Source organism: Diadema setosum, chromosome 15 (genome assembly GCF_964275005.1).
Source record: "Diadema setosum chromosome 15, eeDiaSeto1, whole genome shotgun sequence".
Lineage (NCBI taxonomy): Eukaryota > Metazoa > Echinodermata > Echinoidea > Diadematoida > Diadematidae > Diadema > Diadema setosum.
Genome location: NC_092699.1, coordinates 768861 through 840949, shown reverse-complemented (window position 1 = coordinate 840949; position 72089 = coordinate 768861). Strand labels below are relative to the sequence as shown.

The following is a 72089-nucleotide window of genomic DNA, read 5'->3' as shown; positions in this document are numbered from 1 at the left end:
GTGACAGTCCTTAGAACCTCAATGTCACTATCATTATACGTGTTGATACATAATGAATCTATAAAAAAAAAAATCAATGATGTATACAAAACCATTTTCTCCATATGTTAAGTCATTAAGCGTCTTCCTATATTGGCTTGAGACTTATTTCTCTTGTGAAGTCTAATACTTAATAACAATTTCCTGTGTATATACAACGTGTATTGACACAGCACACTAACCCTTTCTATGCCACTGAGTCAAATTTACACAGATTTCACACACAGACAGGAAATTAAGATGGCACGCACAGAGTTAAAACATGGGAGTCGGTTGAGAGGAAATAAAGTGGCATTGTCTAGTCGTAAATACTTCGGAGTATTCTAAATAATATCGTCACTTCCGAGGACACGTAAATCAAGGCTTCCATTAACTGCCAGATTCAATGTTGCTCGGAACGGAATTAAGTGACACTCTATTGTGACGTCAAACAATTTCGCTAACTTAACTCTGGTTGGTGCTAAATATTACATTGTTAATATCCCATCCTGTCGATAGTAAAAAGAACAGGAGAGGCTTTAAAGCCTGGTAGAGAACTCCCACACTGCCATGATGGAGTCTAAAGGGGAAAGTCACCTCAGTAGCACGATTTAATACCCTACTTCGCTGCTCTATCATTGTTCATCCGCGGCGAGGGGAAATGGGAGTAAGGCATGCACCCTTCCGTACTCACCAAACAAACGAACAAACAAACGAACAAACGAACGAACAAACGAACGAACAAACAAATTTAACAAACAAACAAACGAACAAACAAACACGTTAAAGAAAATGCAACATCCGACTATCATAGTCCCTGTTTTTGATTTCAAAACTGAGATAATTTAGCGTACCATTATCTGTGTTCCTTGTGGAAAACAAAAGCCTCATGTATCCTTTTGTATTTTATATAGTAAGTTCATTACAAATATCGTATCGTGTTTTTTTTTTTCTAATGGCATAGCATGTCCCCAGTGAACAAAGGAACAGAGGTCAGATTATTAAAACAACAAATCCCTGGTATAATAATAGTGATAAACACGTCTTTAATGACCCATAATAACTCCTTAGGATGTCAATTAAAGCCCGAGGTAATGTTGCTTGTTTTCCTCAACCAATTAGCCGGGAAGAACACAATAGGCCTCGTTAAAACCAAGGACACCCTCATTGGTGACATAACGCTAGGTCACGATTGGTATAATAATAGGACCAACCTAAGTCACTCGGATATTATCTAGCACTCTACAAGAACCTGGTGTTGTGCAACAACAAACATGTGTTATCGGAAATAAAATTTCATTTGAATTGAAGTGAATTGAATTTTTACCCGTAGCCCAATACCGTATGCCCCCAAATAAAAAACACAACACACAAACACACACACACACACACACAATGGGACCCTCCGCAATGATAACTATAAAGATAGTGAATCAATCCAAATACAATTTCAGGGTATGAAACTATAACTTATTACCCACATCTTACAGAAAACCCCATTCGACTTGCTTCAGTGGTCAAAGAGAAATGAGGAGTTTTGAAGAGCATTTCAATTTCAATTCATTCGGCAACTGTATGATACAACATAAAAAATTGCACATTATAAAAGACATAACATTCAAAGGCCAGGACCCCTTGTAAGCAACTAGTGCTTGTTATGGGGCCCCTTAGCAGCAATTAAACAATCAATAACAAAAATGCAATTAAGCATAATCATATCAAATACATCGAAATTTCTGTCATAAGTAGTAAATTAAAAAATACAGAATTACGTTACAATATACACATAGACATACGCAAGCATACACTCAGTAAAAATGCAATGCAAGAGATTGGTAAGAGGGTGAAGAAACGAAGATAAAGAAAGAAGAAAAAGTACAGCTGTTGAAGTCTACTCAGTCAAGGATGATAGTTTTTTTTTTTAATGTAATGCGTTTGAATAGGGTTCTGAAACGAGTAAGTGTAGTACTGGATTTAAGATCAGAAGAAATTATTATCCCTTCTTTTCAAGTTCTGTCCATTGGATTCACACATTAATAATTATGCAGTTCCAAGAACATCCAAGTGCTAAACTTGAAAGAGTCAAGCCCATGATGTGCTTTACAACAATCCACATTTCTCTGTGATCACCTAACCAAATTGAATGGGGTTTTCTGCAAAATAGAGCTAAGATGTTTTATCTTAAGACCCTTAAGTATAATAACATTATTTTAGTCAGTTTAATCATATTGGGAGTTATCAATGCGAAAATCCTATTGTAATTTTTAGGGACATACTGTAGATCGGGAACATGCACTTTTCTGAGATGGGTACCTCACTCTGTCCCATACATTAGCGTACCATATCCTTCATCAATGATAATAGAATCCTTTGTGTTGTATTAAATAAAGTAGGCGTAACTGATGTGCTACTTCATTGAGTAAGCTGCGTAGGCCATGACGCGTCTAGTTACTTTGACCGTGCTTTCCCGTAGTTTTCATGTATTCATTACTGTAAGTGAGGGGGTGTCATCAGCAAAACGTTAATAACAAGCGGGTGTATAAACAAAAACAAAAACACTTTATCGACAGCCCAGTGTTGCGGATTCAACTCAAAACACGGATGAGCGTGATTGTGAATGATATAGTAAGATTTGTTTTCCTTTTTACCATGCAGAGCTAAAATTAAGGATTTCTATCAAAAGATGCCCCTTGGGGGCTTTCTCTCAGCCTAAAACCTTGTTTCCCCGATAATTCATTCGTGGCTGTTTGGTTGTATTCGAAGGAGGGAATCGGCCTTATACCGAGAACTTTCTGTCCGAGTTCATTCCACGCATGTTGTCAACATTTCCAACTAAATTGTTACGTCAGTTCGGTATACAGTAATCAAATCACCTTTTATCGTGCCACAATCAGCGTTAATGTGGTCACAGTGACGCTGGACATTTCCAAGACTGCCGTAAAGGAGAGCCTATAGAATGGCGGGAATCTCGGATTCTTCACGTTTCACATCCACGGGGAAAAGCACTGTAAATTAGAGTATGATCAAAACAGAAGAAAAGTAACTTGACCTGACAAAGATAATGAAGATTGTTAGTTGTTGTTACCCTTTAAGGACTGACATTAACCCCAATGACGTAATACATTCGCATGTCTAGAAGAATGCATGTTAACCAATAACGTGTATAGAATATGGTCATAATGAAGTCAGGATTGATAACGCCTATGCGAGCGGGAGTCTGAAACAGAAATCCTGACAAACTGTCACACAATATTTCGCCACAGTCATAGTCCAGCTGCAATTTTAAACTATGGACTCAACATGAATTTTTACATCATGAACTGACTTCTCCAGAAAATTCGCCAAGTGTTTGCATAATCTATATAACATATATATATGTTATATAATTATATCATTGTATGATTATATATATATATAATATGTGTTAATATATTTAGTGTGTTTTGTAGGCATGAGAAATTCTTAATCTTTTACTTAGTATCAAAAAGGCAGTAATGTACTGTCTGCAACAGTAGATGTAAAATTCGAATTAATGATATTCTTGCGTCGAGTTGTGTGTTTTTTTTTTTTTAATTGCAACTGATTGGCAAATCGCCCTTCATCTACGCAAATAAGCACCGAATTAATGGTTATTTAAGTAGTAGCCATGTTAAAAAAAAAATAATGGGCATACAAACTCAGCACCCACCACTGGCTGTTGGGGAAAACTCGGGGACTAGTGGATATAAGACGCCTGTCCGGTGATCAAGAGGTCGTAGGTTCGAATCCTTTCCTATTTATGTATGCCTATGATTGTTTGTTTTTTTTTCTCATGGCTACTTTTTTGTCTATTGTGTTGCAGTAAATGCAAAAGATAAAATGCTTAAAATGCGGAAAAGCTTAAAGACATAATTTACCAGTGGCAGATGGAACAAAAACCCAGCATTGGTGCTTCAAAATAGTTCTAAAATGTGAGCTAGGGCAATTATGTAAGGATAGAAACAACCAATGTAAAGATTTGAACAAGTATAATTGATGTTAAGTATTGTAAGATATACAAAATGTGAACAATAGTTGTTATAAAAATGTTTCCACAATAAACCGTCTACACTCTACAGTTATGGTTTAATGAGAAAGATAGTGATTTCTCCTTATAATTTAGACTTTATGATAGGATGTTTTATGATACAACTGATCTACACATATGTATCAAAAGTGATATCTTGAACATTTTTTAAATCACTCCTCCCAAAGGTTAACAGGACCTTTAACTTTTTGATAAGCTGGAAAAATAAGTCACCAATGTACAGGAGTCGTTTTTCTATAGAATATTTGGTCCTATACCATATGCCAATATGCAATCTCTGGGACCTAGATTGTGGATTAGTCATGGCTTATTTTGTTTGAAATTTCATTGAAAGATGGAGAAAATTCAATAAAGGATCAGCTTAAGGAAAAACTGCATTTTTTTGTAGTACTCCTCTTCCGTTTCTCTTTCTTCGTTTTGCATGTCATTTCATATTTGATTTCATATATTTAATTTTCCCTTTGATACAGATTAAAGATATTCATATACATTGGTATTCCAAAATACACTCCAGAAAATAACATTGCCTTATCAGATAGAAATCAATTATAATTTATCAGTGCAGTCTAGCCGTTAAATTTCGATTTTTCCCCACTTCGTCTATCTCTTACCCAAGTGTGCTCACTTTGATTGCTGGTCATTTGGAATTCACTACCAGTATTCGAGATTCAAAATATAACAGGAGATACAAAAAAACAAAAAAAAAAACAAAAACAAACTCAAAATATTTCTCCTCGCCAAATATCAGCTTCACGTTGCTTCACACTTGATTGCGATTTCTTTTATTCTTGTGTATTCCAACTGTTCACAGTCAGGTGATCCCATCACTGCAAGCCCTTGAGGCTTTTACGAGATACTTTTTCTTTCACTTTACTTCACTTCTCTTTTCTTGTTCTTTTTAAAAGTCTGACTTGTTACCACTTTCATGATGACCTATGTCATCCTTCTATCGTGTAAAACGTGTGAATTATGCTGTAATTCCATCTTTTTTTAATTGTTTATGTTGTAAACGTTGAAAGAGATAAAGGAGAGTTTTATGCTTTCGGTCATAACTACTTTCCTTAGCCCTTTTCCTTTTTCTTTCGTTCTTTCTCCATCTTTCTCTTTATTCTCCCTTCATCTATTTTCCAGATGTATTTCTTTCTGTCTACTTTCCTTCCTGTTTTTTTCTGTTTTTTTATTTCTCCCTTACTTCTATGTCACGACGTGACGTCGACGTTAGATATCAAGGCAATGAACAGATTCATCCTCGGGAGGATATCATTTTGCAATCCAACCCTTTGCATACATTCATGGAGAAGCTGCTTTCACCAACGTGATCCAAGTCTATAAATTAGTTTACATGACAATGCTACATGGCAATAATGATTATAATCAGATGATAATGTAATCGTAATGACAATAACCTCTACAAGAACATTGATTTTCCATTGGAAAGGTTACCTTCGCATGCCTGGAGAGAATAGACAAGACAATACATAATGATGTCTTGTTGCCAATATCTATATGTTTCTTTGCCTCCATTACAGGTAAAACTGTATACTTTATATGCATATCATTTTCTTTCTTTGGTCATCTCTTCCCTTTTCCTTTGAAACCTTCACCAACCAAGAGAATTCGTGAGATATGATATATGTCTGTAAGGAATTCAGATTTATGCAATTTAGGTGAAAAAAAAAAAACAACAACAAAGAGAACAATGATAATTGCCTGTTCTCCTCTTTTTCTCTTCCAGGCAAAAGACAAACCTACCGTGGGGCCATCGATGCTGAAAAGAAGACTGGAATTCTTTTTTTTTTAAGAAGTGCTGAGTGGATAATTATGATCTGCCAAAACTTGTGTATACTTTATGGGCCAGTAATACGGGCAGCAAACTCTAAAATCGTAACGGACGGAGTCTCATCACTCAAGAAGATTAATGGTAAACACTCAAACACTCTTATGCGTGATTTGATTGGCTGAGACGTATGCCGTCTGGAATTCGTGCCTAAACATTTAACAGCCTATGTCGAGCTTATAATCTGCTATTGGCTAATCTAGGGTCGTTATACTTCTGTATGAGTTTGAACTATCGATCGCTTTTCACGATAACATCTCTGCGAGCTGGTACTTTCTCCACGCTTGCCTCCCCATGTACATATATAGCACACACACACACCCACACCCACCCCCACACACGCGCACACGCATACACACACGCCCACACACGCATGCACACACATATAAGATCGTATAGTATGCAATACGTATTTGGGTGGTTTTCTTTTTTTAAATACTATTATATTATGCTTGAGTATGAGTGTTCCGAACTTCATATGATTACTGCAATACATGTACTATGTAAGAGAAACACAGAAACAAAATGATGTTTTTAGCAATATCATGCGTGCGTCAGCACACAAATCATGCTGTCAAGTGAAGCAAGAATAAAAACTACATTCTGATTATCAGTCCGTCATTCAATAAACGTTAGCAAATAGAACCATGACTTTTTTCTAAAGATTAATTAAAAAAGGTAATTTATCGGAATTAAGGCGAAATGATAAACCAATCTCGAACAGTCAATCGTCATCACAAAAGTCGACATAAGGTGATAACCCTTTTTAGTGGACCTCTCAGTTTTCTTCAGTTGTCCCCTCTAAACTGTTTTCCGGTATGTATGCATATTTTTATTAGTTTGTGGACTATCGTTTATTTATCGTACTTTGTAATGTGATGCTTATGATAGAATTCCTGATTTACTTTGTATTATGTTTTGTTGGAAGTAAAATGAGAATGAAATAAAAAATGCATTGAAATGAATTGACCCTATCCATAGAATGTGATAACTAAGACAACCGAGGGAGTCAACATTACGATACCAATTTAGAGTCATTACAACCTCATTTGAAACGTCACTTTCATAATATTTTGACACATGAATTGGTTTAAATTTAGTTCATTCTGATGAAAACATGACGTTCATCACATGTACAGTGATCGCATTATCGATCGGCTATGATCCTGCTAGCCTAACCAGCGAAAAACTCCCTTAATTAACGAAACTGTTTTTGTCCCATAGAAATTGGATGGCTTGTTTTTCACCTCCTCATTCTCATCTGACGGTCATTGATATTTGGAACGTGTTATTTTTCTTTTTGATTGGTGTGATTTGGTTAAGGTGTGAACGGTCAGCTCACGCACATCCGGGACCTGAAAGGCGTACTGCTGCCGCAGGTGTTATTTGAATATCGAGTCGACCTTGAGCCCTTTTCGGCTGGGATTCATGCGCGACATAATGCGTCAAATCTTCTCTAACACCCCAGAACTATTGTCGAATAGATTGAGGCATGTTTGACATTTATGCAGGTGATATATTATGTATCATGACACAGTTGATTCCCAGCGATATTAAATATCTGCAGCTTGGCCGCTGTTAATTGTCGTAAATATTTTGTATGTTGACGGTAGTGATGAAGGTGGGTGTTAAAAGAATAAGTTTCGAGCCAAGTATTCTTTTTTTTTTTTAAAATAAGAACAGAAGAGAAGAAAGAAAGCAAAACCGCTTTTTTCTTAAGTTGCGATCTGCCTCCTTGTCCGGTCGATTTTGGTTCCACTTCATTTTGTTTGTACGTACAATGCAAGCGTGTGCCTGTGTGAATGCGATAGTACAATGGACGTTCGTCAAGGGGAAATTCTAATACGATTTGTGTGTGTGTGTGTGTGTGTGTGTCTGTGTGTGTGTGTCTGTGTGTCTGTGTGTCTCTGTGTGTGTGTCTGTGTGTGTGTGTCTGTGTGTGTGTATCAGAGTAATCGTAATTATGGAACTTTCTCTACCGTAGAACATTACGGTATCTATATCTCACATGACACAAATTACCGGAATCAAGCTGGCTGGTGAAGATACACCATGAAACAATCCAGCAAAATAAAAAGAAACATGTGGAACTACTAGTACCTCCCGCAGCTACTCAGTCGCTCATCATGACGTGTGCTATACACCCCCTCTCAATCAAGTATTAAGTGAATACACAACATACAAAATACAAGACGGAAAGTACACGACTTCGAAATACTAGTAATTGCGACCTTTAGATCTGCGACGCGAACGCTAAGACTCTGGTTGAACAATGGAAACAGCTGCCCCGTGCATGTGCAGAACGTAATATCTTCAGCGTTATTAATGTCGTCTTAGCGTTCGCATCGTAGATCAAAGTATATGTGCGGTTCGACAGAACTGTGCAGTGCTGGTGCGAGGAAGCCACCGAAATGCAAATAGGTCGTATGTGTACTCTTATAGGTCTCTCAGGAGAGATGAAATAGGATAATAATAATATGAGGCTAGCTGGCGTGAGTCTGATCAGTGTTGGTCTTTGGTTTGCCCCACGATACTCCATCGCAGGCCAACAAGCGAGGCAAACATCGATGGACATCAGGCCTCTAGTCACCGGGGGAGAATCACTCTGTCATCCGAAGGGAAGTATTCGCACGTAAAAAGCAACAACAACCTAAAAGCTGTTGTCAGGTTCAAGTTTTGTCCTTAGTAAACTTCCCCTGTGCATCATAACGATGTGTCTCAGATCACGCGGTTCCAGAGCAATCGGAAAAGTGATTTACTACTCTACGGTGGAGGCCTCCACCGCATGACGTGCTTCGCACATCTCATGAGCGGCAGGATTTTTCTACAACTTTAATAAACCTGCTTTGTTATATGGACGCATAGTGACTACAGAAGAGAAGTCTAAATATTTTCTTCACTAGTGCTTGCCTTTTTCTACCCTGAAGTATGATATCGGTGTCACGTCCTCGTTTCTTCGCTAGCTGTGCCCTCTTTTTCTTTTCATATTCTTGCCCCCTTTTTCAAGCCCTCCGTTTCTTCCATTCATTTTCGTCTTTTATCTTACTGACACTGAAGTTCTGTAGATTTGTGGGTTTTTTTTTTCATTGTCTTTACCGCCTTTCACTTTTTTTTAATGTTGTTCCTTCGAGATTATCTTCACCTGAGCATTTCCCTCGTAAGATATCAAAGGCGATACATTTTTATCAAATAAACATTTATACACTTGAATATCTCTACTATTTCATTTTATATTTGGGTTAAGACAGCATGCAGTTTCCGCTTCAACGTATATCAGACTGAAACTGTCATAGTAGTCATCTTCTCTTCTTTTTTTTTTTTCTTTGGCGTAATATTGCTAAGGCTGAAAGAAGGACATCAAACAGTCGACAAAGATGAAATTAGCCGAGATGGTTACCTTGGTGACCATATGAGTGACAAGGAATGATTGTTCAAAAATATTTCTTACGTCATATCATGTAAGCATGCAGAACACACACACGCACACACAATGGCAATGCACTGAGCGGGAATAAATGCAAACATTTCAGGTTCATGTTGTATCACTAGCAGGCATATTGCAGAACATCATAAAGCAAAGACCTGATTCTATCAAAATTACGAAATTTTTGTATTTACTGAGACATACATACTACCAAGAAAACTACGTTCTTCTCGCTTGCTGATGCTATATCTGTACTGTTTGTATTGTTTGTAAACGTCATAGAACATGACATATTGAATGGACACCGTGATCAGGTAAAAAGATCATTTGCAATCGAGGGGTTAATCAGGGGGTGTTTGTAACCTAGGGCCTATGTCTTTGACCTCACTGAATGTCCCAAGAAAGCATAGTTATTCTGAAGAAAAAAAAACACATGAAAGAAATATATATAGAAATATGTATTTCTGCAATAAGTAGAGCTATAACATACATGCACGCAGATGCACATACAAACACATTATATACACACACCCACGCACACACCCACACACATCACACACACACACACACGCACACACACACATACACACTCACAAAACACACATACACTGGATCTGATCGCCTCCGCGAAATTCATCTTTACCATATAAAGACTACATTTTTGTTCTTCATCATGCATACTTCCGTTCAAATTTGAACCCACTCAAAAACGAAACAAAGATTTACATTAAAATCGAGGGCTTTGAGTAGATCGTTTCTGTAATTTCAGTAATTTATTACAAAATGGATGTTTCATTTCCTATAGACTAGTAACCATGCATTTCATTCACCAGCTCCCTCCCGTTAAGCTCCGTTGGCTGGAATTCTCATTGAATTCGATTGCTGCTATATTAGGTAGCCAAGCAGTGGCGGATGGGGGGGGGGGGGTGAGCCCCCTCTTTATTTGTTGTTAAAACAAAAGAAATAAAAAGAAAAAAATGAGTTGAAACCCCGAAGTAGCACCAGAAATATTACTAGTATTTGCGACGGAATTCCAGGATCCACCCCTGCCAAGTCCCCGGTAAGCTTCGTGCTTGTAAGGGCAACTTTTGTGAACAAAGCATGTATAAAATGTGAATACAGTGTACATTGCAAAACCGGTCCATTGTTACGATTTGTGTCACTGTTGCTGTTTGCTGTTTATGTGTTATTGTTTTTTTCTTGCTATTTGTCTTTATAAAAATATAGTGATAAGTATCCAAATACAGGCATGAGGTGTCCATTTATGATATTAATAAAGCTCTTTATCGTATGTTAATTTTTGTTAAATAAATATCTTCTCTATATAGACCAATTCAGTTTGGGTACTTTTCTTCTTTTTAATGGTAATTTCTAACTGGGGGCTTCAAGTATGCCTAAAAGATTTATGCACTGGCATACCAACGCACCTGGCTCACTGCATAACCCATTGAAAGTGTTTTTGATCTTCTTTGGAAGCCCCCCAGTTATGGCCGCCATAAGTAACAGCGCTCTGAAGTCGGATTGATCTATATCAAAAGCTTGGAATGTTTAATATGTTTTCGCTATTTTCTATCCCCATGTATGGTAAATTATACTTGGAATCTGTACGCAAATCCTGTGAGAACTTGGCGCAAGTCTGTCACCTCTAGCCGTAATACTTGATTAGAATGATTGTGATTGATGAGGATGCAGGGATTCAGGATAATCTTATTATTCTATCATAGCAGTTGCCATAGTGATAGTTCCCCCCTTTTTTATACTGTAAAGAGAGTGCCAGTGCCTTTGAATGTCTTCCTAATACTGGACTTCTGTCTTGTACTTCAATGAATATTAGGTATATCCAATTTTCATTAGCATCGAATTATGTTTGAGCTAAACTAATAAAAACCATCTCGCTAAGCTACACTGGGTTGGTTTTGTGTTGATAAGTAACACACACACACACACACACACACACGCTTATAATATATATATATATATATATATATATATATATATATATATATATATATATATATATATATATATATATATATCAGGGCTCGACACTAACGGTGGCCCGGGGCCACCAAAAATGAAAGTCTGGCCACCAAATTTCAAAAAAGAGCAAATTTGGTGGCCCGCCTTGGGCCACCAAATTTTTGCGCCGGAAATGCATAAATGCATGCAGTGAGTGTGTGACTCATTAAAAAAACAGGACTTTTATTGTTTTTTATTGTTTTTTGGGGGGGCCACCAAATTTTTCTCTCGGGCCGTCAAAACTTTGAAATTGATGATTTTGGTGGCCCCATTGGGCCACCCCCCCAAAAAAAAGTTATTGTGGAGCCCTGTATATATTATATATATATATATATATTTAAGCCTTTACACACACATACACTATACACGCACATACATAATATATTATATGAACATAATCTATGTACTGTATAATAACAATAAACATTATATTACACACAGTGTATTTATGTGCTCATACTTCACTGGATTTATACATTCTCTTCGTCGACAACTTGTAAGAAGCAATAAATACCATGTGATTTCTTCGTTTAGAAAAAAAACAACAACAACATAGTGATGTGCGCAACTCATGACTTTAACAAAAGGTACGAGCACACCTATTACTGAAGAAAATCCGTCTCCATTTATTGATTTTGCCATATTCTTTGGATTAAATTATTCATGTAAATTATTCATGATTGTAGGCGACTGTAAAACCCTTCTGTGCATTATAACAGAAGACTCCACCCGTGTAATATTCATGTCAGGACCTTCATCTCTGTACCTTCTTCAACAAACGGTTTTCTTTATATTTATTGTATCTGATGTCTTTCAGTTTAGCGTTTCTTTTGATTGCCTTAACTCAGTTCTGTGTTGTTGTCTTCCAATGTATGTATATATATATATATATATATATATATATATATATATATATATACATAATATATACATATTATATACATATATATATATATTTTTTTTTCAAATCTCAGCAAAGACTAATCTTGACATAAACACAAGATTGTAAAGGAATACATTCGATTGTTTGGAAGAGCGTGCTTAGACTTTGCAGACCGGCGCAACCTTGCCCCCCCCCAACTTTTTTTTTCCATAATACATAAAGGGTCTAAACTACTTGTGACCCCCCCCCCCCCTTTTATCTACTTTTTTGGCAGTAATCCGGAAGTTATACTCGAGGGCGTTTTTTTTTAATTGCTTGTCAGCTGAAGAAACCCGGAAGTGGCACCAGAAAATAATCCATTGCGCTGAAGACCTTTTTTTTTTTTTTTTTTTTGGCTTGTCAGCTCAAGAAACCCGGAAGTGGCACCAGAAATAAACTCAGGTCTGCCCCCTCCCCCACTTTTACCGACGCGGTGCCGGTAGTGCTATACCATGTTTATGAATGAATGGTGTGCCACGTGGTCATAGATTTGTTGTTGTTGTTGCTGTTGTTGTTGTTATTGTTATTGTTATTGTTATTGTTGCTGTTTCCGGAGGGCAATACAACCGAAAATGACGTAGGGATAAATTGTGTGTGTGGGTGTGTGTGGGTGTGTGTGTGCGCGCATGGATTTTCGTGATACGTCTTGAAACGGCGTGGTATCTAATTCGTGAATTTGATTAGTCATAATCAACATCATGATGCAGTAACTATTTTAGGTTGAATTTAGGTATAGATATGAATCCATATCATAAGACATAAAAACGACAACAAACATGAAAAACAAAGTCTGGGTTGCGATAGAGTTTTATTGTTCAACAATGACACTTTTATTTACAGTCTTCTTCCTTATTCAAGGCAAAAATAAGAAAACCGGAACACACTTTGAAAAAATTCTTAGGGTCATTCCTTGACAACTGCTTTTAAAAGAATTATCGATGGATTCTCCAAGAACTTAGGGAACAGAATATTACAAGAAAACTTATTTACATCATCATCCACTACTACTCAGTATCAACATAATCTCATGTTACGTACAGTGCATTTTGGTAGATGGAGCACAGATCTTGCATCAGTAAGGTCAAACGCAATGTTCTAAGTTATTGAAGCTTTCATTTATCAACTCTACCAGGATGACGTCAGGATGACGTCATATCACAACGTCATGCTCTGCTGCGTTCTGTGGCATGGAGATACTGAATATCATCAGATGTTCTTTTTTTTTGTATACAAAACTCTATGGCAGTCATTGCTTTTAACACAAGCCGCATTCTAAGGAATGTTATTCAAAACTCAAAACTTACATCTTGACGAAATACTTGGGTCTGAATTTTAATCCCCACCCTTCAAATAAATATCGTTTGGATGAAAGGACAATCATTTCTGGTTAAATACAAGCATTTCAAGTTAGTTGAGCCATTTGATGTCAATGAAATCTTACTCGTCTATTCCCACTGGATTATCCATCTTTACGCAGTCAAAATGGTGAGATCTTTAAGCCTTTATCAAATGTTTCATTCTGTGTTCATCCTTGCGTTTGAAAACATGTTCATACGTGAACACATACGTGATATCTGTCCTAAAACATTAAGTCAGATCTAAATGCTTATTGACCTGAGCTCCAGTGGTATATCTTTAAACAGAGAGAATTCTTAAGATATTCACGATGTCTTCATGCCTGAGGTATTGAGTAGATAAAGTGATTTTTGGACAAGGAAAGGATCAATCGATAAGTAGGATTCGATGTCTCATCTCGTTTCAATCTCTAATAGATTGTATTGGGAAAAAAAAGAACTTGCGAAAGGCCGTCTTATTTGAATTCACTTCAGGCTACCTGATCTTTCTATGGATGCTTGCTATTGCTCTGCTTCTATAGGTGCTACAAAGAACGTTAACCAAAATCGATATTAACAATGATTAAACCGCCCCGGGAGTGGGAAAAAATCACGTTTTTTTCAAAATGTAGTCACGACGTAAAACGATGAAAATTGTAACTCGTTCTGTTTACTCTGTTTCCGATCGATAAGAGCGTGGCGGTTGACCAGTCGGAGAACATAGGCGGCGGCCAAATCTGAATACTGGGTACATCAATCTCATAGGCTGAAACAATAAATCAAGGAGTATTATTCGCTGTACCAAGATAGTGCTTGCTTTAAATGCAAAGCTTTTTGGTCAAAACTGTATTTTAATGGCAATATAAACATAGGATTGCAGTGTACGTTCACTAAACTCTAACAGGATCAAAATGATCTAGAATCGTTGTAAGGAAAGGCTACACCGTCGAGGAACAAAAGATACACAAACGGAAAAGGGGAAAAGATGACAGAGTTCTTGCTTGCATGCTTGTTTAATTACATCTGAGTCCACCACCGCGGCCCTTCCAAATGTCATTGATGCAGATTTTCCTGGTTGGACGGCGCCCTCTCTTGGTGAAGTCGTCGTTGCTGAGGAGTTTTTCGGCACCCTCGTCTAGCGTGGCCAGTTCCTCGTTCAAATCTACTGGTTGGTTTAGTTTCAACCTTCTGATGATCGCCCACAATCGCTCCGATACCAAGTCCCGCATACTTTGATGATCTAATTTCTGCAAAAGGAGATAACAAGACAAAAGAATTCAAGGTTACAGCAGTTTTGCCTCACCTACATAGATAACATGCCTTAATGCACAACCCCCAAATAAATAAATAAATATAAAAAAACAACAACTCCTAACCTTCATTTAGACGTGAATGCCGATCTGCTTTGTGACATGAATTGCAAATTCGATTTGACTGCCTTGATATTTAGCAATGAGTTCCATTTGAGACTGTAAACCTGTATTCAAACCAAAGTGAACAATATCGTAGTCCATGCAGCACAGCTCAATTTGCATGACTTCGGCGTATCATATTGCAAGATGATTTTTGTTCTCAGCAATTGCATGGACCTACAAGGTCCATGGTACCTGTGACATTTTCCTTAAGTGCCTTGCATCTTAGCTTTATAAGAAGTCATCCTAGCCCAGTTCACTGGGGTTTTATTCCTTTATATCACCAACACGCTGTCTAAGGACTGCTCAATTCACGCAAAAATAACATCTGACATTTACGACATGGCAATGTGGCATACACACACCATCACGAACATATGGAAGTAGTTTGAGTGACGATAATCAAAATGTAAAAGAAATTTTGAAGGAAAGGGAAATGCCACTGATGGTTTAAATAGTCTGGACTAACAATGATTGAAATGACGTCATACAACTGTGTTGAAAATCCATGTTAACCAAATAGCGCCCGAAGAATTATGAGTGTAGGACTTGTACAGTTATGTGTCATATTCTAAATCGAATGAAAAAACAAGGAGGATCTTCCCTGTTGTAAGACGTATTAGCACATTTCTTACATTTTGCCCTTCTCAATATGATTTTAACAGGAAATGCGTCATTCAGTGGTACAAAAAGGAAGCTAAATGCAGGCTGCCACGACATAAAAGTAAAATGTCACTTTAATTCAACATAATCTTCTTCAATCTAATGCAGATTTACTTGTTGCAAAATCAGGACAAACAACTTCGTATACACTCAGGAGACCATTGTAATGGAGGATATTATGGAAATAGTGTCTTCTATTTCACCACCTGCAACTAAGATTTCCAAAAAAGACAGGGGTGACTTCGCCCACTATTGTTTGTAACTCGATATAAACACACAAGCCGAGAGAAATAAAAGCGTAATAGCACGGAGACATGGCAGTGCGCGATATAGTACGAATTGATGTACACCTTGCAATGAACATAATGCAATTCAACCCCCTGTGTAATACACTCCTACACACCTCTCAAGCTTTTAATGCGGATCATTGCAGAAAACAGATTTTGATGTATTTTGATTTTTGTTTTTCAGTCGAGAATACGTCGTAATTAGATTATACGCTTGTTACATTCATTTTGCGTCGGTATAGTAGTGTGCAATAATAAGTTGACACTGACTACGGTGCAATGATCTATTCAAAGACACCATACTACAAGAAAACGAGATGTGTATCGCAGTAAATATCATGTAGCTGTCACTGAACTGTTCTCACCTTGTCAAACATTATTGCACGTTGACTAGATAATCGCAAATACCTACTTCTTTCTACAATAGGCACATTTATTATTATTATTATTATTATTATTATTATTATTATTATTATTACTACTACTACTACTACTACTATTATTATTATTATCATTGTTATTATCATTGTTATTGTCATTCTTTATTTGGCCATATAATTGCGATATACAGTGCTATTATCATGAAACATACATACATACATACATACATACATACATACACACAGGGGTAAACATGTATACCCCAATACATGTATTATTGGTTATCAAGCTCATTTTCCCCGAGAAACAGTAAAGAAATTGAATCCGCATAATTGTAAAATGAAGAAAGAAATTATGCTGTCACCATGGCTGTTTATCTTATCAAATGCATTAGTAACAGTAGGGAAATGAAATGATATGTGTATGCAATAATAATGAGCTTTCATAGCTAATCATACACCATATGAGGGAGGGGGATGGTGCTAGAGGTAGACGGGGAAGGTTTGGTAAGTAATCCCTGCTCCACGGGCGAACGACGATTGGATCACTTGGGAACTCCGAATCAGAAGATTATATAGGCGCGCTTGGCTTGCGCTGGTCTGGACAAACGCGTTTTCTTGGCTACAGTTCGTTATTCCGAACGTTGGTTAATCCCCAAAGAAAGATTCGTAATTCTGAAAGGTTCGTCAGTTGTGTGTGTTTTTTTCTTTTTCATTGCCAGATTATTTTCGTAATTCTGGTACGCAGACAGTTGTTCTTTATTTCAAGCTTGACTCACTAAAACATGTGACAAGTAGTCGTTCCGTCCATCACGAAAGACCAGCCCCCCTCCATTCAATCTGTGCTGTCAATCGCCATGTCATCTTGGTAGTATCCTCAATCCCGATTTCATCGATTATGATCCTTTGCAAGTTAGAATAATGTTATAAGAGTGACATTCATATGGACCTTAAAATTTCAGATTTATTGGTAATTACGATAATTGTTTTTTTTTAATCGCCCGGCTGAAAATGATATGGATTGAAAGATTTCATCAAGGCACAAATACAGATTGAGAAAAACTGAATGTGCTAGCAGTGGAAAGAGAAAGAAATACAAAGAAAAGGGATAACGAGAGAGAGAACAGGAGAAAAAAAAAAGAAGGAGAGCGCAATTGTTTGTAGCTTGCTAAACACGAACCATCGTTGCGCTAGTGGACAAACTAATTTATCAACATTACACGTGGCTCAGCCAAACACGAATACACTCATGGGTACCATCATTATGTAGTACATCAATTCCAGCGCCTGAACCTATCGGAAGATGCAACCCTGACTACGACCTCAGAATTCGGATTATGATAGTGGGGGGCAGAAATTGACGGCGAATTCTTCAACAGCCCCAGCCTCCAAGAACACAGCCAGGATGGAAAATTACGAGTTCGCTTGATTTCCCGGTGGAGTCCGAAATTGTTTCAATTTTGGGTTCTCATGTCCAGCGCCAACCCATATCATTTGTTCAATTTCCATGGTCTCTCAAGAGTCTATCTCTCTTTCTTTCTCTCCCTCTCTCTTCCTGTCTATCTACTTTATCTCTCCCATCGTCTATAAAAATGAATATTTATCTACCTACTCTCCTATACTCTCTGTGGTTTTAGTTATCATTACTTCTTTCACTACACCTTCTCTCTCCATCTTCTTCCATCTATCTTTTTTTTTCTCTCTCTTTTCATTGAATTCTCACTTATTTTCCCAGTCTATGGGACTATTAATCTTGTCCCCCTTCTTTTGAATATAATACTGCTCATCTCAGACTCTGCTTCTTGAAACTAAAAAGCAAAGCACAAGGTATATATACATGTTTTGTCTTGTTGTTGCGAAGTTAGAGATATTTAAGACATGAGTGTTTTCCAAATTCTACTCATTACTGTCCTCCTAGTCGATCAAGTTTTGATCGACATGCCGTGACGAGAGAATACTATGGGGAAAAGCGAACATGTCATTAACGTTATTAGCGCTCAGTGGAAGGATTGTAGTCCAATGGCTATCACCATCAAGCAGCAACGCCAAGAACTAAATGCAGGTCATGTGGCAAACCAAACGCATGATTCGAGGTAATAAGGTGGAAATCAGGGGTGTGATGTGAGTGTAATCTGATGAGACAAACGGAGCGTGATCCGTCAAAACCACAGCTTCGCTTCTACCTCACTTGTTTCATCTCAGGTGCTTGAAAACCTCCGCCTTATACAGTGTCGCAGAAATTTTACAAAACTATTTTTAGAGTTTTGACAATCTGGTTCATTCATGATGCAGTAGTTTTTGTGAATCAGACAATACAAGAAATTTAGAGAATCTTTGACTGGCCCTACGTCACTAACTTTTTTTCTAAAAATATTGAACATCTTTCATCTTTATCTACAGAGTTCGGATGCACCAAGTAATGAAGTTTAGAATCAGGAACCTATGTCCTTTAACCCGTTCCCTTTGGGAGTCTAAAGTGCTCACAGTCCGTACAAACGATACATCAGCTTCCAGCAAGCAATGGACTTTGAATAGAATGCCGATTTTAGGACCTTTGGAGTACTACTCACTCAATTTCCACCATTCAGCAGAGGAAAAGGTGTGGCTATGGATAAGATAACGGAATCCTAGTCGTGAGGTTAGTGGTTCAAATCCCTTGTCGGTGAAAGTTGTGTCCCCAGACAAGGCTCTTTGCTTTTTCGTAAGCATTTTAAGTGCTTTTTTGGTAACCACGTAAAAGGTCCAAACACAGACTGATCAGTTCATTCAAAATGAATGAATACACGCATTTCTGTGGTCAGTCAAGTCAAATGATTAAAGTTTCAAATAAAGGATCATAATTCATTCATTGTATCACCATTCTTTTATACACAGATATGGTCGCTGCTGCCTTTATACAGAACATTAAGACTAATTTTCATGAAAAATAAGATCTGCAAAATATGTTTTACTCTGGCCACATGATGTCTCTCAATTTATGAATGTTTATTTCAAACAATATTGGAATGAATTCAGCCAGCAAAAATGTTGATGACGAAGCCGTATTTACAATCGCATTGTGTGTGCATGTAACTTTGTATATAGACAAGTGTACTGTGTCTCAGCAAAAGATTACAGATAATAAGGAGAGAAAATACTTTCGTGTCTCCACGCCCGACTCTTACTGGGTAAAAAGAGACACGGTTAGAATTAGACATAGCAATCAAGTACAAGTTGAAGAAACTTACTTTCCATTAGCTGAAAGTCTGTTGAGTTTTATTATCATGTTTGAGTTCAAACACAATTTTTGAATCACTAGTGCTTTGCACTTGTGTGCAACCAGCTAGAATTACATCACTTTGTAATCGCGGCTTGCAAGTACCTCACGTTCCGGACAACCCTTGTATCGCTAACGAATGTTAGGACTGAACATTATGGAGATTTGAAGAAGAAATGAGATATGAATTAAAAAAAAAAAGATCTTAAATTCAGGGTGAGACGTTCATCTACGTCAACATGCTTGAGAGTGTTATGTGATACCTTCCGAATAGCCCGCGGTTTATGAAACACGGTCTCATACCAAATTGTCCCGCGATTCCACGGGCGTGAGCACCAATAAGGACGTCTTTAATTGCCGGACACATGACTGTGGAGCACTGACAAATTAAAGATTAGGAGCAGAATGAAATATCATATCAGGCATGCGCAGTCCAGGGCAAGCTGATACAGACAGACGATGGCTTGGGCGCATCAGATGGAGCAAATGGCTAGGGGGCAGCTATTTAGTGCAGGAATCATTTTTCTCTAAAGTTTTCTGAAATTGATCGCATTACAACCCTTGATGCCACGCAGGCAAAGCGGTTTCCTGGAGACCTCCTTACTAGTCCATGCTTTTATGCCTCGTCTTGTGTGCATTAAGAGCCCTAGGCAGTTCTAGCTCAGTTGGAATCTCGAAGTTCGACGGAGTGATATTTCAGTACATGAGAAGATTTCCCCCGCCATTACCAAACACATCTTTATTTTCTCTCATTCTATGTCATCATCTGGACAACCTACCATAAGTTGTGCATCACTTCCGTGTGTTGTTTTTTCTGTTTGTTTGTGTTTGCGTGCTTTGCAATCTAAACTAATAGTTTGTTTGGTAATGATGTTAACAGTTTCTTTGGTCACAGCCCGAGAGACGTGTTTTTGATGGGTATACCCTGCGAGGTTAGATAGAAACGATGCCTTGATTGCAAGGACACAACGGCTTAATTGAACATCAACAATGTCAACATCGTGTCATTCCAGCGGGCACTTAACTTGCACATGCAATTTTACCCAAAACCTCCCCGGCGTTTTGTTGCGCGCCAGTAAACATTGGGCAAGAAATATAAACATCATAACGCAAATCGACAAATTACGAAAACATTCTATGTATTGTTCTAATGTTAAGTAATGTTTGCTGATATAATTGTTCTTTTCTGGGGGGGGGGGGGGGGGAGTCGAAAGTATGAGGATCCATGGTACATTTCACCACGCGTTTTTATTAAAGTGTTGGCACATTTCACTTTTGATTTCTACACCTGCTATGTCCAGTTTGTCTGTATAGCATACACCACAGGATTGTCTCCTAGAATATGATCGATCGTCTACGTCTTTTGGTCCTTTTATTTTGTCAAAGTTTTGTCCGATGAAGGAACAAATCTACGATATATTACTCTGTCTCTTTCTGATGCCCCCATGAAGAAAAAGGATATCTGAAACTCAACAGAAATCGTACCAAAATGCCTAGAAACGTGGTACTAGCAGAAAAAAAAATGTGAAAAGAATAAATGGTATCATACAAGCAATATAGTATCACATAAGAGGTCAAAACGAGATACCTTGGAGATTTCTAAATTTTGTTCTCTGTTTTGTGGTTTGTATGAACAATCTGGACGGACGTCGACAATTACATAAATATGGAAAGATCTCTGTGTTTGTCATGCCATGGAAAATCCTGAACCCTGCATTTTTATAAGGAAAGGAGGAATGCCGCATGAAATTTCCAATTACTTTAATTAACGTTGGATTACTTCCCAGAATTTCAATTAAAAGAGTCTTAGCCAGCACCGAACATTGAGAAGAGGTCAACCAGGATTCCCTATTGCTGTAAAGCATGCAGCTCTTTCGATATAACCCCATTTATAAATATGATGACACAGTTTAAAACAGACAACAACAGCAACAAAACTGGGGTACGAAGACTTGACCCAAAGCAATGCTGAAGACTTGTCGGATTAAGATATAGCGGTATGTCTGCAACATGGACGTTTCAAATAACACCAAGCATCGAGGGCACGTTCTCAACGAGCTGCATTCTTGGTTGAAATATTCTTTTCCTTATTCCCTGTAGATGCGATCACATGGTCTCATATTCTTTATACATAAATCGCTCGCTCTTTTGGAATGATACTCATTTCTTTCATACCTGTAAAACAATTAGGTAAAAAAAAATTGTATTTTAATGCATTCAATGTAAATTCCACAGAACTCTTTGAAAAAAAAAAATCGAGACACTATGCAATGATACTTGGAATCATTGTCGTAAATATGATGACAATCTTAGTCACTTTTTTCCCCAATAAAGTACTGTATAATATTTCTTGAAGCCGTTCAGTTTTTTTTTATGTAACCATTATTAATACTTTTATTTATCATCCTGATCACGTTATCCCCATCAACGTTTAAGATTATGATGTCACCAATTAAAAAATAAAGTGATGACCAGGGTGATGATAGAGTAAGGAAATCATTACCCAGGACACCCTGTTCAGCACGGGCACTTTCTTTTTCAGAAAACCTAGACAACTTTTACTGCCCCATTGATACCATTGATTTCCTTTACACCAGTGGGTAAAGGAGGATATCGTGGGTAAAATATCTAGTCCATCGAAGAAGACTCGAACCTATGATCTCTATATCTCGTTCCTGAGACCAGAGTATTACTTCTTGATCACACCGTTCCCACACACTTCACGTTATCATCATCGTAATCGACGTCGTCGCCGTCATCATCACCATCTCTGTCGTCAACGAGCTCAACACTATCAAGAATGTGGCAGGTGATGGTAAATTGCAAAACAGGACGTGTTCAAAGTAATTGTGACTCTATGAATAAGTAGTGAGTTTAGCCCCATGAAGTGGACAACTACAACAACAACAACAAACACTATGTGTTTAATTCTGTCTTCAATGTGCCGTCCCCCGTTCATTGAGTGCACATGCTGTATGTAATTTGAGAGTAATTAAGCCAGTATGGTATATACCAGGAAATGTCTTGTGATGGGCAAATTGGCATCATCGAAAATCGCAGAAACTGTATCGACTGAGCGACGAGCCGGAGAGAGGTAGCGAGGTAAGGAAATTCGGGTTACGCGATTAAGCCACGACCTCATTACTCCCACCTAGCGCTCAAAATAATCATCAAAGAAATTCATTTGGACATTTCCGAGTGCCTTTAAGGGTTGTTGGACGGAAAGGCTACGACAGGTCTTGTGATGAATAGCGATGGAGTCTACTGAAGTTTTCTCTGAGTGCTAGCCTCAGGCGACAGACTGAAAGGAATAACGCTCGTCAGTACTCAGTGTGGCTGAACTAAGCCACTATCTTTAAGAAGTGACACTTTATAGGGGAGGCGGATTCATTATGTATGCTGGCCCTAAAGTGGCGCGAGCAAAAGGAAAATCTAGGTCGTGAGAAGACTCCCTCTGCCATTTAGCGAGAGGAAAACAAAAATGTCCGACTTGACATCTGGGCCACCTCTGAGCAGTGACAGATAACTGGACATCCAGAGGGACACAATATTCAACATGTCTGACAGGAGAGATTTCTCGTCCTTTCCCCGAACAAAATTTTTGGAAAAGAATAAAGAATAAAGAATAAATGCTTGTGAGCGTCAACTTCTGTGTTTGGTCGATTTTTTTTTTTTCATTCAGAATAAAAAATAACAATGTTTCAAGGGAATATATTGTTTTGACTTGCTTTGCGTCCTGCCGGATGTATTGATAGAGTTGAAGCTGTATGTAACATTGCATTTTCTCCTCTTTTTGGCATAGCCATTTTTTATTTTGAGTCGACCTAAACCTTTTCCATGCAATTGGAAACGTATCTAGCATGAAATAGATTAGAGAAAAAAAAATTATATCCTAAGTCTATCTACTTCAATGACAGTTTCACATAACAAAATTGTCTAAAAATATACATGGGGATGTAATAATCATGGAAGTGTTTTGACTTGATTTCTCGTGCTTGCTTGAAAAGGATTCAAACAATGACGGTCATCAGTGGATCTGTCGACCAAATATATCTTCAACAATTATATCGAAACTATTTTCAAATCTGCGTTAACTAATGAATAAAGAAACCTTACATAAATATGTTACGTCAATGCTTGTCATGTTGACAAAAAAAATATGGTCAAGTGGTGAATAAGGAAATAAAGGTCCAGTTTACCTTTGGGAGCAGTGATTTCAAAAATGTTCAAGATATCACATTTGATGCATATGTGTAGATCTGCTGTATCACAAAACATCCTACATATAAGATTTTCACAATAAAGCCTAGAATATAAGGAGATATCAGCATTTTTCTCAATAAACCATCTGTTGCTGTGGACGGTTTAGTCTGGAAGCATTCTTATTATAACTATTGTTCACATTTTGTGTATTTAACAATACTTAACATCGATTATAAGGATTCAAATTTTTACAGTGGTTGTTTCTATCCCTAACTCACATTTTAGAACTATTCTAAAGCATTGATGCTGGGTTTTTGTTTCATCTGCAAATGATAAATTATGCCTTTAAGTTAAAGTTAAAAATAACAACATGTCTCCTTCATTTTGATTCGATAACGTACTTTCGACAAAGATTCGACAACGTGCATTCGACAAATGGAGAGAATTTAACCCGAACTTAGCTAGATTTAGACATAGGGGCCTACTAACAGATTTTCTAAGTTGCTTTATTGAAAGTTCACATTAGTCTCTAAAGGCAAGCTACAGATGGGAAACAAGTAATGTCTAATCAACATGCTGCATTGCATAACGCTGCATTGAAATCTTGGAATCAATACTGCAAAATACGAAAGATGATCACGGCAGAAAAAGGTGCACTGTTTTACAGGTCGTATTCTAGTTACTCGAACAGAGCTTTAAATAATTTGTCTTTCAATGTGCATCGCAACAGCAGTTACATGTTTGGAGGGAATTAGATTGCTAATACTGCGGATATAATCATATTTCCGCAAAAAACGAGATACGAATTTTCGAATTCGTATAGAAATGAATAGATGCATGTATTGATCTATGCTTGTATCTATCATTTCCCTTTTCATGTGTGTATTCAATAAATGCGTATCCTGTGGATAACACAAGGGCAATATACAACGTAGTGAAACTGCGAATTCCCATACCGCCATTAGTGATAAGAGGTAAAATACGTTTGTCTTTCCTCTATTTCTATATCTACTATTATATCTCTATTTCCTCTATGATATCATTCATTTTGTTTCATGCTAGATACGGTTTCAATCATATGAGGAAGACTTAAGTCGACTCAAAACAGAAAATGGTCATGCCAAAAAACAAGAGGAGAAAATTTGACTTCACCTCAATCAATACATCTGACTGGAAGCGAAGCCACTCAAAATAATACAATTTCCTGAAATATTGTTATTTGTGATTGTAAAAAAGAAAAGAAAAACAACAACAACAACCCTAAGTTGGCCAAACAAGGAAGTAGTCGAACACAAATATTTTTCAAAATTTTCTGCGGGGAACCAAACGCAGTCGGTGTGGTTCTCAATTGCGAATCTATTCCCTTGCGAAAAGTTAAGTTCGCTCACTATTTGATGCAAACAAAAGCTATGACCAAAGCGTCGGTTGAGAATGAGAAGGGCGTTAAGTTGTCACAAAACCAGTGTTCAAGATAACTTAACGCCCTTCTCATTCTCAACAGACGAGTAAGGCTATCATATCCAAATGGACATTCAGTCCACCTCAGTAAGGAAACTTGATTTTATTTTTTCGTTTGTCAATTTTATCGTTTCCTTGACTACTGTAGTCTGGTTTTGGATGTGCGCGTGCTGGCATATGAGAAATCAGTTCGTCTGAGTGAGAGTTGAAGTCACGTGAGGGAGTATCGATGATTGGAAGTTTCGCTGAACCCATGTGAAGGGGGTATTGATTATTTGGCGGTTTCGCTGAACCCAAAGAGTACGGGAGACTTTCCGGAATCCTATATGATTTCATTAAAGAAAGCTATGATGGTTGAAGATTTGATTTAGAGCCGTAATGAAAGAAAGAATTGCAACCAGGGCAGGAAAGCTCGCTAGGGCGATAAAAGAGACTTTGGGTGAAATGGGAATATCTGCATGTAGGTCTTTCTGCGAGTGCGTGTGCGTTTCAAAAATATGTTATATATCAAGTCTGCTCTGTGAATAGCTATGCAGCATTACAGTTTCTAGCTGGTCAACATTAAATTCAACCAGTTTGACAATTAAGTTGTATTACTATCCTATTATCACTTCATAAAACTGGTGAGGATATCAAATTAATCGGAGCTGGCCTAATTCAAAATGGTATACATGTAAGATATTGTGAAAAATAGAAATAGAAATGAAAATAGATAACATTGGTAAACTGGTGCGGCATGAGAGCGAAGCCCAGTATAAAGAATCTCCACAGAGATGAAATAATGACGAAATAAATGTGTGTGAGAGAGAGATAGAAAGAGAAAGTAAAGAAGAGAAAATAAGAGGAAAATGAAGAGTGGAAAAAGAGAAGGGTAAGAGGAAAAGATATCAAATGAAGGAGAAGAGAAAAAAACCCACGTACGCTAAGCATGTCTAATGTATTCTAGCTGTGTTCATGGTGTTAAGAAATGCGATCTTAATACGCGTCGTGCTGGTACAGCGACGTCCCTCGTGAGAAGGATTATTATTGTTTGCAAGAAGAATGACTCCCCATGCCTCCCTCTCCGTCTTCTCTCCTAAACAGCCTCCTTTCCTTCTTTCCTCTAACCCTCTTTCAGTCCCTCCTTCCCCCATCACTGCTCTCTCCGTTAAGGATTTCAAGTATTTTCTTATATTTGCCCGGCGTGGGCGCGAAGCGAGTCCATTGATACTCCAAAGTTTCTTTGTAAATCGACAGCTCACCGGAAAACCTTGAAGACGCGTATATTTTTCAACGGAAATTTCATCACTGTGAAGGAAAGGACAGCGTTTGTCTCCTTCACTCAGAATATGCTGTTAGTCTTTCATCAAGATGTTTTTACTTTCGCTGCCACTCTCGATAACCTCGCTGCTTTCTCTAATTCCGCTTTAAACGTTGAGAGGAAAAGAGCTGCTCACGCTGTGTGGTGGCTGCACCAGGCCCCTGCTCGATATGCAAGTAACTGTCTCCATTGTCCACTCTTCCGGGCGTTCAACTCATATTGACTGTTGATCCGCAAATTTACTCTTTGCCGACACCATAGACCGCGACTTTTCATTCTCTACGCTCACTCGTCTACTTCAGGCTCTACTGTTTTTAATCGAGACAATCTTGCGGCAATCACGTCTGCAAGCCAGGCAGATGTTATGACAAAAAATAGCTAGACTGCAGAGAACATTCTTCCTGCCAAAGGAACGCTACTGCCGAAGGTAATGGACGCTAGGAAACAAGAAAAATAGCTTCTCGAAAATATCACACTTCTTTTAATGTTACACCCGCCTCACGGATGATTCATTACGTGTTTTTTAAGCACTGAGAGTAATAGAATCATATGAAATGCGCTGAGGGTGTGTCAATATAATCACGGCAAACTAGGTCAATAAAATATTTTCAAAACTTTGCCGAATAAGAAGTAATGTGATAAAAAATGATTTAACAATTAGCTGGGAGAGAGGAAGGGAGAGGGAGAGAGAGAGAGAGAGAGAGAGAGAGAGAGGGGGGGGGGGGGAGATAGGCGCTATGCGAAGAATCCACAGCGTGCAGTATAGCTTTAATAAGATACTTAATGTACAGATTTAAAGCTAACTCATTCAGTTCGATGAAAAAATGGACAAATTGCTCTTTGAAATAATGTAAAATGCTCAGAATGATTACAAAATCTCCGGGGTTGTTGTGCTACCTTACAGTTTCTTGCAGCTTCAATTAAAGCTGACAATAAATGCACAAAAATAAACATAACGGCAAGAAGATAAGATAACATTCTAATCAAAATTTAGTACCATTCAGTGACTAGGCGATATAATAAATAAATGACTGCTTTTACCCAAGAGTATGGAGTTCGTAGGCAAGATAAAAGCTCTGGTGGATAGAATTGTGTCTCTATCACGTCTTGTCGATAGATTACATGGTTTTTGACGTGGACAAAATACACATAGTTTTGAAGAGTGCCGTTCTGCCGGTGAGCATAGGATGTGAGCGAGAGTGAAACTAGGAGAGTTGAGAGGGAAAGTAAAGAAAGGTGAAGAGAGAGGGAGAGCCTACTCCAATTTCCTGGTACACAAACTGTTTGGTAGAGTGAAAGGTGCGAACGGATAGACCTTAATTGTAGTGGTACCGTGCAGGGAACCAGCAAGTCATATTTAGCAGATGGAGGAGGTGGGGGATTTCTTTGTCGCCATTTTCTTTAGAAATATCGGCAGCGAATTAGATTTTCTTGGCATTAAAGGAAGTGGTATCACGTTTCCTTTTAGAAAAACAAAACAAAAAACTTACGAAATATAGTATTGCGACACACATGAAAAGCATTTTATTCTGTAAAGATCAGGAGGAGGCTTAAGCGAAGGAAGCTGATAACTCAGCTATACCACTGCTTATTATAAACCTAGCAGCGAGTCACTACATTTGCTCCTCTATCATTCAAATTTGTCTCTCCACACAAGAAGACTTTTTTTTTCTTTTTTTTTCAAGTGCAACTTGGTGACCTTTGATTCAAGTTTGCTAATCACACTCATTTTAATCTTGTAGGAATTATGTGTGCACATGTAACATGATTCAAACTGTCAGATTTTCGAGATTGATTTCAAATAACACTGCGCTAAGATGTAACTGCGTTTGACAGTGAACTTCGGGATCCCGAAAAGACGCATAAATTAAGTCATTGATGAAATCGTTCACTGTCAGTGATTCAGGAAGACGCTTAATGCAGACTGAAAATTTGATTCATAACCATGTCGGAATGCTCTTTCTGAAATTCTCAATTGCTCACAACAACCCCACATCCAGGCTCCTTTAGCCGAGTTAAATGTACTGATAAAATGCATTATTTCCCTTTGATTGAAGTATAACTAAGCAGTGCGCCAGAATTTCTTGAGCGCCGTGCCAGTTTTCCTGACTTTAAATGTGAAACGGATATGCTTGTAACCGAAGCTTAATTATTCTGCGCTCACTGAAACTAATCATTTATAGTAATGCAATCTTGATAAGATGTGAACTTAGTCTCTTTTTCTCCATTCGGCAAAGTTACTCCATGACTTGAAAAATAACGACTAACAGGACAGATCTACATAATATTCCAGCGATAGCCTCTGAGACATGCGAGTGAGAAAAAAATCTGAGCTTGTATTGGGGAAAAGTCAGCTAAAAGATCCGAAAAATACGAAATAGGAAGATATAAGAACAATTAGACAAATTCATCTCCTAACACTGGGCGTTGTTCCATGTATACACGATTAGGTTGGAGATTAAAACTAAGTTCATAAAACAAATGCAGTATTCTTTTGCCCCCTTACTTTAAAACACCAAGGAGTTGTAAGGACAGAAAAACCAATAAGTCAGATAACGGTCCAAACATAAAATTGTCTTAACGTAACCACTGCACGTCCTTACTATTATCTTGAAAGCACCACAGGGGATGGATTATGCGCACATTCAGTCTTTTAGCCATGGATGGCGCTAGCCGAACCTTCTCCTTATATAACCAGATGGATTTGTTTACCGATCAGAGTGGTTGCCGTAGAGAAAGTAGAGTTGACATTTGCGTGACGTATGAGAGTTTGTCCATGTTAACATCACTCGGCTTCAAGGTTACATCATTTGTCCTTTAAGTGACATGTCGAGTGTCCACCAGCACGATCCTCTGTCTACGTCTATTAGAGTGGCCAGGAGGAGCCTTGTTTGCAGACCCTTGCAGGCAAGGGGTCACTCTTCGGGGGGACATCGATTTGTGGAGCACAGCATGCCTTTTTGTCCAAAGTCAGAATTAGCGTCCACCCGTAACATTGACTAGGCTGTTATCGATTCCCGTTATATAATCCTTTAATATCGCTTGCCAATCCAAGAAAGCCTTGCTTCGATCGAGACTGTCTTCTTAATAATCTAGGAAATATTGTTTGCGTTGACATGTATTAACAGCAGCTTTTATATTTTAAACTATGAAAGTTAAGATTCGGTTTTCGTTTTTATCTTCCCCTGATGTCAAATCACAACACGTTTATCACCCTCACTCCTGCGTTTAACGAGAATTCAATTTATCTATAATCCAAACAATGCCTTTCTAAAATTACCAACACGCTTGTCGCCCCCATGAAAAACATTCAATAAATCTTGCCATGCAGGTTGGCACGCAAGGTGGATCATTAAATCTCAAATGTCGCACATGACGTTTGGCCCTATTTCATTATATCAACATAATTATACCAGCATCTTGATGTCATGAAATCCTGTGTCGTCCGCTAAAGTTTCATATCAATTCTCTTTCTTCTCATCGTTTCATTGGAGAATGAATTGATATTGAATTAAAGGAAGAGGGTATTAACTTCTATGAACCGTGTTTCATAATCACGTGTGTCTCTATTTTTTTTTTCAATCATCATTCAATGCATTATAAACTACTAGTAAGTCGTGCATTGCTTGGCACACTCTGTACATCTGTATGATTATGTTTGCTATGATTTCATCAATCAATATCGTTGACTCTACATCTACATACGTATCTACATAACGTATAATATAAACATAAGTCATATACTATAACGTATGTATAATAATATACGTTATATACGTAACGTATCTACATACGTTACCCCTAGATTATTAATCAATGTTTGTTTAACCTTTTTTTTTTCATTATCTGTTTTCTTGATTAGAGATAATGAGTTGATAATGGATGCTAAGAGTGAATTGTCATTGTCACATCATGAATCCATTATAAAGGCATAAACTCATATAAGAATTGTTGTCAGTCACATAATCATTACATATATTTATATTGTTATCATAATCACCATTTTTTATAAATATTAGCACTGCAATCATTCATCCTATTGCTCTCGTCGTGATCGTTAAACTGAAAACTTAACTGAAACTGAGACGTTAAACTGAAAACTCATTGATTACTCATTACATGTATTTGATATTTGTATGTCCTTTATCTCCTTCACTTTCTCTTCCTTCCGCGCCTAGAGCACTCTGCAGAGTGGATTTGGCGCTATATAAACCATATCAATTATTATTATTATCATTATTATTATTATAAAACTAAACCGAAACTGAACTGTTATCAGGATTATTACAAGTCAGAAAAATCATTAAGAAATGTATCAAAACGGGCAATAAAAATCATAGATAAAGTCATTTTTATTATTTCACGTTTCTTACGCGTTTCTGATCAATTCAAATTTCATCACAATTCCCTCCTTAAAACAGACAGAAAAAAGATACAATCTAATTGAAGATTGATTGAAGTTTTTATTTCAGCGCATTATCATAAAACGAGTCAGCTCATGCTTGTAACCTGATTGGTCAATTTCTATAGTATTTCATAATTTTTCTATGAATGCACGGCAATTATTTGATGAATGATATTTCCACAACTCTGGCTGACTGTTCCAGCCATAATTTAAAGATTTTATTTTGTTTAATGAAACAGATGACTCACAGTTTTTTTTTTTCTTTTTCATGGTTCAGTAATAATTGTGTACCTCAGTACCTCTGAATTATCCGAACCCACTCGTCTGCGCCTCATTCGTTCAAACTATTCTGGGGTACTTTATGTACACAATTACTACCGACCCACTCACAATTGTCTGTGAGTCATTTGTATGTGGAGATCATTTTGCTTAGCTGTGTGTCACATTTTAATTTCGACCAAATCAAATAAACAAATGAATGATGAGTACGCATATTTGATGAGAAGACATAATCCCAGGAATACCATAATCGAATGTAGATTCAGGGCATACTATATCCATGGACCTACAGTAGGTCCATGTTATATCAAAGGTAGACTCATCTAATGAAGTCAACTGAAATTCTGGGAATAAACCTTTAAGTGCAATAATGGTTTTCATCGGTTTTTTTTTTGATAGGGTAGAATTAGAACGGATAGCCATAAACTTAATCTTAGAAGTAGCGGATCTATCTAATCTGTTACCCGTCTTCATCAGGAAAGCATAAAATGAAAAACGAAAACAAAAACAGCATAATCCGACATTTTATGCTCCTCGCCTATGCATACACCGTAGATAAAGAATCGCTCAATTTTGCAAGGATCGTTTACTATTCCGTAAGGGCATTCTTAGGAAGCCATTAAGTCATCAAGGTCGTCAAATTGACGTAGATGATGTTTGACCCCCTTGATCACACCAATTTTTTTCTTGCAAATGGCTGGTATACCTGATAAAACAGCCCACATTTCCGACGGAATGTGGCGTAAGTAGGCGTAGTGGATATAAAGGAGTTCAGCCCATATCGTGTTAATATAAACGCACACATGTCCCCGCGCTGACGGGGGATTTGTTACGATGGCTTGAACCCGTGGAGAGTGCGAAGCGATCAGGTATGGCGGGAAAAAAAAAGCGTGGCCCGGCTGATTGTCTGAGTTCGATGGAGTCAGAAAAACGAGGTATTCCGTGGAAAGGAGGAAGTGGGCTTTAACAATGCCGTGATCGTGCACAAGATCGACAACAGAACCATAGTTGCTTTTGCTGGCAGAGAAAACAGTTCTGCATGTCAGTATTGATAAGAAATCCAAGCTGGCAGCGCAGACATATAACAAGAACAGCAATACAAATTTGAAAAGAGAAAGTGTCTCAGGAGAAAATAATTGAAATATTTGACATGAAGCTTGATTTGTACAGCTTGAAAGTCTTGAATGCTTCTTACTGACAGGAATTAACGCGATGCAAGCAATGTCACTTTGACATCATGGGAATATATGCCCGAATGTGGTCTTCTCCTTAAATTAGGAAAAATATGTAAAAACACCAAAGATATCATATATGAAATAAACCGAAATCGAAATCGGAACACGTAATCACCTCGTTTGGTAAGATATACCCGATAAGGTATATTTTCTTATAGAAAATTTCAATTAGAATTAAAATTCTTTGCAGAACCTACTGAATAGTTAGTGTCTTTATGCCTCATATTAACATAATTGGCAAAGACATTGAATTTCTCCTACCGACGCCATTCTTCCCCTATAGTTTCATTTAGCTCGTACAAGACTCAACCATCAGCATCATAAAAAGAGGCGGCGAATCAAATTACCGTGGGAATGTATTCTCAGGCTCAGACAAGACGCAGGGAACATGCTGGTCTGATGTGATATCTTTCCAATTTACTGCACAATTGTTCTCTAGCGCCCTCTGTGTGAAGACGAAAATTCGTGTTGAAAAGTTTAAGTGAATCTATTAGCTGTAAGCATAAGTTGTTTCTGTAATTCCCTTTTCTTTTTATGAGCAGAATAAATTGAGCAGAACGGGTGATAATAGAAGCAGATGACTATCTGAGTGGTTTGCCCTTCCTATAAAAGTACATCTATTCTTTTCAATTTATCATTCTCCTCAGCTAATGTGGAACCATCTTGCAAATAAGTGAACACACAGTTGCTGCTTTAAAAGAGGATGTCCTTCAGACGCCTGATGATTTATATGTTTCCGTTTGTCAACTTCTTGTAAGATTTTTTTTTTCTAGTGGAAAACCCGCAGTGCGTTTGACAGAAACCGTGTCCACTGTTCCGCTAAGAGGAGTAGCTTTAATTCATGACTGATTGTAGCTTCAAGAAAACCAGCAGAACACAACCTACTCATCCCTCGACTTGGCCCAGATACCATGAAGTCGCCACATTACGTGCCAATGGAGCGCATCATCAGCCAACAAGTGAATTACCCTGCCAGGGGAAGAGGGAGGAAACTCAACTCAGGGGAAATCACTGGTTTCTTTTCGTGTCTCCCTGTCACCTCATGACCACGATATGGTCCGGCTAGTGATTAGATTTGGCCGTTCAATGATTCAAAATACGAAGGAAAAACAGTTTCATAAAAAAAAAGAAAAAAAAAGTGAAACGCATGCGAGAGAACGTTGCCGAATCTCGTCTGCTGTTTACAGCGATGTTGGTACTTCGAACTGGGGCTGTCTGTGCAAGATGACACGCGGGTAATTGAGTAGAATCGCAGCGTCCAGAACATCACTGATCGTATTATTTCGCTGTCTGTCAAAAGCAGAGCTGGTGGGCGGGAACTTTTGGCCTTCTAAATGAAACGTAGCTGAGTCCTAATTAGTCAGCCTTACTTTCCCCCAGCGACGAATTCTACATAGCGACAGATCAAAGGCATATGTTCAGACAACGATGTATTAGTACAAAGAAATGAAAAGAATAAGATTAGAAGTAATTTGCGGACAATTCAAGGAAGGCGAGATTATCTACATAATTCGCTGTGGATCTTTTCATCATACACGTACGCTGGTATTATCATTGTTGCTGTCTGAGTTCTTCTTTTTTTTTTTTTTTTTTGTTCACTCACATGAAACTTCCGGAATGAAAAGCGATGGATTATAACTAAGTCTGACGAAAGGGAAGTATGAATCTAAATAACAACAGTGAAAGCTGAATAGCACACTCTGCGACACGAAGTCAAAACTTACAGTTATGAGAGTGACACAAACAAAAAGACATGAATCATTATTTATTAGGAAAACGAACTGGTGAGAAAATGAGGTAACAGTTCCACACGCTAATTAGACAAGGTTCATCCCATTGTTGTCAACTACGTCATTGTGACGTCAGCAAATGAAAATGAACTAGATTGATTACTTTCCCAGGAAGTGATACTCCGATGAAGTTTGTGTTTGCTAACTTTAACTTGTGTTGCTCTTCTTACAAGCTTTCTGCTGTATTCATGAGAAACTCTATGCTGCCCTCTATCAACAAGTACTTGACACCGAATATGGAACACTGGTTAATGCTCTTGAAAACCCAACTCTGCTCCAAATACTAAAAACACCGACAGATGTGGATGATAGGACTTTTCGTTGCCATTAAGTTGCATCCTCGGAAATCCAGGACAACTTGGCCAGCTAAGATTACTTTAAAACAGATAGATCAAAGGGTGGGGGAAGTGAGGGTCCTGATGATCTGCCACACGGTATCATGTGATCTGTTGCCATGGTGATATGGCACTTGAAAACGGTAGTTGAAAGGATAACTGTCGTCTGTAATGGTGGAAACCCGACTCATTGAAGCACTCCGGTCTATTTCTGCCTTTGATAAACACAGTGATATCTTGTCTGGATGGATGATGACACACGATGGTATGACAAACAAGGCAAACATGCTACGCTATTCTTCCCACGTTGTCTCCTATTCTTAGCTGCACGAAGATGATGAATGTCATACATATACTGTAGAACATTGCAGTACAAGCAACCTGAGAAGAATCCATGGGGAAGGAACATCTTAATTGGGTTACGAAGATGATTAATTTGATGAAGGCGGATTTGATGGAAGATTATATCTATGTAGTACTTGGACCACCCCATATTGTATTACGCATTCCGTTTGGAGGGTCATGGACCACCAATTAACGTGGTGGTGGTGGTGGTGATGATGATGACGACGATGATGATGATGATGATGATGACGATAATGACAGTGTGAGGACGATACTGTCGCTGCTGCTGCTGCTGATGACGACAGGGATATTGTTGTTGTTGTTGATGATGATGACAATGAAAGAATTGACTAAGAGAAGAGAAGAGAAGAGAAGAGAAGAGAAGAGAAGAGAAGAGAAGAGAAGAGAAGAGAAGACAGCTCCATCGTGATGTTTTCAAATTTGCCTCAACAGTTCCCGCCACCAACAAAGGGGTGTGAGCAATGTGTGAGAACGAGAAGAGATTGGTTGTATCCAGGACACATCGCTGACCAAACACATCAAGTCATTCTCTCTTAGCACCCTGAAACATCTCAAAAAAGTTCTCCATCGCACATCAGCCACAAAGAAAGCAAACTGAAGATTTTTTCCGGCATCATAATTCGAATCTGAAAATCTGCCTTCCCCCCAAAACACCTGCATCGCCACGTCCTACTGGTGGCGGGATGCATGAAACCCGCCACTTAAGACAGATGAGCTCTGAAATACTGAAGATAGGGCGTTTCCAATAACTCTTTCGTGTCCTTGAGCAGTGTGCATAGGTACGCATATCTCGTACATGGTGTAATATTGACATAAAGTCTGCTTTTCACACCTTCGTTTAATAGTCAACATGCTCCTGTATATGCCACACGTCTGATGGTGAGTTGAGTTGCATAAATTAATTTTAGAACAATCACTGCACTAAGTGATGCAGATTTGTACTGGGCCCACTTCATACCATTAAACATGTTAACTGAATACAAACGATCGGCAATTTCGACACTAAAAAATAATTTAGCTACATTTCACTTCTGGGATTCTAAGTTCAGTGCTGATTGCACTTTAGTATTAATTTTTAGCATTTGAATCACAAACTGTCATGATTACAGTCGTATGAAATGTAATACTCCTCATCTGATATACTCTCTAGTTGGAAGAGCAGATAGTACGACAGCAAGAATTTGCAAAAAAAAACAACAAAAAAAGACGTTAATTGGGAAATGTTCCATCTGAGAGTTAGTGCTGTAGGAACAAGGGAGCTAGAAATGCTCTCCGACTGTTCGCACATGACTGCAACGTTTCATTTACGACACGGATGTTGAAATCTTGTTTATCGATCGAAGGACAGGGAATCGGTATTGATCGATATTCTTTTTCGAGGTGTGGGGCTTGATACACACAGGAGCAGAGTTTAATCAGACCAAAACCACAAGGAACTGAGATCTATTCTTCCTGAGAGCGAGTGTGGGCGGAAGGGGTGTTTTAGAAGTGCCGCTGGAGAAATGTTGCTGACACAGATACGAGAGAGAAGAGACGAGACAGCAGCTGAAAGAGAGATGCTCAAACCATGCAGATAGCTGAGACACATTTCCTAATCAAGTGCATTTTAATCATGCGAATACACGTTCTGCGAATGTACTTTTGGAGCTGAATGTTAATGCAAATGTCAATATAATCTATCTTTCTATCTCATTTGTCCTGTCTGTCTGTCTGTCTGTCATTCTCTCAATTTGTCTTTCCCTCATTCTCTTTTCACCCGTAATTTCAACAGCTCATGGTCAGTCTCGCGTTTTGGAATGCTAATGAAAGTTTTGATTCGTTTGATGAGAGGGTATTGTGTCATCAAATCAAGTAAAAAAAAAATCCTTCGTTCTGAAAGGACTGAATCATGTCAACTGCGCGTCATTGTCATTACGAAACAAATACAAGGAGGGGGGGGGGGTACTACTGACTTATCAAGCAGATGCTAATACGTTACTGATCAACTTCATAGTTGTGCATCATTTTTTCCGTGAATGAAATAGCTACGTGTTTGAAATAACTAGATTTTTCTTTGACTCTTATTTTAGCAATATCAAAAGTAGAAAAAGAAAAATGATGAGTTGACGAGAATAATGTTTACATAATATTTCAAACATATGACATTTATAAACACAACCAAAGTGAAACAAAAAGAAAATGACATTATTGACGATAATGTCATTCGGAACAATGGAAACACAATCGACTGTGATGAATCTGAATTCAATCAAATCCTTTCATTATGTGACAAAAAACCCCACATATCATATATTTCTTACATTTTTCACGTTACTGAGTATTGGAGATTAGTTGGATGTTAATTGCTTACACGTCCGAAAATTTCAACACATTATCGTATAGGCGCCGTTGTCACTAACTTAGATAGCGTCACTATTCTATTAACCTTAATTGATGAATCTCATTGGGTACATATGTTATTGTTATGTTCAGCTAATGAAGAAACAAAATCATGACAATTGTGCCAAAGATGGTTGGTAATTTTGTGTCGCTGTTTGGATGGAAGTGACGCCCTCAATACGAGCGTGGGAAAAGCTCCTGAGGAGAAGATGGAATACCCGGGGGACTGCCTGATCAGCAGACTGGCCTTGGCTTGAAATGAAAATGAGTCTCACACTCCATCGGGGACCTAAAGTCTAGCATGGAAAGGGAGGAGTCATTTCCAAATGATATTGCTGTGGCTTAGGTAAACGATGAACGGGACGACTCGAGTAAAAATCTCACCAAAAAAAAAAATAAAAAAAATCAAATGCCCGAACGCCCATTCTAGTGTCTGCAATCAAATGGTGAACTTTGGAGTGCAAAAGTGAGGCAATTGTTCTGTATAAATTGACGAGATTTGCGGAACAGAGTCATCGAGAAGGCAATTTGAGCCTTGTGACGTCACTCTTATTTTTAAAGACCACAATCAATAATGCCAAGTACTCGTCGTTTATGACTAAAAGGTGCTGACTGCTATGATGAACGAGCGTCGAGGAGCAAAGATAGGCCTAAATTGGCTCCAGTAACACTCCAAATAGAGCATCACGTGACTTGGTGAGGTTCTGGAATGGACGCGTCTTCCCCCCTAAGCAGGCATGACTGATCGCCGTGTCTCTCGGGGAGCGGATTTAGTCTTGGGGTAGGGGCAATAAGGCCACACACACCTTTGTCAAGTCTTTGTATTAAGGGTGAAAAAAGTCTGTCAGTGATTGCAGACACAGGAAATGGGGGTGGTCATCGCAGCTTTCCATTTCCATTTTTAGAAAAGGAAGCGCTAACGAGTTTTTTTTTTTCATTTCTCTAAATCGGAGATGGCATATTTCTGTTCATTAATTAGCATGGGACTTTGGGTCATTTTTCTTGGACGACGATAAATTTAGATCCAACGTGACGCGAACTTCAGCGTATGAAGACATTCATGTGTGTAAAGTTAAGCCGTTTTGGAATCGACATGCCAAACACACAGGAAGAACAATTCCACGGCAATAGTCACAGTGGTAAAAGAAAAGCTAACAGCGTATTGTTTGCCTTTCCGGCTGTAGGGTCTATGCCGGGGTCTGTGTCTTTGAGTTTGTAGAAAGTCGCTGTCTGTAAATACAAGGGACTATACGTAGTGCGCTCCTCAGCAAACCGACCAATGGGGCTGAGGGTGCAAACAGGGAGATTAATGGAAAACGAAAGAGATGGAGCTCCGTCCAGAGCCGGTCCGTGACAGGGTAAGATTAAATCCGTACGATGCACCAAGTGACGGCCACGAATAGTGGTTATCATTTACACTTGCTTCTCGTGTCAGCTAAGATTTGCAAAATCCAGGGATTGACAAGGGCAGATTCAATCCATCGAGTCAATTTCAATGTCAATTTTCGTCTTATAAAAATACGACAAGAAGAGATAGATAGATAGAGAGAGAGAGAGAGAGAGAGAGAGAGAGAGGGGGGGGGGGTAGGGGGAGATGGAGAGAGGGAGGGGTTGACTAAGAGGAAGGATTAGAAAGAAGAGGGAAAGAGAGAACCAGAGGTGGTGCAGGATTAACTTCAGGATTTCACTTCTCATGGAAATGAACTGACCGTGCCAGCAAGAATCTTTCATTTTTGCCACTTTAGATGAGAAACAAATTTGCATAAATTCAGGTGATTGTTCAAGTGAGCGCCTTTCCTGTGCCATTGTGTGTTCGTGGTTAATTGGGATTTACCCGAGCGAGGGCGCACCACTCCCTCACATTAATTTTAATCTCCAAGACCAATGGAGATTCGTTCATTCATTGGTATGGTCACACAAGAGGGAGAGGGGATTTTCAGTCGGTCCAGTGACGATCATTATGCGTGATATTTACTCAGCATTGTGGGACGTCATACCGATAGTCTCATAGAATTTTCCTTCTTGATTCTGCGCCCTTAAAATGGGAACACAGTTTAAAAAGAAGTAGACGAAAGAAAAACAAAAATCTCTCTCGCCAGTCTCTATTGAGTCAACTTCAAGAGGTAAAGACGCTGTAAACGTGATAAATTTCTAATAATCGCGTCAAAGATAAACAGTGACAGAAAATTGTGTTAGCTTTTACAAAGCTCGATTCCTTCGCCTAAAGCAATATAAGAAATGTATTAGCAATTTCAATAAATTCTGGAAGCATCAGCTATTTCAAACAAGTTTATCATAGCGAAATGAATAAATCTCAAATTTAAGTAAGAGGTATCAAACAGAAGGTAAGACTGATGTGAATCAGAGTGTTATCATACATCATAAATATGTACTTTATTGTAAGAACTTTTCTATTCAGTAACTTATACAATTTTTGCTCGCTTTATTATTGTTTACAATGCTTATCAATCTGTCAATGTTTATACTCATGTATGTGTTAAACTTATTTGTTTGATTGTTATGCTGCAATCAAACAATGCAAAGTTCTGGCTGGTTGTTGCAAGGACAATAATGGCTAAAAAAAAAGGCAATGACTTAGTTCGCGTCAGAAATAGTCTCGTTCGGTTTTCGAAATGACTTGGTGTCAAAGTTTCATCAGACATGTATAGTGTCAGTCAAAAAAGTGTCAGTCAATATCACGATGATGAGTGAGTGAGAATAGTCTTCTTTTGCCAGACCGTTGGCTGATTACTGCATTATTAAAGAGGAAAAGAAGAACTCTGTCTCGCATCACTCCAGGAAAAATTCTCATCGCATCATGGAAACGGATGTTTTTGAAGGTCAGCAACGAGAAAGAAAGAAAGAAAAAATACCCGCAAATCAAAATGATTTGCCTAAAAAAAAAAATCCAGCCTAATTAGATGACACTGCTTATGGAGGAGCATATCGAGAACAATAACATTGCAATTCAACTTCCAACTGACTTAAGCATTCGTAGATACATCAGTCCTAACCTTTTACTTTTATTCGTCATGACCGAGGCTCTTGAAAAAAGCTGAAATACTTAAAAAAAAATCTTCACATGCAAAAAGGATAGATTTATACTTACATGACCCTGCAAATACTGAACAGAAAAGCAAAGCTGTAGGCATAATTATGAAGACTGTTGGCATTGTGTGTCAAAGGAACTCCATTGATGTCATTTTAAACACATTGCATCGCGTGTGTAAGTCATTGGCACCGTATCTTACTTTTAGAGCAAACCTTATTAACAGGTTGAATCATAGGCTTGGTGATAGTATCCCTATTCAATCTTCGATGTTAATATAGTGAAAGAGAGAGAGAGAGAGAGAGAGAGAGAGAGAGAGAGAGAGAAAGCCGGAAAGCTTCAAAAGAAAACCTGATTAAATTTATTACAATGACATTATGAGATAAGCCAAGCTTGATTTTTCATTCGCCTTCTCTATAGAATTGAAGATCATTTATAACAAATGTCACGAGTCATCAGCCAAAGTGTCTGATGTGTGATTATTTCTTATGAATAGCAGTAATGTGACAATAATACAGGAAAGTCTGAACGTGCGTCATCTCAGCTAAAAATGCATGAATTGCGTCCCTAAACATAGCTCCTATCTAAATTGCACTGCTCATTCAACACGCTCACATTAACGTGAAGAACGACCGTGCACAACAAAGGCCAAGTTTTTACACACAAGATATCCACTCAATCAGTAAATACGAGTATACTGTATGAAGTCCAGAGCGAATTGACTGAAACAAAAATGGCATCTCGAACACCCCAGGCAAGTGTTGATTCTTTAACCTTTACGAAGGAAACATTGCTTTCATTACGTAATAAGGTCTTACGTTCTAAACATGGATTAAAAAAATAATAATGAAGATACTGGAAATCATAGATATTGGGCCGGACAATGGTTTTGATACCGACATAATAATAAGGAAATAGTAATTATCACACATGGATGAAAATCAACCGATGCAATATCTTTATACATACCTATTCATTCCTTGCATTATGCGTTGTTTGTGTGATGAAGCTAGAAACGTAAGTTTAAAAATGATTGAAGAATAATTGAAGAACGTTTCTTTGATGCATTTTTTCTTATCGTAAACTGTTTGTTTTGTTCGTCTTGATATTTCAAGCTATTTATCAACTCGATCAACACATGAACAAATACCCCCTCAAAAAAAAAAATACTATTCACACAAAGTCAGGCCATGGTCGTATGTTTCCTCTACTCTACCGTGTTGATGGAAGAAAATACGTAATAGATTATTGCTGCTAGTCTGCCGATTAAAGTTCAATGATAAGGAAAATGCTCCTTTCTTCTACTGAGCTGACCAAGTCATGAAAGCAAAAGAAAAAAAGGAAAAAAAAAAAGAGATTTCCCTATGCATCCATGTATCCCATGGCAACGATCCGTGCTGATGACACACTTCCCACAATCTCCTTCACGAAATCGAATGGATGTTTTTAACACTTTTTCCCATCCCCATTTTAGCGAGTTTTCATTCTGCACCTATTTTGGAGGAGTTGATCCCAAGAAAACGTCACAATAGCGAGCTTTGTCCACAATGGAGACCTTTCAGTACATTTTCACCTCATGCTCTCCCTATTTATACACCAACCGCTTTATAACCATCGCTTGGCAGCGAAGGGAAAATGAAATGCAGCAAGTCATATTTAGCATGAAAGAAACCTATATGAACTTCATATAGTGAGGAGATGATACAATCTCAGCAATTTCAGCAATAACACCATTTGCGAATCCCCCTCATGACGTCTATCACATGATAATGTATTGCTGTTTCGAATATCTCTCAACAACGAACACTCTGCTCTATGACGTAAACAATAACCGGATGAATAAGGGGCGTGGCATAATTTCGCTGAAATCTGAGGTTGTAGGAAACTGTGGCAATTGATGTATAGTCAGTGATTCTAACAACATCGATCCGTGATAGCTTCATTTTGACGTAGGGCTGCTCTCCTTCTCGATAGATTTTTTTTTTTTTTGAATCAAAAGGAGAAACAGTTCGTTTGCCTTTCCTGAAGTTTTAAAATGTGATCACTAACAGGTTATTATGCTCCAACAGCCTTCAAATCACATGGCAGTTATCAATCAAGCCTCACCTCCTCCCCCTGGAAAAAAGAGGGGAAAACAACAAGCCAACAGAAACACTAAAGAGGTTAGCTGTTCTACATGGCACGCACGCCTTGCGGACGCCCGATGATGGGAGCTCTAGTCTCCCTCCCAGGCTCGTACGTATTATCTCTCTACCCCCTAAAGAGTTCGAGGAAGCATTGGATGTAGGGAGACATCGATAGTAGATTGAGAACGCAAAGAGAATGTGCCGGTAGGACTACCTGTTCGTATTTCATGTCGGTTCTCTAAACAAATAGACACTCGGAAATAGCGTACCTAGCGTAATGCGATGGATTATAGACCGCACTGATTATAAACAAAACTCATTTATTTGCACCGCTCTTAGGAGTGATAGGAGGAGCGAAAGGGGGAGGGAGGGGAGGGAGGGAGTGAAAGAAGCCTTTTTCCAAAGGAAATCTTCTTTTCACAAGCACTCCTAAGGGAAGCTCAAAGTACATGGATCTTCCAAATGGGATACAAAATACGATACAAGTTCCACAAAACAAAACAATGCAAAGTATTCTAAAAGTTCAAGGCATACCACAAGAATGTACCAATCACTTATTTGTAGACACTCAACTTTCCTTGGTCAACAAAATAAAAAATAAGTATAACTTTGTTCGAGGGAAATATACAATCTTAACATTGCGATTTCATATGTCTGTAATTTTTTCCCCATACGGTACGTGGAGAGCTTTTCAAATAATTCCCATGCTTAATTGAAAATGTATGGAAGGCAGAGTTCCTTTAGTGTAAACATATCGAGCATTCCCGAAGGAAGCTATACGATGAGAGGATAGACACGCACTATCCGTCAAGCTCAAGGGGCAAAGAAGTACCTTGACCTCACATCAACATGCTGCTGTAGTAATACCTGTAAAGTGGTAAAGCCGTAAGGGGGAAAAAATCGTCCATGGAACTTAAACATCATTTACATCCTTGAATCAGACAATATGCGGAGATCGTGATGTAATATTAATGAATGTATATATTCCCTTGAATGTCAATATATATCTCAAATATCGCACTACTCGTCTTGTAGGGCAAACAGTTAAGCCCACGAGAGACAAAAGACAAAATCATATTTGATAGTCTGCTTGTCACATTATGTATGTCTGTCGCATAAAAGACAATACTTTGCAGTAAAAAAAAAAACTTATCTAAACATGAAAGAACAATAATTTTGAAAGAAATACTAGACACCCCATAATGCAATTGAGTGTCACAGCTCATGCAATGATCTTGCAGGAGTGCTAATTATTGGAAAGATCGTAACGCGACACACAATGTATAATTCTTGATAAAAGAGCAAGCATGTCTAATCCAATTAAGAAAGATGGGTGATGTTCGTTATTTCGAAGGTTCGTAATTTCGAGAAAAAAATAAGGTTCGTCAGAAAATGAAAAAGAGATGTGCCTACTGAGGGACCCTTTTAGTTATCAAAATTATTTTCTGTCGGATTAACGAACATTCGGAATAACTAACCCTTTTTAAATTGAGGATGAGCGAATCTTCGAAATGACGAACTTTATTTCACTTTTATTACACTTTATTGCAAAAGTCTAGGAATAACGAATATCGGCATAATGAACCCTAGGAGTATCCTTGAATCCTCGGATTAAACAAACCTTCGGAATAACAAACCTTTGAGCACTCCTCTGGTTCGCCAGGTGGGTGTTGCAGCATTTGGTATGTTATCCCCATGCCCGAATTATACATGATTGAATGTTGAGTTTCCTATTTTCTCTTGTTTTCTTTTGATTCCAAAGACGCTATCTTCTCTCACTTCTTCCCTCGGTAATCTGCCAAAGTTTTTAGTTTTAGTCCGGTCGGTACAGAATCGAAAAACAACAAAATATCCTTCAAATCAGTTTCTCTCTAAACCCGCATCTCAGCAGGTAATCTAGCCGTAATGAATAATTAACTGAGAAATGTGCTCATTGCATGCAGGGAAGCGGGCTTCAAGAAGGCATCTGGAATCTCGCAGAGTATCACTATGATTACGGAATAATAATATCGAAAATAAGATTCAATTGTATTCCCCCTAAAGGTTTAGCCTCTTTATCAAAAATAATTTCAATTACTGTGAGTTCCCTTTCTTGCTCTGGAAGAACGCATGAAATGATTAAGAAAGTATGCATAAATCTTTTAAATGAAATGCTGATATTCAATCATGATTTTAAATACCATCATTGATCGGACACATAAACAAGCACCAAAGCGGGCATCTTTAAGAATCATACTTAATAAAATCCTCTTATAAGTTGCTGACGATTTTTTTTTTCTTTCGTTGGTTTTCCATGTCTTTCTACCTTTCCAAACTCTGCTCCCTAATGTACGGCAGTTCCAATTTCCTTCTTCCTTTGAACACGACTGTATCTCATCTTTAAGGTTTATTTTTCTCTCGTTCCTTTTCTCTCTCTCTCTCTCCTTGTCTCTTCTCTTCCTATTTTTGCCTGTCAGCTGAGGATGAAGAGCAAACAGTGTCTCCGGGATAGTCGCTGCACTCCGAGCGCTCAAGAGGGGTATTTGTGTCCACCTCTCCGGTATGCACACCAAGTGTTCGGTGGTACAAGATCACCCCGTCAACAGGTGCAGCGATCGCTTTTTGGGCTGAAACAGTAGCCGAGGGAGAAACGGGTCGGAGAAAACATCCGCCATTGTCGCAATGTGAGGATGAGGCACGGGGACTTCAGTTTTCCACAAGACTTCCCGGCATTTTCGAATGGATAGCCGTGTTGCTTTGCAACTAATAAGACATGTAATAGATTTTGGAAAAAAAAAGCTATACAGGGATGGAGAGAGAGAAGCTTGCAAATGCATTTTACAGAAAACAGTACACACGACAGGACGTCTTTACAAAGCAAGGTATCCCTACACTATGTGTCTCGGTATCCGGAATAGGTATTCTACGATACCCAGCGCCCATCCTCTCCAATTTCATTTACCTCACTTGCCCCCAATAGGTTATTATCGTGATTATTGATTTGATTGCCCGCAGTTATCGTGATTATAATTATTCCTTTGGTCTTATTGGTTTATTTTTTCCAGATTATTAACAATCACTTCTGCTATAATCACCAACATTTGTTCATAGCAGAAGCTATTCTTTGTCATATCAAGCGGAACTTGCAAACTCACAAAAGACGTTGATTTCAAGGTTTTTAAACATTAAATTGCATTCCGTTGATCTTACTCTTTTCCATTTTTTTTTTTGTGCAAATCATTTAACAAAAACTGCTGCTGTAATCGCCATCATTTGGTCATGGCAGAAACCATTCTTTGTGATTTCAAGAAGAACTTGCATGCAAACTCACAAAAGACGTTAATTTCAAGGTTTTCAAACATTAAATCCATTATCACGTGAGCAACTTGCACGCAACATAGCACCTCCTGCTGGACACGTATTTCCATTAACTGGGGGAGGGGAAGCGATGTGATACTTGACTTGGAATGTGTTCATTACGTTTTATGGTTTACATACATCCTTTTCTAATACAGTAATTTTCGAAAGTCCATCAGCCGATTCTGACTTTATCCTCTTCTTGTTTTTACCCATTGCTATGATTATTACTGGTTCTAGTATAGTGATCGTTTATTTTGGCCTTTATACGACTTAACTGCACCTACCATCCTAGTGTATGTTATCAACTACCTCTTAAGCGTTTAAGGTTCATGTAAAGCTTCTGCTCCGTTCATTCATTCATTCATTCATTCATTTATTATTTATTTATCTATTTATTTATTCTTTCATTTATTCATCCATCAATTATTTCTTTCTTTCTTGCAATTCATCTATTCTTCCTCATTGTAATTCTAACATATATAATTTCAAAACATTTTGTTTTTCTCTCACCTAGGTGAAGTTCGCTTCCATATTTTAGATGAGTAAGATATTTTCATTGTGAGAGAACGGATTTTTAAATATGTAGGTTTTTGAGGCTGAGATTTGGACTTCCCTCCTCAATGTCGACTGAAAGGAATCGAGAGGGAAATTCTCCATTTTCATCGCCTCTAGTTCTTCCTTTCAGCTGATTATGCGTCTTGATCTTATTATTTGCGCTGTGCGAACCGCCTTTAGATGATAAGCTTGGTAACTTTTAACAACAAAGGACCTTTAAGGCTGGGGCAGAGGGTAATAACGAATCTAGAGCAGACAATGGAATACGGTACCGTGTGTGAGAATGAGCACAACCAGTCAGAACGTTTCAGGCGAGGAATAAAACAGCTGCTTCTTGTGCCATTCCATTTAATTAACAAACTTTATTACTTCCCCGGTTCCCCTGCTTCGGAGTGAAAATTTACGGTTGGCACAGAAGAACGCACAAATCGCAAAGCAGAGTCAGACCGTACGGCGTTTCCTCACAAGCCACTGCATTCCTTTGCAGATAACATAATCTGATTCTAGACATGTCTGCGTTTCCCCATCCGTCACACATAAAACAGATACATATAGTATAGGTTTTCCCGTCCATTTTCGCACTTTAAAAAATCCATTTCAATGATTTTTTATTCAAATTCGTCACAAGAGGCACACAGAATGTAAATCCTAACGTCAATTTATGCAATATAATTGTCATTATACGTTATAACTCGTTTTCGTCAACCATTTTCAAGGACATAGCATTCGAAATCGTTGTCATTGAAATTCATCCCCGCCGCCGACCAGAGAATGTAAGGATCAAATTCGTTTTTGTTCACACAATTTCATGAATTTTTCAAACAAATTAGTCAGATGCTAGGTGAGGGTAAAACAAATTTCAGCCGGTGCACTTTTTCCTGGTACACGGCAGTCACAGAACATAAAAACAGTAAAGACAATCTTTAATCAAGTCGTGGCAACATTTGGACTTCAGCTCTTTTTCTTCCTGATTTTATGTTATTCCATCCTTTGGAATAACATAATATATATTACGTTATATATTATATTATAATATGTTTGCATGTCTCCATTTGGACTCTGTTTAGGGTGTATTAGGGTGTATTTGTATCTATGTATGTGTGTGTGTGTATGTACGTGCGTCTGTGATTTTGGCTGTGTAATGGTTGTGGGTACACGTGTGTGTATGTTACTCCTAAATGTGGAAAAGGTAAACGGTTGCAGGAAATAAAATAACCAAGAAATCACACAAAAAAGATGAATTTGAAGGAAAATTTGACGAAAATGATCGCTTAAAGACGAAATTGCTTTTGCTGTTATGTATGCAGCGGGTGTGACTGATAAATTTGAATTGTAAATGACGAAAACGTGTGACAAATTACTAAATTGAATAGATTTTGTTCGAAAATGATGAATTTGAAAGTAGAATTGGCATATTCCAGATCTCTGGGGACGAAATTGAACTTCAAATCCATTTGAATGAAAAAGTTTGAAAATGAACGGGAAAACCTATACCGTGTTGTTTAACGCAATATAGTGAAAAAAAAAAACCGAAATGAAATCGATTTACCTACAAGACGAAAATTGCCTTTGACACGCATGGTATAGCACTAAAGAGTAAAAAAAAAAATTGTAAAAGTCTTGGTATCATGTATACCATAGAAAGATTGAAGAGATAAGAAGAGAACAAAATATATTATGGAAGTCAATGTTATGCAAGGTTACATAGTTATTGACATATCGGTGAAATAAGTAAACCACACAGAAATTTGAATTATTCTTAGGATTTTGTAAATCAGCGAGATAGTTTGCGCCATAATTAGTTAGATTGTGATATGCATGTTTTCTGTTAGATTCATGCCGGTTTGAGAATTTGTAATATAATACGGAAAGATAAAAAAAACCAAAACAATAGCGAAGCAGCGGCAAGTTGGATACACTGCTATGCATGAATTTAACTTGAAGTTAAATAGAAAGAAAAAGATATTACTTTGAAAAAGAAAAGTTCATGACAAATGCTCAATGTACGGGAACAAATGCATTAAATGTATTTTAAACAAAAATACTAATAAGATAAGTGTAATAAGTTAGCGGCTACATCATAATTCTTTCTGACATTGGGTGAGATGCTGATTGTTCCCACAAATGTTTGCAGGAGTAAGAAAGAAGTGTTTCTTTGTCTAGGGGTGCTCTAAGATATTCAATGAGACGCAATATCGGCAATCTGCAAATCTATTGAGCGCTTTAATTTCAAGTGCAGGAATGCAATGTACGCCTGAACTCCGAACGACATTGCACGCATTTTCACATGTGACATAATGCTCAATGTCGCACATCCTTTATACACAATCCAAGATCACCATGTATCCGCGAAGAGACTGGAATGTTTTCTCCATTACTGTTGGAATCAAGCTGTATTTCAGATTGCACCAAATTAGATTAAGAATGATCGACAGCAAGTTTGACAAGTCGGCGTGCCTCCGCACCTCTTCTCTTTAGCATTGCTTGGAGGTGTTAGCAGAAATAGAAATACGTCTACATATCACGCAGTACATGTAAAACCTACCTGATATTATCTTCTTTTCTTCCTGAATAATATTGAGCACATATTGGCCCGAATTCACGAAGGTGGTACAAATGAAAATAATAACCATGGTTTAAACCATGGACAAAAACCATGGAGCGCCAAGTGTCGCATGGAATATTTCGTTACGAAATCAGTCATTTTGTCGATGGAATGATTATTTTGTAACGAAATGACAACATTTTGTAACTAAATGAACATTTCGTCCACGAAATGATAATTTCGTTAACGAAACTGTCATTTTGTCGACGAAATGACCAATTTCGTAACGAAATATTCCGTGCGACACTTGGCGCTCCATGGTTTTTGTCCTTGGTTTAAACCATGGTTTCATTTGTACCACCTTCGTGAATTCGGGCCAATGTGGGAAAGTGGTTTGGAGCTGAAAAAAAAATGCACGAATGAATCTTGAAGTGGATTAGTTAACAAAATCTTGAAAGATCGATTCATAATAAGGTACGATGTGGCACTCTAGATGTGTCTAATCAGATTTGGGAGTGCGCCCAACAGCATGCTGGTTTTTGTAAAGAAATCCGTTAAACAAAAGCGTCCTGGGACCCTATCAAATGCTGCATTTAGGCAATCTATAAATATTATAATCACCAGAGTCTTTTGCTAACAAAATTTGATAAAGAGTAATACTTTACAAAGATGTACACCTCATTCAAAAGGACATTCCAAACCATTTAGAAAGGTTAATGTGAAAGGAAGAGTACAAATTTATCACCAGTGCAGAAAAAAAAATGTGATTAAAAGCCGATAAAAAGTAGGGCAGTTAGGAAATTGTGAAGGTTCTATTTTTTTTAAATACTTCTGAGACAGTTGATATGATTGTGCAAATGAGTGACCTGATGATATCAGCATTCAAAAAATTTCCAATGATCGTTTAGAGAAATTAAAAAACTGCCTCTCTTATCCAATTTTGATTAGATTTTCACTGTTTAGTTGGTAAAGGTTTACTTTTTCTTAACAGCGGAACTTTATCTGATCTTGAATTCCCCTCTAGGAACATTGCTATAAAAAAAGGTGAGAATCTCCATCAGAAGGCCTCACTTGTGCCAAGATAAAATGGGGTGACATCATTTTATTTGCATGCACTGTAATTCTGTCAAATAAGTTTCGGGAAATCACATTAAAGTCGTGCAGTCAAACTTTACTGCCGGAACATTATCTGGCAAGCCGTGCTGTAAACAGTGAGCTCTCGGAATCAAGTTAGAAAATGGACAAAAAGGCACGTGGACTTGAAAAATGGATGGCTGACATTGACACTGTGATGTTTTGTGATCAAAATCCTTGCATGAAGTATCCACTTCTTCTCTGAGTCTGCCACTTGGATGTAAAAAGGCTCCTAAATGGTCGTTATGATATCGCCCCTGCACTTTGCTCGCGGCAAAAGTAAAAGAGCACCGAAAGAATGGCAAATGATACACTTTTGCGCTCGTCGGTCAAAAATGAGACTTTTGTCCTGTTCCCCTCCGAAGAGTGAGTATTGAGGAATGATGAATATTTCATGGCAGCCATTGAGTTGATTGACTCGTAGTCTGCCGATGGAAATTGCAAATAACTTAGGAATTCAAGTTGCCCGACGCCGCCGATGAGCATAAACAAACTTCGGGCGCTACGAGACTTCGTGAGCGGAGTTACGACGTAGAAATTTTCACACGCCCCCTTATTTTATGTAACAAAAAAGCACCATCAACTGTGCTATCCACTCCCAAAGTCTACAAATTTCTTTTATTCACGATTGCCCAAGTGTTTTATAAACGGTATATGAAGTACTTGCTGGTTCATCTGTTAAGAAATGGTAACAGACATTCAGTCGGTGACTTGGTTTTCTTGACATCTTAAACTGTTTTATATTCCTCTTTGACGTGTCTGACTTGGCCTAAAATAACGAACATAAGCTTTTAATATGATTTGACGTTTGAGAATGTCACGAGGACAAGATTCAAAAGTACATTAAAGTGTGTCCTTCAGACCCTATCTCCTGACATGTTTGCAATAACGCCCTGTTTGTATATCAATTTTGATGGTAAGGACATATTTGATTCCAAACGGGAGACGCCATTGTCTGAAGTCTGATAAGGAAAGGACACGCATTCCCTAAGAATGATTCCCTCGCACTTTGGAGTGTTAACACGTTCTTAACATCGTTGCTATTCGGCGGGGAAGAGATAGGCCCGCTCGATCCGAAGGCGTGACGCAACTCGGCGAGTCGACTCCCAGCCCACGTAGCTGCCCTTTCTTCCACCTTCGAACAACATCATCATACTGTCTTCAACAGACTGACACATTCTCATCTCTCCTTCCTTCTCACACACTCTTAAGAAGATTACATATTGATATGCAATAATGAAAAATAAGAACTCTTCAGCCCCATAATCGCATTACTGTAGATGGTATTGCACACTTGGGAGATACAGCATGCTGGTCTTTAAATATCACCACCCCCGCCACTAAAATCTAATGAGTGAACCACTTGAATTTCTTTTTATGAACTGAGAGTCCTTTGAGGAAATACCTCACAACGAATATGTTTTGTATCATTTCCTTTGGTCTTAAATAGCTCAAAGATGACTTGCAACAGGTGCTTTACCGGAAACATCAATATACCATAATTTTGATAGAACATGAAAGAACTCAGGACTACGACGCTCGCCTGTTCGGGCAGAGTAAAATGTTTTTACCATGTTTATCTGTTGTTTACTGAAAAACAAAATGCGTAATTGAAGTCACATTACAAAGTTCAAAATCAAAACATATCCTTACTTTCTGTCATGGTTGCATGTAATACAAACGCACACACCGCATTAGTTTCCCAATTTGGCAAAGCATTTTAGTTGCTTTTATAATCAAAGTATCTTACAATAACCAGACAGATAAAAAGCCATACGGTAGCTACAAACTGAAATCATCATTAATTTAATTTCTAGCCATGATCTCAACCTGTACAACTCTAAGAAGGCTAACAATAAACTAAATCGGTTCAGCAGTGCTGGCGTACACAATAAAAGTTTTCGTTATGCTCAGTTCACCGCGTAATCTCATACGATCATGTCAAGGTCTCCACTTCTTTCATATCTTCACAAGATAGCCATTTCTTACAGAGCTCTTAGTGGGTTCGGTCAATACATTCTTCACACGGTATCGGGTCGTCACACACTGAACACTTCGCTTTTGTGTTTGCCCTTCTCGCTCTCTCTCTCTCCGTAAAAACTGAAGATAAAATTTATGGCGAGTCTCAATACCTTTCAGAAGGTTCGCTTCGGCCAAATTACATGTAGGCGTATACAATAATCTTGATTGCTTTAAATTGTGATGAAATCTCTGGTATGTCTCATAAACTACTTTGTACTTTTTAAACTTAATGAAAAAAAGAAATGCAAATTACCCAACACTCTGGTATTGTCATAAATTGGATAAAATGAAGCTGTTAAGCACATGAACTGCTGGTATCCTCACTAATCTGCATATTAGCGTTTAATCTTTGTTATCATTGTAGACAAGTGTTTACAATATCCTACCTGCTCTGTATTTTTTTACTAATTGCATTTCAAAATGAGAGTGATTACCTGGGCATGACATGGATGGTTGGTTTGAAAGAAACGGCGCTAAATAGTATAATCCCCTTAAAGGAGGCTTGGACTCGAGAGACCGTGATGTTATGTGTGGACGGTCACCGGCAATATAAGGTATGTTATAAGAGACGCCATTAAAACGTCGCATACAACCTGTCGCTGAATTCTATGGAGGATTCAAAGCGGGCGAAATTGCCAATGTGTCGCCTACGGCCATTGTGGCGCTTTACCTGAGTTCCTGCGGGACGGTGGAACTCTCTTTCGCCAGGGTATATACGACGTTCTTTAACTATGCCAACTCATCATCTAACTAACTCCTGGTGTATAGTGAGAGGCGCGCAGGTGGCGCCGCGCTGGTAACAACCCGTTATGAACTCTCGCGATATTATTCCGTGTGGGAAGCGCATTTTGGCGGAAATTGAAATTAGTTATACGTGGTTTCAGGCAAATGGGATATTATTACTCCACTTGTAACAAACATCGCAGACGGCCGTGCGGGTGGCAAGGCGGAGTGGGCAATGAACCAGTGACGTCACGAGTGGTGGTTACCTCTCTTTCCCACGGACTATCCCACGAAAATGGAGGAGCGCTCAGTGTAATGGCCTCTGGCTAACCACTAACCAGAGATCGAATCATGCGGTCTAAAATCTTGATCTTAATTCCGAAACATGTCGTGTCGGTGACACGCAGGACCCCGAATTACTAAAATGGATCAACGTTGGGAATTCGTGTTTTTGTGGCGGAATCCCCAATACACGTATAACATTAACAGAGACTGACATAATAAGCTAATAGAGAGATAAGCGTGGTTCTAAGTCATTGTTCCTGGTCACGTACTTTGAGACTTATACATTCGTCGGGAAAAGAAGGACTTATTTTGTGATATTTGTTCATTCCGTGCTCTGTTTTGTTCTTTTCTTGTCATTTTAGAATTATTCGCAGTGAATTTTACCATCATCGTTTCCGTATGGTCTATAATTGGACTTTAAATAATTACTATTTAATGAGAGGGACAAAACAAAATCCATTCCCAGCCTCTTCTTGACAAAGTGATAAGATTCAATATGACTGCTGATTTGATTGCAGTGTATATTTATTACGGACCTTTTACAAGTAGATAGAAAACATTTTCCCTGATTTCTAGCATATGTGTTTATTGCTTTGTATAACATTCTCATGCATACGATTATTTTGACAATTTCGGCAGTTTCTTAATCTATTGTCTACATTTAGATGATTGTTATATGATTCATTGCAGCTCAATGTTCATTTGAAAGAAAATCTTATAAGGAAAGAGGAAAGTATTTAATTACAAATCTAATTTCGAAGTTTTCTTTCAGATGTGCGCAAGGAGGATCACTGGAATTTTGTGTAACACTGCCCTACATGTAAAAATCGCAATTATACCCGTGTCATCGAGTTATCCTAATAAGCCATGATAACAGGCAACTCTACCTAGATCGCTAGTAATCCAGAGCCCGTGGGTTCCGTGGAATTCCATCAAAATTGTTGTATTCATTTAAGAAAGAGATGTTCGGCTAAACATCCCTTCCAAGAGGAGCTCCGCAAGCGAGCTCTCTACTTAGCTGAGACCGCCCGTAGCTCCTCAAATTCAATTACGAATCTTTAAGTACTTCTTATAATGTCGCCTCGCTGGTTTGGTAACAAGTTGTAGTCTTCCTTTCCATCAGCTTCTTCTTTTTTTTCAGGGGACTTTTATCCTTTTTTCCCTTTCCCTCTGTCTATCCTGATGCGCCACAATTAAAAGAAAATGCCCAGTAGAAATTTGCGGGCATGACACACGGCCTGGATTGCTCCTTAACCGACAAAACAGCTATTTGAGATGGCAGTATTGCGCGAAACCTATCGCCGTGACCAGTGGCATCATTACTGATATGTTCTTCTTTGAGTCGCGAAGATTTCGCCTTTGTCATCCTTGTTTTTCCCCATTCTACAATTGTCTCTAGCTTCGCAGATGACTTGATGAATATTGCCAATGCACAAATGCCTCACAAGCACATTAGTCAGCTTATCCCCCGCTTTAGTGCTTCAATTCTTCAAAGCCTCGAATGGATTTTAAAAAATTAGATTCCTATCAACATTTCTATCTTTTAAGTGAGAAACTGTGTTTAGTTATCGATTGTCAGTAGAATAAGGGTAGTTTTTCTTGGAAGAATTCTCCTCCCCCCCCAAAAAAAAAAAACATAATTCGAACTCATCTTTTGAAATTGACTGAAGACTCGCGCGATTCTCTCTCTCTAGTTTACGATATTATCGATTTGAATCAGCTCTCAACCTGACCGCACAAATGAAGTTATCGATCGCACCTCGTTGAATTAGCCGAGAAAATGACAGGACTATGTAAGCGCTTGTAGTCTGTTCACCCGGGGCGTGGGTAAAAGGTGAGATAGAAGATTGGATTATTTGCAGAAATCTACGAAAAACACGGTGAGCAGAAGTCAGAGCACAAGTAAGTCAGCATAATATCATAAAAAAGCACACTCTAGAATAATCAGCTGATTAACTTACCTGATTTGTATTCATAGCAAATAAATGGCGGGGGTAGGGGGGAGGAGGGGGTTCTCTCTATCTATTTGTGAACCCTCTGAGAATGTTTTCAAGTCGAGATTTTCTACACGTATATACGTGAACGAAAAAAGCAAAGATTATTCTCAGGTCAGTGCTGCAGGTCACTTTTATTCAGATTTTCCCGCATTTTGCACAATGCCTACCTCCAAGGGAAATAATGAGGCAAGGCCATGCTTGAATCGGGGAGATGGCAAGCGTCTTTTTAACAATAAGATGGAACAATCAATTGTCGGGTAACGTGACTATTTTCCCTGAGTGAGAGACACTCGCCTGGTACTCAGTATCAGTTTTCGCTCCTAACCGTGTGGTTCGTGGACGGGGCGATATCCATGACACTCGACAATCTGCCGTATAAGCGGGGTGATGTTTGGTTGGAGAAAAGATGACTGCTGTGTCGATGAAAGGGCCATATCGTCATAACGACTAACGCGATCTGATACGCCATATTTCATTTCGAACTGTGGAAAGAACCCATGAGAATTCTCACGTTGCTTTCCCTTCGGGAGTCACTGGGTAACAAAAGAAACAAAAATGCACCTTTACATGGTGCGCATAAAGAATGTGTCGTCCGTCTCCACCAATATTGTGTGTTTGTGTGTGTGTGTGTGTGTGTGTTTGTGTGTGTGTTGTGTCTGGGTGTGTATGCGTGTGCATGTGTGTGTTTGTGTGTGTGTGTGCGCGCGCGCGTATGTATTGGCATTGTTTCGGTAGCACTCTTTCTTCAGTGACTGTTATCCAAGCATCGTCATGACAAAGATGAATTCTCCGAGATCTACTCTGAATACATTATCTTGCAGACTTCAAAACCTTAAAAACCCTGTTGGTCAGAGGCAATGTTACACAATATAGCACTAGAAAGAAGTTCTCCACGTTGCTGGCAACCTAGAGTAGATATGACAGTTCAGAGGTATAGCGGAAAATGAAAAAAAAAAGTATCTGCGATTTGATATCATTTAAACACTTTTTTGACCTTTACACGAGCTTCAGATTGTAATCTCTATGTGATGTTTGTTATGTTTTTAGGTTTCCTTAACGCATATTGAGAATTACTTCGAATTATTGTCACATTCTAGTATTGAAGAGAGACGAGGTTTCCCTGCATTTACGGTGGTCTATAAAAATTCAACTTTTCTGGTTCTGGTTGAGATGGGGATCCAGATTGTAACTTTTTGCAAGATAATACCAAACCACTTATTTTAAATATTTATATTAAAAAAAAAACCACACATACAATTCTGGGACTGAGATGTACAAACACAAAGAAGTCCTAATGAAAGGTGGGTAAGACCACCTTTTATTACGATTACTTTCGTTTACTCTATCTTGGATTTTCCTCTATCTTGGATTTTCCTCAAGTAAACTGTTGATTCCTCGTAGAATTTTATTCTGATTGATATTTAAATAAATAATTATCTTAAGAATTATTTGACATCTGAATTCCCATTTCAACAAAATCTGTACCATCCCTTTAAACATTAACTGCATAATAACTGCGATGATTTCTTTAAAGGGTTCAAACGGTGTGTGTGTGTGTGTGTTTGTGAGTGTGAAAGTGTGTTCCAGGTGTTATGTTGGTGGGGTCTCGATCCATGCGTGTTGTTTTCATTATAGCTGTATTTAACAAACTGTTCAAATCAGAATTATTTGGAACAGAAACATATGTGCAGCCTTTTAGGATCAAGTGCAATAATCTAATGAGTTGAATTATGCATTTTCTTTTTGTCATTGGTGAGTACTTGTCATTTAGTTATATTGTTCTATTTCCTTCTAGATATTTGTATGCTTGTATATTTGGAGACTGTTAAGATAATTTCCATGCCTGAGCGCATGACAATAAATGATTTGAATTGAATTGAATTGATTAAATTTAAAACCAATAGGTGTTTAGCATTAACGTTTTTCAATCACAGAAATTTGATCTCTTTCCAGAATCCCGGAAAAGAATATCGAATGTTAATTTAATATTTCCAGAGTTTTCATACATTCAGGCCTGTGATTTAATGTGTCGCTGATCTTTTGTGCTGAAGAACATGCATCACTTTCTTTTTTTATTACTTAATCTATGGTAGATGAAAGTGTTGTTAACACGCGTGAAGGATTCAGATTTCATTTCATGAGATGTGGGCAATGGTATCCTAGTGATCAAATTTGATGAAGCGGTTCGCTTCCACTTCACTGTCTTTCTCTACTTGCAAATTTTCCAGCGCAATCCAGCGCTTCTAAATTTGCTAAAGGAATACAGGATTTACAGCTTCGATATTTCAGCTGGTTTGAAGCTCGTAGAGGTGGATTTGTGTCGCTCGGAGTGATGAAAAGAATCAAATGCTCTCCTCCTCTCTTGGCTCTCGCTATGCAAAGATCTTTGGCCTCGTCGACAGGCGATTTGGGCGGCTGTTTCGCGTAATAAATGCACATTTTAACCCAAGGCTACGAGAGCGAGTCACTTATACTTACAACTAGCAGACGACTGATGCCAAATGATAGACGATATATCGATCGATACCATGTCGACAGGGCTAAGCGTTTAGAGGATCTGTGAAAGAAACAATGTCGCTTGTCTCTCCGCAGCCGAAGGGGGAAGGTGTTGAAGCAGGTTGCCTTCATTCAGGCGTTGTAATTGATCCATCTTGAGTGTTAAAGGTGCTATTTCTCACAGCGAAAGTATCCAGAAAATTTTGTCAGTAAGTTGCAATTGACATTATAGTGCTTATCACGTGTACTGAGTAGTCATAAAACGGATATACCCTGGTTTTCACAATGGGAAATCCATAATACGCTTATCCGTTTAGAATGCATTATTGTAAAATCTTCATTGGAGAGGTCTATCACAGCCTAATGATCTAGGTTCAAGAAGTAAGAAAGGTTGTGAAGGGAAAGGATGATTTAATAGGATGATGTGCAGTTGGTTGGGAATGGAGTTGATTGTTCCACTGAATAAAGGACATCAGTGAGTAATGGTTGCCATATCATTTTACGTTTGCATAAATAACAATCAATCAAACAATAAATCAGGAAACCCCGAAGTGTAAAACTGTAATATTGCATGATGTTTGTGGGCTCAAATAGCTACACGCAATACATGATAACATGAGTACAGTCGATAAACAGAAGTATAGATTCTTCTTTGTTCGTCACTTGCCATCAGCCGGTCTTATAACGCAAGCAATGACATGCTTTGCCGTGATCATGATGATGGTGCATGCTGTTAAATGAAACCTATACTCAAGGAAATCAGCAAGGCTTACCAGAATTAGCCTGTCACTTTCAAACTAGCGCTTGGTATTCTCGAGCAACCAGGAAAATCACATTCATTGAATGCCAATCGGAGCCGGGGCAATAAAGTACACACATAGTGAAGCGAGAACGAACCAGTCACCGAGACGATTGACTCCGGGACTTCTTGAGTAATAATGCTGACATTTCAGGCCAAATTCGACAGCATGAAAAGACAGACAGGAACGTTGGAACGAGGAACAGGTGAAATTCCCCAACAATCTCTACCTACAGCCGTCACAGTCAACGCGCATTAAAATCCCACTTCAGGCATCCACTACTCGATCTGAGGTATTTTCACAAGAAAAGAATAAAAAGAAAATCAGACAAGCGTACCTCTTGATCGAATGTACTTGCACTTTTTGACAAATAGACATGCACCGACGTCTTTTGAAATTCCAGACATCTAGGAATAAGCAGGCATAATCTGTATTAGTCCCTGGTAAATCTGAAATGCAAGAGCTGAAATACATCAAATAAGAACCGTCAATTCTGTCACTCTTCATTCCGCGGCTGGCGAATTGTTTTTTTTTTTTTCCTTTCCTGTTTGGAATCTGGAACGTGAACTGATGCTTGCCGCTTGTCAGACGGTAAGACACGTGGGAAGGAAAACACTCACAATGCAGCGCCAACTCCGACGACTCAACTACATCTGAATTATCTCTTACCGTGTTGGTTTCGAGGATTTCAAAGTGTCTCATCTCATCAGAGTGTCTTTCTTCCGTTCATCGTGACATCTCGATTAAACCGAATGACTCTTTGAGATGTTTGAATACGAAATGGAGAACATCACTATTCATGTAGTATATTAAGTATTTCAGTTTGAAGTGACAATTTTTTTTTTACAATCTTCTATCTAGTCTCACTGTAAGTCGTCATTGCCTTTATTACATAGTGCAAACTAAATCATAATCATAATTACAACCAAACGGGTCTGTCAATAACTGTCAGAAAGATCAGCGGCAACCATGTAGTAACAGTTTAAAAGTAGCGTCGATGATACGACAGAATACGGGACACAACAGAAACACCAATGAGCATCGTATCATGTAACAGAAAGACAATACTACCCTTTTGGGAAAATCCGTGACAAATAAAGAATTTGATGACAAAGGTAATAGTATACATTCTGCTAATCCCAATGTAAGGCAAAACAGCATCACTTGTCACATCGACACCTACAACTGATCATTGCAGAGGCTCTGGTTGGGGTCATCATAATAATAGCAACAGAGATAATGATAACGAAGATGTTGACAATGATAATGACGATGAAGAGATGAAGGTTCCCAAAATTAAGGTACCTTCGCCAATGTTAGGAATGCCCTCAAAAGAGTCGACTGCCATTAACATCACTGCATCATTTCCGGGTTACCATTTCTTATGTGATAAAGATTTAACCACCGGACAGGATTCAAAGCGGGACCTCTTTTGTTTTGATGATAAAGATTCTTATCCGCCACTATTATCAGGGTTTTCCTTTATGTCACTTTGACAAAGAGAATCCCGGTCGAGAATAATAGGGGAAACTGAGGACACTCAAAACTCCTCAATACTGTCAGTTAAGGAAGGACATCGCAATGAACAACGTAGAGGACTGTCTGGAGTCCTCACTCATATCATCCTTAATGATGACATTTTTTTTTTTGAGCAGATAAATAACCATAACATGAAGAGAAACGGGGTTATTTCACAAGACCGACACCCATGAGTCATACAAGCCACTACTCCAACAGCCCACAAGTTCGATACTAGGCAAATAAAGCCCATGAGACCAACACTGGGTAAAAACAGCCCACGAGTTCGACAGATACACCACGGGGTTTAAGTTGGTCTCGTGGGCCTTGTTTGCTTTGAATAGCGTCCAACTCATGGGCTGTATGGCTCGTGGACTGTATAGCTCGTAGGCTGTTAGACTCGTGGGTGTCGGTCTCGTGACGTGCACCCAGAGAAATGACCCGCAATTAACACATAAATGGACAAACAACACTGAACATCCCAAAATGTCAACAGCATTCACCAACCAGCATGCCAACGAAAAACAAAACACACAAACACACACAGACGCACACACATTTAGGCACCGAAACCTCTTATTACCTACGAAATCATACTGCTGAAATGTAAAATGTATTTCTGTTCATGTTTGCTAGTTTGCTTTGATATCAGGGTTTTTTTTTAACGTGTACTTTTGAGTTTGCTGAAATGGCTGTCGTGAGTGCTTTAATTTGATAAAGATTTTAATCACACTATAGGACCACAATATTTGAAGTAATTTGATAGAATGAATGAATTAAGTTACGAATACCACACATGAGAAGCATGAGAATACTTTATGTAATGGCAGACCTGACAACTGTCAATCCACCCTGATTAATCTTCAAGCATTATAAAGGCAAAAATGCATCTTGTGGTTTCACAATTAATCACTAATTGATTAATGAAAAGGGAGACAAGGAATGTAGAAGATGATAAATAGAATGGAAATATTGCAGTGGTTCTTGTTTCTCCAAGTGTAATGACAAAACAAGAAATACAGCAACTACATAGTACAATTTAGCGGCGTACATATCGAGTGGATAAGTAATTACATGATAAGTATACAATATGGCACGGTAGTGTTTGCTTTAGCTCATTGCATTATAGTTTCTCACCTGCTTAAACACAATCTTTTCTATTTGATGTCATAGGTTTTCCTGCCCAATGTGATAAATACTTCATCTGAATTTGGTAACAATTAAAGCACTCATGGGCGACGATTCTCCTTGAATACTCGCCTTTTCACGTGATTCAAATTAGCTTGTAAAAACCTTCAAGTTTTATAAGGTAATAATTTTCGACATCATGTTATTCAAATGGGTGCATGCCATGAGACCGACACCGACGAGTCATACAATCCAAACAAGACCCATGAGAACGACCTCTAGTGGGCCTTGTTCGCTCAGTGTCGAACTCATGGGCTGCATGACTCGTGGGCTGTATAACTCGTGGGCTGTATGACTCGTGGGCTATACCACTCGTGGGATGTATGACTCGTGGGTTGTGTGACTCGTTGGTATCGGCCTCGTGGCGTGCATCCGGTATGTCAGGGAGTGGTTGCACCACTGGCTGCGCTTTGGCTGGCGCAATGACATTCAGGAATCAAGCGTCGTACATGTTTTCCTTTTTTTTTTGGGGGGGGGGGGTGATTGAATCCTCTCATTTACACCTTTGATTGAGAGAAAAAAAAATCGTGAAATCGCATGACAGAAGTTTCGGTGAATGCCTATTTCAAGTATTTGATTTTGATATCGATGGCGATTTGAATTCGGCCAAAATTGAATGTAATGTCTAATATTTTTGTATATTTTTGATTAGGGAAGAAAAGAGCAATATTCATCATCTTTGATAGATGACGAAAAACCGATTACGTCTCCTGCAGAATCATACCGCAAATATACACTTTATCAATGAATGTTCTGACCGATATCTGTAAGCAGCTGTATCTGACACTACTTTAAAAAAAAAAAAACTTTTTATCGTATTTGTGTTCTAGCGAACAAAATGAAATAAGTTTATCAAGTGTTAATGAGTTAATTATGAGTTAACAGTTTTTGAGAGTTCAAAAGTATTCTATGCTTTCCGGCTTTGCAGTGAATGCATGGTGATGTTTATTACGGCACACAAACGGTGGCGTGGCAATTCTTGCGATTTAGAAAGAAAAGTTTGTATTGTTGAATAGTTTTGAATGTTGCCTTATGGGATAGAACAAGAAGCTTGAGAAATAATTTTCTTGAAAGTATGAAGTATCTACCATTGAATATACAAAACACTTATCTGGGGTAATTGAGTTGTGCTACCTATCATAGGGCTTATCACGCCGAATCTACACCTCCGCTTAGAGGTTCTTATATCTCGATTCCCCACGCAATGCTGGCAATGGTTTTAAAAACAACACACAGTCTGTTTCACAGCATTTAACTTGACCTACTTTTCTATTTTTGAGAGTATTTTTTTAAACCACCCTCAGTTTTACCACACATGCACAACCACACACACACACACACACACATACACACAATCAAAAATAGACGCTTTAATCGCATTAATCTCAATCGTCCTTCACAAATTCTTTAACAAAAAATGTTCCAAAAATATTTTCTCTTTTTTTTTTCTACCGTAATATCGAATATAGAAAACAAAGTAGTAACACAGTTTATCTATGACTACTTTTTGGTTTTACCCTTATTAAGATATCCCCTGAAACCCTGGAATAGACAACCGCAGTTTTCTTTTTCCCCTAGGACTGGATCTATTCCTTCTTTCACGTTATATATCTAGATCAGCCTGTTCTTCTAGAGGCGTGTTCAGATCACATTAAGACTAATAAATTTAACTCTTACGCAAAAATCTTTTGTCTGCATGGAATGAGTGTGTAGTTCATCTTCATACTCACTTTTTAGAATCCTCAAACCCTCTTTTTCTTTACTATCCCACGCGAAAGGATAAACATAAAGGAAAAGTAGCACCTTTGCCACGCTGCATAGCTGAATCGATGTTTTCTCTAAACTTCAGCTCTTTGTAAAAGAAAAAAGGTGCTTCTTTAGACAGACTGGTGCCATCACAAATTGCTCCCTCTCTTTCCATCTCCTTCTCTCCCCTTGCTTTCAATCTATTTTTTTTTTTCCATTTCTTGCAGCAGCTTTTGCCCAATGAAGTCGAGTTCTCTAGTACTGGCAACACTCAATTAGGCTGACGTCATTATGGTGACGCCTCCAAATCCTATTGTGAAAAGAACGCTCTTGTCGTTCGTCGCCACCAGAAGTACTACCCACCACGTGACCAATGCTGCGTGTTGGTTGACATGGCGCCATTTCGCCATGGGGCATGAATAGGGGTTGCAGGGACACATGTTTATGTATTCTAGAGAGAATGTTGAAATATGCATAAACACTTCGGTAAACAAAAGGAGGCAAATAAGTGCAATTATCCGGATAATAATCATGATGATTATGATAATGAGAACAATAAAAATAGAGATAATATCCAAAACCTACTGAAGGAACGAGAGATAAGAATGTGAAAATGCTACGAAATCAACAAAAATATTTCCTTAGTAAAGATAATACATTCAGACTCAATTGAACTTAGTTGCAAGTAAAAAACAGAGTTCAAGCCTTAGCAATGTGATCATGGTGATGGTGGGCAAATTAAAGAAAAGGGCAGATCCTGAAGGAACCCCCCCCAAAAACAAACAAACAAACAAACAAACAAACAAACAAAAACAAACAAACAAACAGGGCAACATTATAGAAACGCAGAATTGAAGAATCTTGGAGAGTTGCAAAAACAAAATAGAGTGGGTAAAATCCATTGGAAAAATTCTTGTCATATAACAGTTTAACCTGCAGGGAGATGGGTCCCACCTCCCTGACCTATGTAATATCCATCCATAACTGAGTGTTCTTGGAGAAACGCTGGATAATTATCGTCACCATACTAGGCATTTCTACAATTAAGATGTTCCTTAACTCCGGGCAGCTGCCATGTTAGGTTTTCAGTCCTTTTGTGAGACTATGATCTCTTATTTTGATGATTGTGTGTGTGTTTGTGTGTGCGTGTGTTTAGATTTATCAACTTGTTCTTTATTGAGTCATCCTTGGAGTATAAATTCATTTATTTAGGGTATATATATCTCTGAGTCAATTTCAAGCTATTTTTCAATATGACTACCAGTAATTTTTAAAGGAGCTAGATTTTTTTTCCAAGGCATGGCAATCTTTCATACAGCGTTTGATATTTGAAAATTGATTTAAGGACAATTACTTCTTGAACAGTCTGATTGGCAATTGCAGGACGTGTTGTCAGACATGAACATTTTCAATGGAATATGTACATCATGCCTGTATTAAGGCTCCTGGTTTGCTTGTACCAAAGAATAAAAAGGTCAAACTGACTAACAAAGACTTACACGAGGGTTGTATTCACTTTGGCGAGGAGACAGGAACAGAGCGTGACACCAACCTCTCGTTTCATTCCTAGCAATTTTGAAACCAATTTTGGATTATAAGAATGAAATGAATTTGGTTTTACGGAGAGAATAAAGTTAAAAAGGAAAATCGGTACGATCTTGTCTTATCTAATACGCAAGCATAACGCACACGTACACACACACACACACACACAAGAAAAAAAAAACCCTCTGTAAATTGTGGATTGTGTGACAGTGAGTAATCCACACTCAGCGTGTTCCATCCAAGTTCAGCTAGCCATCATAAAATATTCATATATTTGCTGGTGATACTCTCTCGTGCGTATATAAACGCGAAATCGTAGCATGGTTTTAATGACTCAGTTACTAAGAATTGCTCCAGGCTGGAATAAATATGTGGTAACAGACAGGAGGAAGAAAGTGAATGTAAATTTTTTCATTTTTTTTTTTTTTAGTGCTACGTCCGTATTGTTATGTTGAGTTTCTCTTTCTGAGTTTTCGAGCACATGCTGAAGGTCAAAGACATTGTATCATCCACGCTAACGCGCGCTAAAAAGCACAAGGCAATATCTCTAATAACTAAAATGTCAAAGAACTCTTGCTCATACAATCGGAAAACAAAGTTTGAAATCAAACACACGAAAAAACAGCCGGTCTCAAAACATATACGTATACAAATAACCATTGTCGGCAAAGAAGAGTTAATTCTGAAGATACAATTACAATGCGAAGCGTTGCAACTTTGCTTTTTCCACCATGCATTATCCTTATGTATCAAATTCTTTAACCAAAAGTTAAAGTAATTTCTATCAGTCCTTAAGCTCTACTGAGTTTCAATCGTAGACTATTTTGCGGCATGTTACATGAATTGGTTGACATGATAGAATGTGGAATATACATGTATGTCAGTCCTTAAAAAAAACCCAAACAAAACAAAACAAAACACAAAAACCTCTGTGCTTTAATTAATAGCTAAAATACGAATCAGTTATCATATTCCTCAAGTTCAAAGAGAAAAGTAAGTAGGTAAAAAGGTTAGTACGAATGATCCTTGGATATGTCGTGTTCTGCCAAGAATAAGCCCGGCTATATAAAAAATATGTATTTACATTGGCAAGAGAGAAAAGGTTGCATTGCTCGAAATAAGAGCGTAATTTCATCATCCCAGGGACATCAAAGGCAAACCGACTCCAAAAATTGTACGCCGTGCTTTATGCACTTGACGATACCATGTGTTGTGTGTGTCTCTTGGCGCGTGCCGACTTGATCAGAAATCTAATTAATAACCAATCAATGCGCTTGAGCTAGACAGCGCGCGAAAAAAGCACATCGTTTGTCTCTTTCGGCTGTGATTCTGAGGTCGGCCAAAACTCATTGGTGCAGAACAATAGCGTTCGTCTCTCTCTCGAGTAATTTTCATTTCCACTAAGAATCTAAAGAATTCTCTACTCGAATATACTTCCTTCAATCAATCAAAATGTGCAATATTTCATCCAAGTGCAGATAGCATTTTTGTCTAATATATGCTGCGTTTTCTCTATTTCCAGTGCTACCATTTTCAAGAAAAGTTACTTGATTCTTCCGTAGAATAACTGCATTGTATTTATCATTCTGAAAAAAAGTAAAACCCAAAGTAATGGTACACCCCTTTTGACAATCATAAAAAAGAAGAAGCAAGTGTACGTCCTCGATAGTGTGGTGTGAATCAATGAAAGTAATAAAAACGACAACAAAAGATTGATCCTTGAAAAATGGTAGAATTTGGGGCTTTTTTTCAAACAGATGATTCTTTTTTTCCTGGAATCCTTCAACTCGGATAAATGTGGAAGATTTCAGGGATGTTACACGTTTTTAACACTTTTCAGTGTGAATATGAAATATTCCTGACTGTGATAATTTGCTAAAGCCGTATAATACATTGTTCTGTGAGTATATTTGACTGTCTGCCCCCCCCTCTCTCTCTCTGCGTGTTTGAATTTGTGTGCTAGGAAGCCATTATATGAACACTTTGCGCATCACTTTCTCAAAATTCTTTTAAAACTTATGAAAATAGATTCCTATCTGACAAGCACTATTGCTAATTCATGGTTCTTCCAGATCGTCAATAGCGAATACCTCAAGTCTCTCTCCTAACAACATGTTTCCTAATTCATAAGACTATAGAATGGGGGTCATGTGATATGTCCGGCAAAGTATTGCTGATTACTGAATTCCTGAACGCTGGATATTCAATTGCACGATCAAAAACTAACAAACAAACAAGCAAGCAAACAAACAGACAAATAAACAAACAAACACATACACTTTATTGTCATTTTTTACAAGGCAATAACCCTCTAGATTGACCTTTCACTTCACTGGATGTGTAATGTGAAAAGAAATGAAAGCAATTATAAAACTTTGAATACCGTTCAGACGGGTACTAGATCTCACAGAGTCACGTCGTGCCACGCTTTTTTGCAATCATATAACTATACAAGATCGTATATGTCCCCCATCAGACCCAGTCTACTGCGCATTCTCTGGGAGTATCGCACATAGGTAACACAAAGTGGAGTAGACTAATGTAACATAATTACGTTTAGAAAAACATGAGGAAACACCACAAACAGAATTTACTGTCAGTACGAACAGGTGACAGAGAGATTGAGTATGAGAAGAAGAAATAAATGAGGCATAATTAGGGTATTCTCTTATTTTCAATTTACGCATTGGCTCATTAACATTGTAATTGCTTGACATAATCTCACGCGCGCGGAGACGCACACACACACACACACACGTACAAACATATTATGTATGTAAGTAGAAACGCTTAACAGAGCCTGAAATAGTCAAGATATCTAACTATGGGATTTCTTTATTCTTTTTTTGTAATCTGCTGACTTGGAAAGTACTAATAAATCAAACGCACCATCCATTCATTTTCTTACCTCTTGAATGCCATGATGATATGTAACTTTAGAGAATTTATGATATATATAGTACACAAAGCTTTTGATTCAGCATTTTCAACCGACGCAATGACAGGATATTGAGCTGCTTTGATAGGGCAGGCCAAGAATAGAGTCCCCTTTGATAGGCACTGGTCAGAACACAAAAAATAATTGATCTACGGTAGATGTGAAAGTGTTCAAGTCACGTCCGTCAGATCGACCATCTATCATCTCTCATACCGGAACGACAGTTTTAGAAAGTGTGTTTATTTGCACGTGGGAAGGAAAAGGTTCTTTTTCCTTGAAGGTATAAAAACATTTTTTTTCTTCACTTAAAGGGACTGTACAGTACTGGTTGAGGTAGGGATTCATGTTTTGAACATTCCTAAGTGAGATAATGAAAAGCCTCTTATGAAATATGAAAGAGCATGTAATTTTAAGAAGGATTCAACGTTTATTTGATGAAAATTGGTTTTCAAATGGCTGAGATATCCAAAAAAGTGCTAATAATAAAAGGCGACATGCCCCAACTTTATTAGGATCTCTTTGTTTCACCTTGTTATTGGATATCTCAGTCATTTCAAAACCGATTTTCGTCGAATAATCTTTTGATACCCCTTAGAACTGAATGCTCTTTGACATCTCATAGAGTGGTTTCTGAGTATCTCGCAAAATGTTAAAAGCTAAATCTACACCTCGACCAGAACTGTACACACCCTTTAATAAGGTTTGTCATTTAAGTGAACACTTACTGAATATATCCCACAACTGCAAAGATTTCACTTTACTCTGTTAAATGAACCTCTGCCTGTGAACCCGAAACGACTATATGGTCTACAACATGCACATACCCACACTCATATGCGTGCAAACATACATTGCTTGACATTAGCGGTGACCCGTGGTTGCACGGGGCCACTAAAGTTTGGTGTCGGGTCACCAAATTTATCTTTTGGTGGCCCTGTACAAGTAACTATAAGAACACCCTGTAAATTCATATCTTTTTCTTAACCATATTTCAATGATAATTTCAAAGTTGCAAAGCAGTCTTTCTCTGCTATATATATATATTTATATTATATTATATTCACAAGCGCTTGACACTAATTTTTGGGTCTGGTGGCCCGTCTGGGCCACTAAAGTGTTTAAATCATTGCAGAGCAGAGTGCATTTTTTTTTCTTTCTGAGAGAAACAGGTCATGAATTGAGTTGGTTGCATATAATCTGAAAGAAAATATTTCTACCGTGTTGGATAATAAATTGACATTGTTCACGGGTATAATATTCCATACCTAAATTGACATGCAGAGAAATCCTTCCACTTCTCTTTGACAGGACTACCAGACAGATTTTCGCTTCTTAAAGGGATTGTAGAGTTTTTGTTGAGACCTAATTTCAGGTTTCTAACTTTTTGTGAGATGAGAAACCTCTTATGAAATATAAAAGAGCATGTAACTCTATGATGAATTCAACGTTTATTTGATAAAAATTGGTTTTGAAATGGCTGAGATATCCAAAAAATAGAGAGTCTAATAAAGTGTAGGACCCACACTTTATTACGAGCCCTTTGTTTTACTTTGATTTTGGATGTTTCAGTCATTCCAAACCCGATTTTCATCAAATAAACTTTGAATCCCTCTTAAAATGGCATGCTCTGTACTATATCATACGTGTTTTCCTGGTATCTCACAAAAAGTTAAAAGCCCAATTCTCATCTCCACCAATACTGTACCATCCCTTTACTGCAATAAGGCAAATAACATGCTTTCTTCGGGTCCAGACACCCACCTCAATAGCCAGACGCAGTATTATGTGCCCGAAGGTTATTTTCAATTCCGTGTGAAGTCATGTGAAGTGCTAATCAAATCATTTGAATTGATATGTTTTTTTTTATACTCTCTCTCTCTCTCTGTTGCATTTTCAATTGATAAGGAAGGTGAATATGAGTGGTTTTTGCAATAACAACGAATAACAAAGGTATGAGATGGCCTTTCTCTCTCTCTCTTTATTTATTCATTTATTTATTTATTTTTTTTGGGGGGGGGATTTACTGGATCTATATATTGAATGAAAATAAGTTGTCATGAACTAAATAGCGCCATTGAAGACTGCTTGGTGTGGAAATATCAGATACAGCCAGGAATGGTACAAGAATAGGACACCCCCGGCAACATACGAATATTCAATCTTTTAATAGTCGTAAACAAGTTATTTAAAAACAGCGTAGAAACCAATGAGTTTTGTCCATAACTTGCACGCATAGTCGAGTCCACTTGAAACTAGTTACAGATGTTTGAATTATGAGACGAGATTATTTGACGAAAATGTGAAATATATTTTGTGAATGAAACCGTCATAGATTGCAAGATGCAAGTAATAAAATGTAAGAAGAATGAAAAAAAGAGGAATTTATATGCACAGACACTCATTCTGAATTGGTATGTACTTTAAGAATCATCCAAGTTTTTTTTCTTGAAAATAAAGTTCATCAATTTGGATTTTTATCGACCGCCCATAGAATATTTGGTGCTATGGAATTTTAGAGGTTTAAATATAGATATATAATTATGATTATAATGCTGTTTTGTAACGCAACTGCGCTGGGCCTTTAACCCCACGTGGCTGAACCTGAAAAATCTTGTGAATTTTACCACCGAGGTTACGCCGCCCAGAGGAGAGAGACATGATCACGGATCCTCCCGAGGGGACCAGCGTCATACTCTCAATGGTATTGTGTCAGAGTATCACTATCATAATAATTGATGCCCGCAGAGGACAAAGAAGTTCGCCATTCCTGACCGATTGTTATGATCACGAGGCCTTTTTTCCTTGGTAGTTGGTTTGGTATTTGCCTACCTCCAACGTTTGCGGGAAAAATGACAGAGAAACCATAGGAATACACTCGATGGTTTGATAATGTCTTCATAGCTATCCTCTCACGCAAGTATTTTGTCTTCCCTAGCGTTATCACAAAACTCCTTTGTGACTATTAATGCAGTAGAAAAAAGACAGCCGCAATTCTTTTCGATAGACATGATCGAACGGACCACTCAGGAATATAAGGATAGCTAATCGCTGCGGATACTACTCATGATGTTGTTTTGAAACGCGGCAATTATTAGCCCATCTAGGTCAAAGCATCTGCCTTGAATAACAGCATTTCAACATTCTCATCTTAATTCTCCAATGTGCTTCCTACAACGTCAGACTTTGTAGACATGACCATTCAGAATACTTAATCCTGGCGATTGAACAATTCGCTGTTGTGAAGCCCAAAGATGACAACTCCCTTCCCCGCAGCGAAATAAAAAAACAAAAACAACGAACTTTGATTTAAACATATCAATTCAATAAAAAAAAAAATCATGATATCTTGATATCTTCTGCAGAAATAATCCGCAAATGCAGACAGTCAGTAGCAATTCGGGTAGCCACGCGTAAGTTGTTGGATTACGCACACGTTCGAGCTCCAGTGCATTTTCTCTGCTCATTTTGATATTTTCATCTAAGGAGAATTGGTATATGACGCTTCATTGGGATTGGAATAATATGTTTACTTAACAGAAGATAAGCAGTCCCGCGAACACCTAGTCCTGCCCACAAAAATGTTCCAACTCATTGTTAAGAATAAGGAGATGTCATCATTTTCTGAATATAACTGACTTTTTGTATTTGTTTCAAAGGGAACTGATATTGGCCTCTTACCTGTTCTTCAATCTGAGGGAATTCATCAGCGTCCAGATCCACGACGGGCAGCCCGAGGTCAAGATTCCTGCCGGCAGCGACGGCCAGAATGGCAGCCAGGATTGCGAGGTAAAACGTTGTTAGATTCATTGTCGGTTATTTACGCAGACGATGCCAGTCGTGGAGCGACGGAACACGATATGTTACAGAGGAGAAAATGCACACATAGAGAGTCAAAATTTGGCTCTTGGTTATAGGAGTGAGTCTGCAGAGAGAAATTCACTTTTGTCGTCGCCAGAAAGGCCAACTGAGTTGCGTGGAGCTCGTCTCTTGAAACAGGTGGGGAAAGTGGGGAACGATTCGTTGCAAGTGATTCGTACTCTAGTTCTCGTGTACTGAAGATTCGACCAATAGGCGCTGTGATATCTAACGCTAGAGCTGCTGGCGCGCTTGTTAATAAAGGACTCGAAACGCAGGAGACATTTTATTTATAACATTATTGGCGTTATCATGTGCCCCTGCGGGATGCACACACAGCAGTAGAGCGGGAAGCAGTCATTAGGGGGCGTGATCCAACAAAACGCAAAGGAGCGTCGCGATTGACACCTGCTTGACAAGCACTACTCAACATGACCAGTCACGACGAAGCCACGCCCCTTTCAAGGAGTCACGTGAAGATGACGTAGGAAATACGTCAGCACTTATCTGTTGAAGACACTGGTGGGCTGGTAGAGAGAACAAACAAGACGATTATTAGTTTCATGCGTTGTGGCTATAAGTAAGGTATTGGGTATTATGGAACAAAACGATAAACACAGATTTATCACTCGTCAAATCATTCGAAGAAGCGGAACTTGAACGGCCCAAGATGAATAAGGAGGCACGCGGCACACACTTATCATGAATTATGTGCTTGTTATTATAGGCGAACTTCATAAATCGGGTCGTCTTCCTATATTATTCAGAACATGGTACAAAAGAAAGAAAATAAAGATATAAATAGATAGATAAATAGATAGATAGATAGATACATAGGTAGATAGATAGATAGATAGATA

General features: G+C 38.2%; 1 protein-coding gene across 1 annotated transcript; it reads right to left on the bottom strand.

The window, feature by feature from the left end:
- Positions 1-13083: 13083 nt before the first annotated feature.
- Positions 13084-71433, bottom strand: LOC140239014 (uncharacterized). Its single transcript, XM_072318911.1, has 2 exons — positions 71053-71433; positions 13084-14867 (listed from the first exon to the last, which is right to left on the bottom strand). The coding sequence occupies exons 1-2, from the start codon at positions 71179-71181 to the stop codon at positions 14634-14636; spliced, it is 363 nt and encodes a 120-aa protein (XP_072175012.1). The 5' UTR covers positions 71182-71433; the 3' UTR covers positions 13084-14633.
- Between the last annotated feature and the right edge of the window lie 656 nt (positions 71434-72089).

Bases quoted from the DNA above. Each gene is read 5' to 3' on its own strand.
- LOC140239014 (XM_072318911.1), bottom strand. From the start codon at position 71,181: ATGAATCTAACAACGTTTTACCTCGCAATCCTGGCTGCCATTCTGGCC. The intron at 14,868-71,052 runs GTAAGAGGCCAA...CTCCTTTTGCAG, and splicing joins TCCCTCAGATTGAAGAACAG to AAATTAGATCATCAAAGTAT.